Source organism: Engystomops pustulosus, chromosome 8, assembly GCF_040894005.1.
Source record: "Engystomops pustulosus chromosome 8, aEngPut4.maternal, whole genome shotgun sequence".
Classification (NCBI taxonomy): domain Eukaryota; kingdom Metazoa; phylum Chordata; class Amphibia; order Anura; family Leptodactylidae; genus Engystomops; species Engystomops pustulosus.
Genome location: NC_092418.1, coordinates 81,922,901 through 81,990,412, shown reverse-complemented (window position 1 = coordinate 81,990,412; position 67,512 = coordinate 81,922,901). Strand labels below are relative to the sequence as shown.

Below are 67,512 nucleotides of genomic sequence, written 5' to 3'. Positions count from 1 at the left end.
CGACCGCCCCCCTCCGAGCCTGCCCGCCCGAACACTGAACTTCGCTCCAGGCCACCAGCCCACTGAACTTCCCACAGGCCCGCCCACCGACTTCGTGCCTGCCCACCGAACTTTCCACCCACCTACCGAACTTCCCGAGCGCCCGCCGAACTTCCCACACGCCCAGCAAACTTCCCCTTCCCACATGCTCCCTGCAGCATCCTTCAGCATGACCAGTTTGGCAGTGGGTCAGTAATAGTGTGGGCTGCACAGCCCTCCATGTGCTTGCCGAGGTAGCCTGACTTCCACTAGGTACTGAGATGAGATCTTCAGACCCCTTGTGAGATGTTGATGCGGTTGGCCCTGGATTCCTCCTTATGCCCGACAATGCTATGCTACTGACTGGTCCGTTCTTTGCCCAGAATCCGTTTTAGCACACCTGGGACATCATGGGGCATTTTTATCAAGCTATCTTAAAGTCAAAATATTCTTAGTTGCCCATGGCAATCAATCACAGCTCCCCTTTAAAATATTCATGAGCACTGGTAAAATGAAAGGTGAGCTGTAATTGGCTGCGATGGGCAACTAAGAATATTCTGACTTCTAGACAGCTTGATAAATCTGCCCCCATGTCTCGCTCCATCCACCAACGTCATGCTGCACCACAGTCTGTCAGGGAGTTGGTCAGATGCTTTAGTCCAGGTCTGGTAGGAGATCCCTTAAGAGACCATCTGCAACATCGTCTAGAGCAGTGATTGCAAACCTTTTAGACACCGAGTGCCCAAACTACAACCAAAAAAACACATATTTTTCGCAAAGTGCCAATGCGACAATTTAAGCAGTAACTTATTACTCCCTGCTCTTTCACAGGATTAAATTGTATAGGCCCCTGAGGACACTTATACAGTAGAAAGAAGGAGAAGAAGTTTGGATTATCATTGTAGCTTCCTTCTAGGGTCCTGGGCTGCCTGGAACTGCAAGAGGCCTTGAGTCCTGTCTGGCGAAGTCTGCGATGGGGTGATGGCTCGGGTGCCCATAGAGAGGGCTCTGAGTGCCACCTCTGGCACCCGTGCCATAGATTCGCCATCACTGGTCTAGAGCATGGCGAGGCATTGTAGGGAGGCCATACACAATACTGAGCCTCATTTTGACTTGTTTTAAGGACATGAGATCAAAGTTGGATCAGCCTGTAGTGTGTTTTTCTGCTTTAATTTTATGGCTGACTCCAAATTCAGGCCTCCATTGGTTAATAAATTTGATTACCATTGATGATTCTTGTGTGATTTTGTTGTCAGCACATACAACTTTGTACAGAACAAAGAGGTGCATTTATTAATTTTGGCGCAGGATGGCGCTAGAACCGTTCTATATTTTTCAGTGGGATATAAGTTTGTGGCACAAGGGATTAATGAATTGGTTCACGGACTAAAAGATTTAGAACTCCCTAGACTGGTTTTGAGCTATTTTTGTGCCACAACTTGTACCAAAAACGTGTCGGAAGCGCCAGAAAACTGGTGGATTCACAAGCAGCGCCAAAATTTTGCACCCAAAAATAGAACAAATCGCGAGTGTCGAAAAACACCAATATTATGGTGCCGACTCTTCATAAATTCATATACAAGAGACGTAGAGAGGAAGAAAAATCTCCAGTTTTCTGTTTGAAAGGCCATAATAAATACCCCCCAAAGTATTCAATGAAAATATTTAGTTACTTCAGAACTAGGATGTATGATTTGGGGGTTCCCTTTATTTTTTGGAGCAGTATATATACCGCATATACTCGAGTATAAGCAGAGTTTTTCAGCTCAAAAAATGTGCTGAAGTCATGGTGTATGCAACGGGACTGCGTGGGAAGCCAGAGCTGAAGACAGAAGAGGACCTGCAGGGTTGTCAGAAAGGTGAGTTTTTTCTTTGATTACTTAAACTGGGCAGAGGCAGCAGCTTATATACGGGGGGAGAAGGGCAGGCACTGGCTATATACGGGGAGGGGGGGGCGGTGGCGGCACTGGCACTATATACTGGGGGGCAGGGGGCTACTGAATTTATACTAGGGGCAGGCGCTGGCTATATGCTGGGGGCTGTTGGCTATATACTGGGGAGGCTGTAACCAATGCATTTCCCACTATTGGCTTATACTTGAGTCAATAGCTTTTCCCATTTTTTGTGTTAAAATTGTGTACCTTGGGTTATACTTGGGTCACCTAATACTCGAGTATATATGGTATATATACACTCACCGGCCACTTTATTAGGTACACCTGTCCAACTGCTCGTTAACACTTAATTTCTAATCAGCCAATCACATGGCGGCAACTCAGTGCATTTAGGCATGTAGACCTGGTCAAGACAATCTCCTGCAGTTCAAGCCAAGCATCAGTATGGGGAAGAAAGGTCATTTGAGTGCCTTTGAACGTGGCATGGTTGTTGGTGCCAGAAGGGCTGGTCTGAGTATTTCAGAAACTGCTGATCTACTGGGATTTTCACGCACAACCATCTCTAGGGTTTACAGAAATGGTCCGAAAAAGAAAAAACATCCAGTGAGCGGCAGTTCTGTGGGCGGAAATGCCTTGTTGATGCCAGAGGTCAGAGGAGAATGGGCAAACTGGTTCGAGCTGATAGAAAGGCAACAGTGACTCAAATTGCCACCCGTTACAACCAAGGTAGGCAGAAGAGCATCTCTGAACACACAGTACGTCGAACTTTGAGGCAGATGGGCTACAGCAGCAGAAGACCACACCGGCTGCCACTCCTTTCAGCTAAGAACAGGAAACTGAGGCTACAATTTGCACAAGCTCATCGAAATTGGACAGTAGAAGATTGGAAAAACGTCGCCTGGTCTGATGAGTCCCGATTTCTGCTGCGACATTCGGATGGTAGGGTCAGAATTTGGCGTTAACCACATGAAAGCATGGATCCATCCTGCCTTGTATCAACGGTTCAGGCTGGTGGTGGTGGTGTCATGGTATTTTCTTGGCAGTCTTTGGGCCCCTTAGTACCAATTGAGCATCGTTGCAACGCCGCAGCCTACCTGAGTATTTTTGCTGACCATGTCCATCCCTTTATGACCACAATGTACCCAACATCTGATGGCTACTTTCAGCAGGATAATGCGCCATGTCATAAAGCTGGAATCATCTCAGACTGGTTTCTTGAACATGACAATGAGTTCACTGTACTCAAATGGCCTCCACAGTCACCAGATCTCAATCCAATAGAGCATCTTTGGGATGTGGTGGAACGGGAGATTCGCATCATGGATGTGCAGCCGACAAATCTGCGGCAACTGTGTGATGCCATCATGTCAATATGGACCAAAATCTTTGAGGAATGCTTCCAGCACCTTGTTGAATCTATGCCACGAAGAATTGAGGCAGTTCTGAAGGCAAAAGGGGGTCCAACCCATTACTAGCATGGTGTACCTAATAAAGTGGCCGGTGAGTGTATACAGGCAGTCCCCGGGTTACATACAAGATAGGGTCTGTAGGTTTGTTCTTAAGTTGAATTTGTATGTAAGTCGGAACTGTATATTTTATCATTGTAACCCCAGCCAGAACTCTTTTGATGTCTGTGACAATTGGATTTTAAAAATGTTGTGTTGTCATAAGAATCAGGATTAACACTAAAGCTTCATTACAGACACCTTTGATAACTGTTACAGCTGATCATTGTAGCCTAGGACTGAAGTAGAATAAATTACCAATATCCAGAGGTCCGTTTGTAACTAGGAGTCGTATGTAAGTCGAGTGTTCTTAAGTAGGGGACCACCTGTATATATATTATATGAAATACTTGCCAAACCCTTTAACTTGCCAAACTTGCTTTTAACTTGTAACTACATAGGCCATCTTATCCTCTGAAACATGCCTAAGCACATGCTTTATACTACAAATAATCAAATAAAATCACACTATGATCTTTACACCACAAACTATTATCTACAACAATCTGTGCTTGTGGCTTCCACTTTGCTACCACAGCTAGTATGAGAATGTACATCCCTGGCCTGTTAACAATGATTTAACACACCCCATTCATTGTGTACATTTCCATTGTAATGTTTGTATTTCTCTGAACTGAGCAGGATACCTTGTTACCCGGTATGAGAATATTACTAGGCTGAATGTTCCAGAGCTCCAGTGCTGACTCAGACTTAAGCATCTCACAGCAATAAGATGAAACCTTCCAACCTACCTGAGTGATCTGATGATTGTGGGGTTTGCCAGGGGGACATAGATGTGCAGTTATGGTAATGATTACAGGTGGATCTGATTAGATGCTGGATCTTGCATAAAAGAGCTTCACCAACTGCATTTTTAGAAGACCCTTATAGGCTATTTTTGGGCAGTGTACCTAGGGATGAGAGATTAGTTACTGCTAGATATAATTTTACAGCATGCACAAAGAATTTTGCCTAGATGACAAACTTAGGGGTGTATATTTTAACCAAGAGAAGCATGATGGTCATTTCACACACCATTAGGGCCATTGCGACCTATATATTAAGAAGTGTTTGGAGCAATGGTTACATAAGGGCCCAAACACATGGCAAAAAGGCTCTGGACATCCCAAACAGACCATTAGACCAAAGGAGTGCTTAATCTGCTGATATGCATGAGTAACTTCACGGATTCACTGGCCCAGACCTATTGTTCTGGCTGTTTTTCTGTTGTGCAATGCACTGAAAATAAAGCCTTCGTAGCTTGCACATTTATTAAATAAATGTCTACGCCGATTTTGTGACGCGGCTGCGCTGTGTTCCACAATACAGAATTATGTGCACCCAAAGGAGCATGGGAGTGCTTAGTCAGAGTACAGCGACACAATACAGCGACACAACAGAATTGTGTCACACGCTCTATGTTAATAATAATAATAATAAATAATAATAATTCCTTTATTTATGTAACACACACAGATTATGCAGCGCTGCACAGAGCTTGCCAAATCAGTATGTTAAAGGTGCACCAGATAATTGAAGACCGTGCACCAGTAGTCAATAATCTGCCGCACCCTGCACTTTCAAAAGGCAAAGTGCATTTAGTCCAGTAATCTGGTCCATTTTCCTCAATCCAGACACAGATACCTGGTCTCTCCAGGCACTTAGCTGAAGGATGTTTGGTGTCACAGTGTCTATGTGTCCTTATACTGACAGCCAACTGCTATTACTTTCATTTACAGTGGTGCTGTGAACAGGGCTGCCATCAGGAATTTCAGGGACTCATAGTAAATTTTTGTCCCCTTATTACCATGTTACTAGCTTCCATCCTACAACATATTGCATGCATAACTATAGACTTTTGGGCCATAAATCAGACCCCCTAAATTGTAATAGGTCCATTAGTTTTCCACACCCCACTGACACAGATGGTGCTCCTAAATAATATATACCCTTCACAACGTAACTGATAATGTTGCCTCCTCCTCAGAATACACTATATCCTTGAAGAGTCACCAATGCTCATCTACTCAGCAAGGGCTTCCCAAAATTGAAATATTGCTACACTTCCTGGGTCTTTCAAATCTCTGGATTTCTTCATCGGAAATAGTTTTGCTTGCTTCCAATATCTTTCATGTAAATGCAGAAACCTAATAATATAATGGAAGAGATCTTTTTATGGACCTTCCTCTATACTAGTTCTCCCTCTATAAAGAGTTATTTATATGGCACATCCATTCCGGTACACAGTCACCAATGAAGAACATATTTATTCATAGTGCCTAAGGCAATGTCAAAACTAAATATGTCTCTAGCACAGACATGTCGCATTGTGGAAACTGACCAAATGCCAAAGCAGCAACATAAGGATTACATTAAAGTGAATGTGGCAGAACTGATACTGCTGAGTTTTTTTTCAGGGCTTAGCAATAAATCTAAAATAAACATAGGTCACACAACACATTCATCCTCCATTTGTCTAAATTACAACAACCAGCCATTAGCCAAGCAAGTGAACAATCAGTTCTTAAAGGTGACCTTTAAAGGGAACATGTCACCGTGAACATAGACTGGGAACCACTGAAAGTAAACCATAAAGCTTCTTATGGAACGACAGCAAGCAGAGATCTAAAAATGATACAAAAAGTATAATGGAAAATTGTATACTGTATAATTGTATATTGGGTCATGTTGAATGCGTAATATTCTGTCTCTACATAGTATTTGATTTCTGCACATGAGGATCTTAACGCAAAGTCATACAATGACACAATGGACCTGACAGAAGGTGTAACTTCCCCATAGAACCATTCTGGAAATAGTGGTGATCTATGACACATTAGCAAATCTTTTCAATTCGGTTAAATTGTGCTGAAAAAAGCTCAATGACTTGCTCTAGGGAGTTTGGCCAAGTATCAGATAATCTTCTTCCTGCAATGGTATTATAGCAATACATATAAACACAAGTCAATATTCAGTGTGTGAATCTATAACCTATACTAAGTATTGCTTACCTATTTATTTGCATATTAGCCAAACCAGAGGCCCCTTCATAGACGGCACTTTTTCCAGGTGCTCATCCTCATCAGTGTGGGAAGTCCCATCAAAGACAACTAAAAAAATTAACAATTTTAAAAGCATTTTTAAAAATGCTTAGAGTATACATACTGTTATGTCACAGCACATAATAATAAAGACTGTGGAGTCACGGTACAGGAATAATGGACAGGCAGGGTCCTACTTGTGTTAATGTAATACATGTGAAGAATAATGTGGTAAGGCTCTTACAACACACAAAAATGTTGTTGCAACTCACTGGGGTATTGCTGTGTAACCTTGTGGGCCTCTGTTGTTACTTGGCTCGGAGTCCGCCAGCCCTATGTCTCGGAATCTCATTGGAGTTCTGCGCATGTGTAGCTTGAATCAGAGGTGCACCACAGATCTCAGGAGAGCGGTGTGTTGTTTTTCGAACCGATTCTAATTTTCCATATGAGAAATGTGGCGGTTGATATTTTTCAATGATCTCCCTTCTATTTTTGCATTTTAGATAAGGAAAGTTGCTTTTTGCATTAATATCACTGTGGATCGGCCAATCCTATATCCTCCAAAAGGAAATATTAGCAAAACTGGCAAAACACGTTTTGAAGTTTCCTACTTCTTCCTCATTGGCATAAGGTTGTGTTTTCCATCATAATGGTATAACTTATAACCACTATACATGGAAACACAAAACTGAAACAGTCAACACAAGTGTTTATAGAACGGAGCAACAATATGTTACATGCCATCATCAACAATGGAAAATACAAATACCGCGACAATCCATAGATTCTGACATTTCTAAAATATTTCAAGCGATAAACTGATTTAGGATTGATGCTCAAGGATAAATTCATAAGGAGGACATTTATTTGGGACGTGCCATATAAGGTTGAACAATAAAATTGATACATTTATGTGTTTTAACATTTTAAAAATGTATGAATTACTTTTGTGAATATTAAATAAGTGTACAACTGATATTTAGTAGTGTAAGGATAAGTATTATCGTTCTTGTTTTAAATAGTAAATTAAAAATGAGTTACTATGTTCACTAGTGCCAGACTTCCCCTTTCTCATCTATCCATGTTATTTTTGGTGGTGTAGTGCCACCACCAGACTACCTCTGTTTGGAGCAAAGTAGTTACAGAGGAGGTGTATATATGCATGTGTGCCATCTTACTTTCTGTATAATTTATAATAATGTATTGTGTTCCTTTTAACTTTCTTCTTATTTTACATAATGTTTGATATGCCGTATTTTTCGGACTATAAGGCGCACAAAATATCCTTTGATTTTATCAGAAATCAAAGGTGCGCCTTATAGTCCAGTGTGCCTTATACAGTATATGGACCGTACTTACAGACAACAGCTTTCTTGAACTGTGCAAAGATCTGCCACCTGCTGGCCATTCATCCTTATAATCAGGTGCGCCTTATAATCCGGTGCGCCTTATATATGAACTTAGACTCACTATAATTCCAGAAGTCCTCTCCTCAGCACTGTGGTTGGTCCTCCAGCACACTGGCCGCCAGTCTGTGATTCACTGATCGACTACAGTTGTTTCAGTAAATCCCTAGATTAGGAAGTCTTATTCTGCACTTGATTTATGAGTTTCGAATGATAAATAAGTCTAAGTATAAGACTGTCTGATCCCTCTACCCTCCCCACAGGAGAGAGCTTTCACTAAATTGCAGTGAGATATTCCTGAATTGACATGAGTATGGGGAGCTGCTACACTGTTGGAGATCTGTAGTGGTTAACTCAGGCGATTTCTTAATTCAGGACAAAAAAATGTTCATCTCATTTAATATGATTTTGGAGGAGGTTCTTTATAGGTGAGATTTCTCATAAACGAGGCAATGCTGCAAAAGATATGACATAGCCCACATGAAGGGACTAGTAGTTTAGTGGGGTAAAAGTAGGTGATTTGTCAGATTTGTGTCTTCCACTGATTGACACATCTGCCACATCATCTTCTGTGTAAGGGGCAGTTCAGGATTACATGAGAAAGGGACCATATTAATCACAACATGCAGCAAGTTCAGTCTTTACTGTGCTATCAGTATAGTCAATCTGTCAGATAATTTGGTCTAAAACGGACTGAAAAGATGAATGCATTATTCGTACAGTATTAAACGCTACGTAAGCTTATAATTATTTAGCCACAATTCTCACATTCTCAGCAGTTATCTACTGATTAGGCCTCTCCCACTATGAGAACTGTTTTATCTGAGAACTTTATCTGTATCCTGGTCCCTGAGCCTAAAATCATTGTACTTACTACTCAGCACTGTGCTCCACCCGCCAATACACCTGCATTCAAGGAAATTGGGGAGAGAAGTGGCTTTAAATGATGTATTATACAATAGGTCAATAATTCTACCTATACATAATCAGATATACTATTGTTTCAAATGCATTCTCAAAACTATGCAAAAAATTACTCTCAAAACACATTCAATAGTTTTCAGCAACAGCCATCAAGCGATATCCTTTGAGATACAAAAGTACGCCAGGTCCAACTTTTATTTTTGTGTAAAAAACAGCAAACAAAAGTTTGCTGGTTTTTCAAAAGAACACAGGGAGGACTTGGGCATGCCCCATAGCGCCTCCCAATCCACCGCCCGCCACCCCCTTCTATGCCCCATCCATACCCATTGGAGGTGGCGTATTCCCCATTGTAATTGCAAATCATTGCACTGCACAAGAATTTGTGATTATTTCACTGCGTGTACGTCACAAAAATGGCATAAAAGCAGCGGCAATTCTCCCCCAGAGCTCATATGTTTCAATCTATGAGCTACCAAGATAGGTAAATACGTCTAGTACGGTTAGGAGCCTGTCATACTGGTGTTGTTATTCATGGTTAAGTGGTTTGTAGTATGTATATATGCTCTACATATGTGGGTATGTGTGTGTGTCAGTGTGTGTGCAAATGGATAAAATGTGATTAAGAGTGTATAAATATATATGATTGTACTATGTATATTTTTAATCCGGAAGGGGGCCCCATTCAGAGGTTTACTATGTGGCCGTGCCTCTCCTAGTTACGCCCCTGGTTAGGATTGAGCGAGAATGACTGTTGTGGGGTGGCAGGGATGCACTTAATGCTCATGATTTAAGAATAAGGCTTTTTGACTAGGGTGTTATGACCATGGTACTCTAGGGTTTATAATATTATGCTATCGGCTTCCCGTTTGTGTGAGTCCTGGGCCTAGGGGAATCTCTATGGAAATTGGACCAATGCTTTATCATAGTGCTGTATGACTAAGACCCTCACTGTCAATTGTGAATTTTGTAACTTAAATAAATGACACTATTCAGCTGGGAATGAAGATTATTGATAATGTAAACCTAAAGGAAATTTGATGGAGTGTTGGAACCATGGATAGATAATCTCTTTACTGCCTTTCTGTAACTGCTGTCTGCATCCTGGATGCCTACTCTGTGTATTACTGCACCTTGTATTTCTATGACTTATGCTATAATGACATTATGTTGTCCTTGAGTTTGTAGGGGCTGGTCAGGGTTTAGGGTAAGTTTTTGTTTAAATGAAAATATTCAATAAAAATTACTTGTTTTAAAATAGGAGAAAGGAGAATGTATCACAAAAATCTCATAGTAAAGGCCCAATAGCAAAACATAAAAGAGGTCCTTTTGGTGTTACCCTCACAGAACAAGGTTCCCCAACTTTACTGTTCATCGGTTGGCATTTAATAACACCTTTTATGTATGATTTATTTTACGTGGGCAATTAATATTCATTAAGATACATTGCATGGCATTGGATTCACCTGCTAAGTAGTTGGTATATTGTACTTGTTTTCCGCTTCTGTATTATAGATTGTAGACCCTCCATATGACAGGGTGTTCTCCATTTCTCTAGAAGTGCATCATTTATAAGCTCATATTTATATTTTTATGTTTTATTGTCTCATTTGTATGTAGTTTGTAACTTTTTTAATTATATACAGCACCCAAAAATTAATTGAAAAAAAGGTGACGTTCGTATTATAAGGTCATGATGCTATATCAGATAGGATCTGATGAATCCTACTACCGCTGTACCCATCAGCCAATAAGTGTAGGACACATCCAGGACACAGAGCCAGGCCGGGTGTGTCCCCTGCATATCTCAACTAGGCAAACAATAGCAACCTAAAGAAAGGGAAAGGTGTGATGGGGGCAGTTCTTCGAGTTGATCTTTGGGTTGGGTCAGTCGACTGCAGGGATCAGGACATCCTGGTTCTTAAGCTGACGTTGATTTCTGGCAGCCGTCTTTCCTCTGAGTATAAATAGATCCTCACCTCGCAGCTACAGCACTGATCATCCAGGTGCACTCCTGACTTTGACAGAGAAAGTCCAGACCCACAGGTGAGTAACTGCAAGAACAATATACAGGTAAAAGTCCTTGCTCATTGCAGTAGTTTATCTTCTATTCTGCACTTATTACATTCGATGCAGTAGTTAAATGTAATATAGCTTTTATTTATGTAGTCAACAAGAACACCATGAAGAAGAATACCTGCAGGGCAGCAATTCATCAAGGAACATGTACATCTAATTGGTTACACAGTTTAGCCAACAATAGGGGAAGCAATTACTCTACCTAGTAAATATTGTAATATGAATGAAGGAATTTACTTTACTGCACATTATATAGTTTTGCTTTAGGGTATCTATTTTTGGTTATGTATTTTTGTTTTTACTAGGTGATTAGTTTACTGCTCTGTCACAGATTCATTATTAAAATGGAAAATTGATGGCGCATCAAAAAGACAGACCCCATTACATGTCAAAGACAGGTGCTTTCTATTGTGTTTCAATAATGTTTTTTGCTACAAATAGGTACCCACTATACAAGTGTGAAGCAGCTATTTTAATTTCACCCTCATTTCTATTGAAATGTTTTTTTAAGAGTCCAGAATAGTATAAAAGTCCTTAAGATTTGGGTTTAAAAAGTTTAAACAGGATTTTATAAAATGCCTACAAATGTATTTGCTTGAATAAAGAGTTGAATAAAGAATATAGTCTATGATGGGAGTCATAATCTAAATTCCCTCATGTACACACTCACGTGGAGTTATAAGTTATGAAATGTACTGTGATCAATACATTCAGATGTAATCTTAGCTGGGCTAGCCTATACTGATTAATAGACAATCAGGAAATAAGGAAATGAAGGATTAATAGAAGAGCGATGGGATATGTATTTACTTTTTATATTGACTGTCGTATTGTTTGCACATCTGTACATGTCACAAAATGTTATTTGCTCAGTTGTTACGTGGTCATTACTGACTAATATTCTTTCTGTCACAGACACCATGCAGTCCAACCTGTTTGTTTGTTGCCTCCTTCTCCTCTGCACGGCCCTGGGAGAGGCAGCGACAAGGAAACCAAAAAAGCAGCCAGCAGCTGAGGCCAGCAACACAGCCAAAGCTGATCCTGAACCTACAGATGCCTCTCAGCCCAAAACCCTTGCCAGAGGTAAGTTATGGGTAGCAGGTGATAATCAGGAGTTATATAAGCCTAATTATGAATGAGAAATAATGCATCATTACATGTCAAAGTTATATAAGAAAGACAATGCAGACTATAAAAAAAAGTAAATGTCAAGATCTCGTAGTCCGGCATATATGACAAATTGTATCTTGCTTCTGCAGGCTGGGGAGACAGCATCCAGTGGGTCCAGACCTATGAAGAGGCTTTGGCCAAGTGTAGGGAATTGTAAGTACATACCATTAGGATTATAAGAAAACAAGAAACTTGCTAGACTAGAATCTTTGCATACTAGCACTATAGTTAAGGAGGACTGCAGGTTTTCTGGCCATATCCATATTCGTCAATATTTTGTATTTACTATAAAATGACAATTAAGGAGTATCTTTTCTTCTAACTTTACATTGGGCCATTTCTATGTTATCTTGATATTGCTTGGTTGGTGCAGAATTTGGCCAATCTCCCTTCTATTCCTACTTTTCACGTAAGAGGAATGGACATCCCATGATCTGAGGAGACCAGCGATTGGCTAAGTGGGACTTCTGACCCCAAGCAATTCTGAACAAGCTGGGCAATGCTGAAAAATTAAAGTACTGGCACAAGTGGGAATTTGGGAGGGTCAAAAACACTTTTTCTGGAAAATACATTTTAAGAGGACCTGTCACCCCAAATTAGTGCCCCCATCCAAACATACCTAATGAATCTACTCCCCGGCCCCTTGCTAATGCTGCCCATTTCAAAGCCGTGGCATTAATCAGACTTCAGTAATCGGCGCTATAGCAGAAGACACATAACATACATGATGTCTGATCGACGGGCGGGCTTATTCATTAGGGAGCTGTCCAGGCACTCCTCTTCTCCACAGGCCGCCACTCCCCCGGGCACCAGTTCTTTTCCTATGCACTAGATGCCGGCGATTGTGGCATCCAGAGTGCAAGCACTGCTACTTCATGCTCTCAGCACTTACTGCGCATGCGCAGCGTGATGATTACAGCATGGGGGAGTGGCGGCCTGCGGAGAAGAGGAGTGCCTGGATGGCCCCCTAATGAATAAGCCGGACTGCTTGTCGTCGATCGGACATCAAGTATGTTATATGTCATATGCTATAGCGCCGATTACTAAAGTTTGATTAATGCCAGGACTTTGAAATGGGCAGCACTAGAAAGGGGCCGGGGAGAAGATTCATTAGGTATGTTTGGATGGGGATAGTCCTCTTTAAGGAAAAATTAGATGCTTAATATAGGACGTGCATCTTTTGTATCTACATTGGATTTAGTCCAGGAGCTTTTCCTCATTTGCTTTATATAGTGACTTATTACTGCAAAATTTGGAAAAATAAATGATATTCATATTTTAGAAATTAAATCAACAGCCTATGTACATCCCATGATATAAGCGTTTCCTCCTTATTCACTTGGTGTATTTCCTTGTTTGCAGAAGGAAACCTCTTATGGTGATTCATCATTTGGAAGACTGCCCCTTCAGCCAAGGTAAACCTGATTCCAGGGCTGGCCTAGAAAAAGTTATTGATCTAGAGAGAAATGATCAAATCAATAACAATGGTTCTTTAATTGAATTTTATCTTTCTAGAGACTGAACTTCCTCATTTAACTTACACTTTCTACATTATACTTTCTTGCTTTTAGTACGCTTTATCTCTTTGCTGTACATACTGCTGCTCAACCAGTGAAAATGCCTATGAGAATTATTTTTAGAATATTAAATATATGCAGGCACTATTCACAGCAGCAGAACACTACTCTTAGAAGTACTAAATTAAAAAAACCTATGAATAACACATCTAGCAAGAGCAGTTTATTGAAGGTGTCAAGGTAGCAAAAAAATGTACAGAAAATACATAAAAAGATGCTACTAAAAGATCCTAGTAAAAGCAGCATTCCAGGTCCAATGTTGGTAAAAAAAAAATTATTGCCAAACCACTATATATACACTTTTCTAGAAGGAACAGATTCCCGAATGTAGAAAGCACTGTTATGATGTGGTTGCATCTCTTCAGTACAGTGTAGGGAACTGGTTTGATTAAGAGAGGAGTTGCTTTTTCTTATCCTAGAATACTTATTAGCATATTTTTCCAGAATCCACTAGTAGAGTGTCAATGGTTATAAGTCTCCACACTCCAACCAGACGGCCTTAATTGGCAAAGCCTCTCACTCAACCAAACCAGTTTCCTATATTGTACTGAAGACATGCAACCACATCTTGCATATTTTCCAATAACCCCCTAGTGGAGCGTTAGAAGTCTCCATAGGCCTACAAGGCAGGGTTAATTTGCAAAGTCTCTGTAAGGCGGGCTCTTACTTCCCAAGAATTGGACCTGGAATTCTTCCTTTACTACGTATAACGGATATAGAGGACTTTACTATTGATGGCTTTATAGCTGTCTCAGTATATAGTGGCAGCACTCAAGCTGGCCATTGATTTTGTTTGGTCCAGCCATCCATCTAATGTGTATGGGGACTCCTGACTCCTACAAAGGCAGAATCAGGGGAAAAGATTAGTTGAAAATCCAAGATTCCAGACTCTTGTTATCAAGAGAGTTATACAAGTCCCTGAAGTGTCTTTACTGTCTGTGTTGCCTGCTATATAAAACCTTTTTCGTAATCCACATGACTATACAGGGTATCATTATATAACATAGAGCAGTGGTGGCGAACCTATGGCACGGGTGCCAGTGGTGGCACTCCAAGCCCTTTCTGTGGGTACTCAGGCCTTCACCCCAGGACAGAGCTCTCCAAACAGGACCAAATCTTCCTGTAGTCCTAGCAACTTGCCTAGATGTTGCTCTCAGTGCTATTTTACAGCGACACTTCATTAACTGTTCGGAACTGCTTGAAAAGTGAGAAAGTATTGAAAGAAGTGCAATATCTTTGGAGGTCATCCTGCTGGACCCACCATTCGTCCTGTACATAGAGAACCTGGAGAGAAGCGACAATGATAGTCTGCATTTTTCCTTCTTTCAACTGTATTGGTGGCCTCAGACGGTTGATACAATTGAAAGATGTGAAAGAACAGGTAGCAATAAGTTACTGCTTAAAATGCCAAGTTGGCACTTTACGGTAAATAAGTGGATTTTGGTTGTAGTTTGGGCACTCAGTCTCTAAAAGGTTCGCCATCACTGACAGAGGATTATAGAACACCAAAAATAATCCAAGTGGAGCAGCACACTGGTTTAAGGGTAGATCAACCCAAATTTTCAAGCATGGGGGCTGAAACGTCGCACTTTCACTCTAGGAGGATTATATAACAAATGCTTACAATTTATCTTTCCCACATACAGAACTGAAGAAAGCTTTTTCTGCTGACAACATGGCCCAGAAGTTGGCCCGGGACGATTTTGTAATGTTGAATGTTGTGGTGAGTTTCTGGTCATTCACTACATTGATACCTGATAAAGAGCCCAATGTAGACTTGCAGATGAAAAATGCAAAAGATATGTACCAGAACTGCCCCTCTGGTGAAAATTTCGAGGATACAGAGTTTACCCAAGTATCAGATACCACTTCATCATATTTAATCACATTCTGAAAATTTTATAATGGGTAGAGTAAGAACCGGATGCCATGTGGTTCATGTTTTTGAAGATCGGTGTACCAAAGAGCCTTTTGGAATCTAGGTTCATGTTACTTGTACAATAAAAAGAACCTTTATTACAAAAATTATTTAAAAAAATAAGTTGGACCAAAAAAGTAAATTTTTACAATAAAAAGTAACCTAAAGAATTTGATTAAGATGACTTTCTAAATTTGCTTATTTGTCCCAACCATCATCATATGGCAATCTCTGTCTTTACAGCACCCTGTGGCTGACGAGAACCAGTCTCCAGATGGACACTATGTACCCAGAGTCATGTTTGTGGGTAAGTTTTGTTTATTTAATCGATACAGATGGAAAAAAAAAAAATTGTGTTGTATGGTTGAATAAAAGAAAGTTCCAAGCTGTTCAGTGGCTTGATGTTTCTACTTTCTGTATTACAGATCCATCAATGACAGTCAGGACTGACCTTGCAGGAAGATACTCCAACAGACTGTATGCTTATGAGGCTGGTGATATTCCAGAGTGTGAGTATTAGATGACTATACATTCCTTATCTCCATAAATATTCAAACTTGAAATATCAATTATTCAAGAATGAAAAAAATTAATATTTTAGGCATAAACATACTATAAAAAAAAATTGATTTTTACAATCTTTCGCAGATCACCCCTTAAATGTGGGAGCGGGGGCTGGTACAACGCCAGCAAACCTAATTTATAGAACAAAGGCACTACCAACCTAATATTACTGGAGTAATTCAGCTGTCAAAATAGTAAATAGGTGACCATTCAGGTCCAAGAAGAAGCAGTTCTTTGTAGGAGTTCTCCAGATCTTCTACCCAGTGGATATAGCCATGAGCATGTGACTTCCTGTAATGTCAATGAATGTAAAATGATTTTTTAACACATTCCCATATGCTTCTCTAACCTGTAGTGATCACAAACATGAAGAAAGCCAAAATCCTCCTGAAAACTGAATTGTGAGCATCCAAGCATAAAGGAGATTCTACAGTGCAGCAAAGGTGACCATGATGCACTGACCACCACCAAGAACCGCGACCATAGTAGCCTCCCAAAAACGTCCCCACGTCAGCAAAGATTAGCCTTTTCCCTTTAGTACAATGTCCTCCCTACTGTTACTGTCTCCTACCTCTACTAGAGCTTGTACCTGTTACTAGTTCTCTGCACATTGGCTACTGTCACTGCCTTTTTAATCTATGAACTTTGGTTAAATTACATGTTTTATTGTACAATTGTGTTCGGCTAAAAATCTATAACATTCTGCTAAATGACTATATTTTACATTGCACTGTGCAAACATAGGACACAGCCTTTAGTCAATATTCATACACTTAGTCAACATTAGCACTGGGCTGGTAACAGGGTAGGCATCAGATGTATTGACTACTACTACAGTCACACTTATAACAATATGGTCTTTTCTTCTACTATTTAATATATTATATTGCCTTACGTGTTCCTCATCTTCCACGTAATCTACTGTAGGCGGTGAAAACAATATGAATGGTGGGCAAATAGGAATTTTCCTTTGCCCCTTTGCCCATATTCTATTTGGGTTAACATGTCACCTCTGTAACTTTATACATTTTATATAAAATATTTACTATGTATTTGTAACAAATAAATATGTTTATCCCAAAACAAATAGTGTTTACTTCTAACGTACAGATTTAAAATTGTCAAAAGGTGAGGTCATTCGATGCTTGGTTCCTATAGGTCAGTGATGGCGAACCTTTTAGAGCCTGAGTGCCCAAACTTCAAACAAAAGCCACTTATTTATTGCAAAGTGCCAGCGCAGCAATGTAAGCAGTAATGTATTTCTCTTTGTTCATTGACAACTTTCAATCCTTCAGCCTCCCAAGGACACCAACACCGTTAAAAGGAGGAGGGCAAATTCATCTATCAGTGTAGGAAGATTCTGCAGGCAGATTCTTGAGTTCTGTCTGGTGAACTTCATTCTGGGGTGAAGGCCTGGGTGCCCACAGAAAGGGCTCAGAGTGCCGCCTCTGGCACCCGTGCCATAGGTTCGCCACCACTGCTATAGGTCCAGACGTAGGTAAAGAAAAAAAAAAAAACACTTCACAGGAGCAAAATATAAAAAGATATTCACAAGTGGCAGATATTTTGTGCCAAGGTTTTCAACTATCTGAAAGGATGGGGGGGGGGGGGGGGGAGGAAATTAATGTGCTTGCTTCCAAAACCCAATCTAAAGAAATCTACAATCAAAATAAAGCATGATAAACCAGGGACATTACTCATAGATCCAGGCGCAGTCACTGTGGTAACCGTCTTATATTTGTTATCCATGGCCTCCTTACCTTCTAAAATCAGCTTTTAAAATTAGGCTAATGAGCCACACCCTGCGCCTGCTTTAATCTCATGGCAGCAGAGGAAGTTTCAGTACATTGTGGGGGAAATGGTGATCTGACTCATTGACAGAAGTATAAAATTAGAATATAGAAGGAAGCAGGCAATAGATAAGAAATAAGAAGATTACCATTGCTTGGATCTATGGCTGCATTCACACACATGTATGCAACCAGCCGTATATATATATACAGCATGGAAATATAGGACTGGAGAAATCACACGTTTAGCAAGGTGCTCTGGTTTTTCACAATTGTGATGGTAGATTCCCTTGAAGTGATCTCAACCAATTTGTAGCTGCAGCAACACAAGAAAAATTACCAAACTGGTTCCTGTTGTTTTAGTACATACCTTGTGCATTGCTAAAATACCAGATTTTTAATGCAATATATGAGCTATATATAGCCACAGGGGGTGTTAGGTTTTTTTTTTACATAGTACATAGAGGGTGGCGGCAATGTTAACAGCTCCATTCACTCTATGGTGGTAAATTGTGGTCTAGATGGCTTCACATGCAACATAAAACGTGGCAAACTGTGGAGCATGTTCTGACCTAAACTAAGCCAGCTTATAGGTGGTGTAAAGTTTGACTAGACAGTCTTAAAGAATAGCAGGCATTCAAAAATATTTTGTTAATGGCTGGTTTAGGTGAAGAAAATACATTTTGTAATAAATTTTGCCTGAAAAAAAAAAAAGCTTCCATGACCTCTTATTAATCTTGCCCTGTCGGCTCTTGGCATTGCTCAGACCTGTCTGCAGTGATAGAGGAAGCCTATACAAGTAGCATCCCAGTGGGTAAGAGATTGGCAAGTATATACCTCAGGTAGTGAGGCTAGTAGGTATACGGACAACCGGCATATGGCATGGCTGCATCCACTGGTTGAGTAAGAAGGCCGCAAATCTGAATCCTTGGTCTTTGGGGCAGCGCGTCCAATCCACTGGTGCTTTTCTTGCACCTAAAACCCCAAGAGTAAGAGACAGACATGCTGCATCAGAGGACAGAATGGGGCAGATCTATCAAGCTGTCTGAAAGTCAGAATATTTCTAGTTTCCCAATGTCGACCAATCACAGCTCCCCTTTAAAATATTCATGAGCACTGGTAAAATGAAATCTGAGCTGTGATTGGTTGCCATGGGCAACTAGAAAAATTCTGACTTTCAGACAGCTTGATAAATCTGCCTCAATGTCTTCAGTAGATTTCTAGAAGTTTTATAGCAATATTTTATCAGGACTGAGCCCTATAGATGTAATTAAAAGGATTATCCAGAGGAAGAAAATCATGGCTGCTTTCTTCCCAAAACAGCTCCACACCTGACCATGGTTTGTGTCGGTACTGCAGCTAAACATTATAGAAATGAATGAAGCTTAATTGCCATACCACACACCACCCATGGCCAGGAGAGGTGCAGTGTATAGAAGCTACGTTTTTCAACTTCTGTAAGACTCTGACAAGAGAGATGTTATCTACTGCAAAACCTCTATGTATGTATTCTGCGCATTAAAGACTGATCACAGCAACTATACATTTATGTAAAAAAATTTTAAATGACGGCAATTCTTTGAACTGTACAAGATTTATCTTCCATCAGTCCCTTTAATAATGACCATTCAGTATTAGAAAATGTCTGGCTTAAAATACAGGGTAACGATGAACGATTCCCATTGCATACAATGAACACAAATGTTTCACCACTCCCCATTTTGTAATTAAAACTAAATTAGTCTCCACTTTGTTTCATAATTTAGTTTTTGGGTCAACTACATTTGTGCAAATCATCTGGATTAACATGGATTTAAAAGATAATGGTGGAGATTTATCAGGGCTTGAACACCAGTTTTCTGCCATCTGAAGGGTGCGGTGCCACACGTGGGCTCACAGGGCTGGGCATACCGGGCAAGTGCCGCTGCGGCCCACATAAAACTGTACATAAGGAATCCATGGGGGTTAGGGTGGTTTACATAAAATATGCCGCCACGTGAGTTCACTGCAAAGGGGCCCACTGAGGCTCTGTTACCCAGGGGCCTACTGAAACCTGGAGCCGACCATGCATGCACATTACCTATAGCGCAATTATAAATCCTCTAAATTCCCCACCAACGTTGACTACTTGCAGCTGCTTCTAGTGGGAGTGTAATCCATACTATTTTATTATAGTCATTATAATATTGTATGCATAGCATGCAGGTTGATTCCTCTGGATCAAGGGTGGAATTTTACGGTGACACTTATGTAGAGATATATGTATATTGCACGATGATAAACCTTATATAAAACTGCTCTGCCCCTTTAGCGTAGGGCAACGAAAAATGACAAGCACATGACATCACAGAGAATATATTTATTCTTAAACCTGTGAAATGGTTGGTTTGTTGCCTCCTAGATACACAATGCATTGCTCCTGTTGAAATAATCCTTTTCGCCAGCAAATACGTATAGATGTTCTTTAAACAAAAAAAAACTAAAATTGCTATTGCTTTAACAGTCCTATGTTTTTTGTTTTTTTTTAAATAATCAATTAGGTTTTCGTTATGTCCCCACATTTAGAATAGGAATGAATCCAGAGCGGAACAACCTAATGATTAAATATAATCCATATCTTGTTACACCAATCTGTATTCTTCAGCATTCTTCACCTTTAAGAATTGGCATAATGGGGGGTGGCCATGGTGGTGTGAAGTGTGCCGTATCCAGTGGCTGGGGTGCTCCTGCCCAACTATTGCCAACTGGCGGAGGCTGCAGCGCAATTCAACACCAGGCAGAACCTGTCGTAGCACTGCCTGGCAGCACCTCCTGTGGATTTGCCATTATGCGCCAGTGTATAATAAGTCCCCCCCATATATATAAGAACCAAAGCTATACCTTTTTACTGTATGTGGATAAGCTACGAAGGCTTGTGGCAGAAGGCTTTATTTGTCAATCAACCAAAAACGCACTCTGTTCAATGAATTAGATTTGCCTAGCAAATCCATCAATTCTGAGTTTCCACGGATCAAGCAAACCGTTTTGTAGATTAGCAGACACACAGACACCATCTTTGATATAGGTGGCGATTTCAGTTAAAAGCCAATGTTGGCTTACATTCATCTTGGCCTACTGCTATCCTCATCTGCATTCACAGTTCTGCAGGTGCCAAGTTAAAGGGCTATTCCCATCTGGGAATTCACATGTAATTTAATTCATGGCCATGTACATACATTTCTTAAATTGGATGTTGTTAAAAAAAGAATTGTACCTTTGTCATGGTAATTTTCCATAAATGTTGCCATGAAACTAGATAGATGTCCTTGGTGGCCACACATGTAGTATTGAGGAACATGACCAGTTGGATTTAGCGTTAAATACCACAGGACGGCTGTGAGACATGCAGTAACTTCATATGCAAGATAATATGCAAGAACTATTTATTTCTTTGTACAATCCCTCCAGCAGCTGTAGTCGTATCCAAGGACAGCCATCTCGTTTCTATGGGACAAAATGGCTACATTTATGGGAAATTATCTTCACACAGGGAATTTAATGAAACATCAATGCCCCTTTAAAGCGATTCCAGCATCCCCTTCTGATACAGAGTCTGTATACTGATTTGCCTACTAGAAAGTACAGTCTTTGTAAAAAGCATGGTATGAAATAAAAATCAAAACAAAATAAAGAAGTACAGTATTCCTACTTTTGAGTGGCACCGTGACAATAACTTGATGGCGTTGAGCCCCCCAAACTGGTGTGTATATATACACATCGCTCTATGCAAAGGAAAAGTTATGGAATTGAATTTAGAAAATTTTGGAAAAGTCTCTACTTTTGCACCAATGCAAGTTGTAGTTATGAAATAATAAACCGAAAAGGGGTAGTGAAACTCCTCCACACAGATGGTTAATTTTTACATTTTGTGAATAACCTTGCAAAATTTTTGGCGGTCTGCACAGCCACCTTATAAGAAAACATGTAACGTAGGGAATGGAGAATAAAACATGTAGAAATGTCTGAAATTTGGCCATCTCTATTCCATGTATCCATGTGTCCATGTATAGATAGGACATTATGTCAGGGATAAATGGTGGATGGGACAACAGGTAAAGGCACATTAGGGGAATTCCCATTGGTGACTTATAAAACCCGAGGACTCATTTTACAAGACTCTGTTACCTAGAACTGCACCGAGTATTTGAAAATTGCATGTGTCTTAACAAGCCCTTAAAATTCTATCCATTATAAGATTGCATTTTACGAGAGCAGCAGTCCCTCATTTTGTAAAGCAGCAGATTCCCCCAGCAATGGACGGCGGGGAGGAGGGGGTGGAATGTAAACCTTTAACCCCCAAATGTAAGGAATTGTCCCGTGTAGCTATTATAGAGGAATACAGCAATGTGCTTTTCTTTTTACCCCAGAGCAGCAGCAACAGGACAAAAACCGGAACACGAGATTTGCAGGAAATAATGAGAAAAGAGAAGGCACATCCACAAAGAAGAAAAAATAAAAGACGTCCCTGACTGTTTGCAGAAGAGGTCAGTGACGAGCACTGTTATATAGCAATTACATATGGTCCAGCCCCTGATTATAACCTCCAGGGGAAGAGAGAGACCTAGATACTACAAATCACACTGCGCTCCAGTGACAGTATATGCTCATCCCTGAGAAAAGTGGAAACCATATCCCAAGACTGAATGCTCCAACCTCTGGAGCAAGTCTTTGTTATCTGAATACTCCCACTCGGATGGAGAGCGAGGCTTCCGTCTTCCGCATGATGGGGCGAACTTTCTCATTGCAAAGTGCTGAACTGTGAAAGAGAAAGGGAAGAGAAGAAGCGGAGGTGAAAGCAATTATTACTGACATTGTAGCATCGATATATAACAAGATGGTGACAATAAAGAAGACATTTCCGCCCAGGTGGTAGATACAGAGTAATGTTCAATAATCCCAACATTAAAAAACCATAGACTAAGGTTTTTGAAATAAACTATATTAAACATTATTTGGCTCCATGCTAGTTTTCATATTCATGGCCCAAGGGGGCGTGTAGGCAAACTAGCCCTGTCCCTCCTGTGGTAAACACACACTTTTTTTTGTCATACTTCAAATAAAGCCTCCATTCTCCCTCCTCTACCTCATCTCACTAATTGGAGTTAGCCGCTACAGAGCAGAGAAAGTGGAGAACAACCGCAAGATGAGGTAGAGGAGGGGTGGGGGAGGAGAAGCAGGGAGGACGGCCTGAAGAGACGAGGTAGACGAGGGGTGGGGGGAGGAGAAGCAGGGAGGACAGACCCACAAGACGAGGTAGAGGAGGGTGGGGAAGAAGAAGCAGGGAGGACGGACCCACAAGACGAGGTAGAGGAGGGTGGGGGAGAAGAAGCAGGGAGGACGGACCCACAAGACGAGGTAGAGGAGGGGGGGGGGAGAAGAAGCAGGGAGGACGGAGCCACAAGATGAGGTAGAGGAGGGGTGGGGGAGGAGAAGCAGGGAGGACGGCCCGACAAGACGAGGTAAACGAGGGGTGGGGGAGAAGAAGCAGGGAGGACGGACCCACAAGACGAGGTAAACGAGGGGTGGGGGAGAAGAAGCAGGGAGGACGGACCCACAAGACGAGGTAGAGGAGGGTGGGGGAGAAGAAGCAGGGAGGACGGACCCACAAGACGAGGTAGAGGAGGGTGGGGGAGAAGAAGCAGGGAGGACGGACCCACAAGACGAGGTAGAGGAGGGGGGGGGGGGGAGAAGAAGCAGGGAGGACGGACCCACAAGACGAGGTAGAGGAGGGGGGGGGGGAGAAGAAGCAGGGAGGACGGAGCCACAAGATGAGGTAGAGGAGGGGTGGGGGAGGAGAAGCAGGGAGGACGGCCCGACAAGACGAGGTAGACAATGGGTGGGGGAGGAGAAGCAGGGAGGACGGACCCACAAGACAAGGTAAACGAGGGGTGGGGGAGAAGAAGCAGGGAGGACGGACCCACAAGACGAGGTAGAGGAGGGGTGGGGGAGGAGAAGCAGGGAGGACGGACCCACAAGATGAGGTAGAGGAGGGTGGGGGAGAAGAAGCAGGGAGGACGGAGCCACAAGATGAGGTAGAGGATGAGTGGGGGATTGATTTGAATAATGACAAAAAAAAGATAGCGTTTTACTACAGGAGGGGAGGGGACTCAGCTTCTTTGCTTTCATGCCTCTGGGACAGGGGTAATTCAGTGTACGGAGCTGTAAGTGGTGTCAATTTTTGCAAGAGAAGATGACATTTTCCGTGCTACCAATTTTAGGACTGTATGGCCTTTTGACCACTTATTAAATTTTGCATTAAATGTTGCAAAAAGTGGAATTTGCGCTATTTTCTCAGAGTTAGAAGCCAGGAATAACAGTTATTACATTTTGATAGATCGGACATTTTGGGAAGCGGCGATACCAAACATGTTTAGGATTTCTACGATTTATTTTCTAGGGAAAGGGGGGGGGGTAATTTTAATTTTTATGTTTTTTTGTTTAACTTTTTTTTTTTCTGTTTACTACTTTTCAGCCCCAGTAAGGTACTTTAACCCTAAGTTGTCTGATTGATTCTACCATATCCTGCCATGCTACAGTATATGGTGATTTTTCTGCTCATTTATTACAATGTGCAAATCTCAGGTCTTTGTATGACCCAAGGCTGTCATGGTTGCATGGTTGTAACAGATTGCCGCTCCCCTGTGACGTCATTAGGAGCGACGATGCAAGCCAATATGCAGCAAACATCTGCCTTGTATAGAGAGGGCTCAGCCCGTGAGCACTCGCCTTACACCTGCAGCCGTTGTGTCACATTCTAATACGTCACACGCCAGTAAGGGGTTAAGCCACGTCCACATGGAATAGAAGAAATCTGTTTTGTTATTGCAGTAGCTTTTACACTTTGTATTTAAATCTCATAGTGACATAAAAAATTATATTACCTCTTCTTTTTGCCTTCTGCAATCTGTCTTTGTTTTTCTTTCGCTATAAAATCTGCTTCTGAGCTGAAGTCCACTCTGTCATCTACTAAGAGGTTCTTTTGGAAAAAAAATAAAAACTAGTGAACACACAGAGGCAGATATGATCCCTAAAATATTCCAGGGATCTGGTGCAAAGTGTGCTATATTTATCACCTATCTAGACAGTGTAACTAGTGTATAATATTTTTTTCTGCAGCATTTTACAGATCATGGAATACATATACAAACAAAACAAGACATTGCGGAGCAATAACACGGTCAGATGGAATAATAGAAACGAGGGTCTATACGACTTTCTACGGTTTAACTTCCGATGGTATTATTACATTTGGTAAAAGTGCAAAATCGGATCAAAAATCTGATGTACATACTTTTGTGTAAAAACTACAAAAGTGCTTAAGGAATGATACCTTTATTGGCGAACCAGAAAAATTATATTTGGTGCCAGTTTTCAGGGCACACAGGCCCCTTCTTCAGGCATGGATACAGATAAAAACACAACATTTGAGGGATGTTACACTAAGATAATTATAGTTATCTATAGTTATATATGGTGAGACTCAATTAAGATAAGGCGGGACATTAAAACAGGAGTTTAGGTTACACAGAGAAGGGCCATGGTGGGGGGTGGCCTAGGATGGCAGGGGTCTGGAGTTAGTCTCTTGTGGGGATTGAAGCAAGTCAATGTAATGAGCCATAAACCCAGGTGCAATATTGAGGCCTTGAGTCAGTGACTGGAAGGGCATCATCAGCTTGATCTCCAAAGTTTGCCTCTCTGTTATCCTTTCAGTATAAGGACCTTTAAATCCTCCACGCTGTGGCCTGGTCCAGAAAAGTGTTTCCCCACAGGTGTATCCATCCCCTCGCTTATGGCGTGTCTGTGAGAATTCATCATGCTCTGAAGTTTTTGTTGAGTCTCCCCAATGTATATACTGTTTTTGCGACAGTGTTCATGCACAGTATCATGTACACAAGATTGGAGGATCTAGAGGAGAATGTGCCCAGGATTTTATACTCCTGTTGTGTGTTAGGGATGTGGACTGTGCTTGATGATAGAACATGGGCACAAGTCTTGCATCTTTTGTTGTTGCAGGGAAAAGTGCCTGTCTGTGCCAGTCTTACCATGAGATTCCTCATGTTTGGTGGCTGTTTGTAGGCAAGGAGGGGTAATATGTCCTTTAGCCTGTTGTCCTTATGAAGAATGGCTTGAAGATCTGCTACAATTTTCTTCAAAAGCTTCATTTGGGGGTTGTACATGACCACTAGGGGCCCTCTGCACTTGTCCTCTTTCTGTTGGTATTCCAGCAGGCTGCTCCTTGGAATCCTTGTAGCCCTGTGGATCTATGTATCTATAATCAGCGGGTGATATCCCTGTTGCAAGATGTGTTGTTCTCTATCCTCACTCTCTGAGCAGATCCGGATGTATCTCAGAACTTGGCTATAGACAATGGATTTCTTGATATGTTTTGGATGAAAACTGTTCCACTTTAGGTATGCCGGATGACCTGTGGGTTTTTTTTATAAATTGTAGTTTGTATAATATTGTCCTTAATGTATATGGTTGTGTCCAGGAAATGTACCTTGGATTTAGAGTAGTCCAGGCAGAGTTTTGTGGCAGGATGAAATTTGTTAAAATTTCTGTGGAAAGATAACAGGTCATCCTCAGATCCTGACCAGATAATAAGCAGGTCATCAATATAGCGGAAGTATACTAGAGGTTTAGTGGCGCAGGTTGTTACAAACTCCTCCTCTAGTTAGGCCATGAACAGGTTGGCATACTGTGGTGACATTCTGCTTCCCATGGCACTTCCCATACATTGCAGGTAAATGTCCTCACCAAAGGAGAAATAATTGTGATGCAGTACAAACCTGATGAGCTGTAGGACAGGTTCTGTGGCCATGTTGTTTTTCTGCAGAAAGTATTTACAGGCAGCTATAGCATCTTCATGTGGGATGTTGGAATAGAGGGATGCAACATCCATTGTGCCATCTGGTAGTGGACCCAGGTTGGGAAGTTTGCGGAGGATGTCGGTGGTGTCTTGGACATAGCTAGGTGTCTCCTTCACTAAAGGTTTTAAATTGTTCTCCACCCAGCCAGAGATACCCTCAGTTAGAGTTCCAACAACAGAAATGATTGGTCTCCCTGGATTGACACCTTTATGTATTTTCAGTAGCATGTAGAGTGTACCTATTCTGGGAGTGTTTGGTATTAGGTCCAGTAGAGTCAGATATTGGGTCGAAGCCAGTAAGTTCTCTAGTACATTGCACAGTGGGATCGTCCCTCAACGGTGTGTAGTATCTTTCATCAGAAAGTTGTCTGTTTGCTTCCTGAATGTAATCTGTATTGATTATTACCACAGCTCCAGCTTTGTCTGCTGGTTTGATGACAAGATCTTTGTTGGACTTTGATTGTATGGCTTTCCTTTCTTCTATGCTTAGGTTGTCCGTGACGTTGTGATTTCTGTCCAACAACTCCGATTTCACTTTATTTCGGAAACAATCTATGTAGTAGTCCAATGTTTGATTAAATCCGCGTTGTGGGGTCCAATTAGACTTTTTCTTCTTTTTTGATTTTGTCATAAAAGAATTCTTTCAGTCATAATCTGCGAAAAAAATTCTTCTACATCGCTGCAAAATAGAACCTTGTCAAGTGGTTTTGTGGGACAAAATGTTATCATTTTGAAAAAAACATGCTGAGTCTGCAGATACAAACATCCATAAAGGTATCATTCCTTAAGCACTTTTGCACAAAAGTATTCACATCAGATTTTTGATTTTTCCTGGCTAGCACGGTACTTCTACAATTTTCTCAACACAGTAAAACCGCTTATACAAAAGATAAAACCTACCTTGACGCCAATCACATCACCATCTTTCAGGAGATACGGCGCCCCCTGAAGGTTTTCAGTTTTCTTTTTCTTCTTTTTCTTCGAAACATGCTGAGTCTGCAAATACAAACATCCATAAGTAGTCTACTTTATCATAATTAAAACAAAATGGGTCAACATTTTGGATCACTTCATTGTAAAGAAAATTTGTGTTGTCAAAACAGATCAATATTTGCAATTATGCGAGTGCAGACATTACCCAACATTCATACTCACCCAACTGGATATTGGAAGCCATTCATGTTTATCTGGAAAGTACTTTGCAATCTCAACTTTGTCCACAGGTAAAGAGCAATGGTTGGCAATCTTCTGACGCAGAGCAGAGGCTGTGCATCCGCGAGAGATATTCCAAGCAATGTCTACAGAAGGGAAGTACCGACACTCCCCAGGGACAGAAAGCTGGACACGCAGAAGCATATCCTGAGGTCTAAGTTTTAAGAAGGAAATCCAAAAATTAGCTACCTGCTCCTAAAATCATGTCAATTTACATGAATGATAAACATGGCCAATATTCACCCTAGAATCTCCTCCATCTGTAGCAGCTCCACACAAAGTGTTGTGTTAATACCCAGTTTGTAGTCACTGCAAGAAATACAGAATAAAGCATTACTATGATCAAGAAAGAATCAAAATTGTATGTGTATTGCCCTCTGCCCCCAGGCTGCAATGATCAGCTGTAAGGTGTCTAATGAAGCTTTATTGATAATCCTTGGTCCCATTATAGCAATAAGTTAAGAAAATCCAACTGGGACAAATTTTTTTTTTTTTCAATTCTGAGTTACATACAAATTCAACTTGAGAACAAACCCAAGGAACCCATCATATATGTAACCCAGGGACTGTCTGTACTTGTATTGATGATAATAATGATACATTACAACGAGGATAAGGTTTGAAGCTTTCTTGCTTTCATTGGTTTCATTTGAAAGCTTCCTGAATAAATTGATTGTTAAAGATCCAGCAGAAGCCACTACCAGCTATAGGTCTTTATGAAAAGACAGGTGCCAGTGCATTCCCTTAGAAAGCAGTGGTATTATGTCCCCCCCTGATCTCAACAGATACCATATAATTACTGTGAGTGTAACCCCCTATCTTCATGAAGTGCCTTAATAAATTCACCTTATTTGTAAGTGATTTAACCGTAGCAATTTCCCCAAACGTTTGTTGTCCAGGGTCCAGATACGAAGGAAGTCAGGAGAGGGAATACCATGAGCATCAAAAACAGTTAATGTCATAATCTGAAAAGAAGAAAAAAGAAAAGAAAAGAAAAACAAAAATCGTATGTAACTTGTAACTGATTCTGTAAAATGTGGAAGATGCTAACTTAATAGTAACTGAAACAACTCAGCACATAAGCGATAATACACATTAGATTCTGAAGCTTAGCCAAAAGAGATTCCTCCAAAATACAGACGGTTCCCTACACCTGACTTACAGATGACCCCTAGTCACCTCTGGATGTTGGTAATTTACTGTACTTTAGCCTTAGGCAACAATAAACAGCTATAACAGTTATTAAATGTGTCTGTAATGAAGCTTTATTGTTAATCCTGGTTCTTATGACAATCCAACATTTTTAAAATCCAATTGTCACCAAAAACATTTTGTCTGGAGTAACAATTATAAAATACATAGGGGCTTATTTACTAAGGGTCCACGGATCGCATTTCCGTCGGACTTCCCGAAGTTTTCGAGATTTGCGCCGCTTTGACAGGTATTTAAGGAGGGGATTGTGGCACACACGATATGATTTTTTGGGCACAGCGGCCGCAGGATTTAAGAATCAAATTGTGTCGCAACCAATGCACTTACATACACCGGGATGAAGATGGTGAACTCCAGCGGACCAGAGCAGGATATCGAGTGCACAAAGTTAGTGAACCACGGCACAGTCCATTGTCGTCGGGCAATGCACTTTCAGGAACTTCTCCGGTAGGGTAAGTAAATGTGCCCCAAAGTTCTGACTTGCATACAAATTCAACTTGAAAACAAACCTAAAGAACCTATCTCGTACGTAACCTGTGGACTGCCTGTACACAACTCCAAATATGATACCTCAGGTAGAAACGTTACATCCTCCAGACATCTGCCATCAGGCGTGAGTAACCCTAACACAGATGGATAACCAGTCCAGACGCTATTGGTGGGTTTCTCCTATGTAATAGGTATAAACAGTCTAAGTTCTAAATAAATAGATACCTGGAATTTAAGGTCTTGTAGTGAAGCATCTTTGGAAATCTCTATGTGGCACACGAAGCAGAGGTCAGTCTCCACGTCCTCTTGTAAGGAATTATCTTTAAAAAGCAAAATAAAGAACTAAAGAACTTGCTGAATGTCCAATGAGAACAGAAAGGCAGATGATGTCCCAAACCAGAGTAAGTATATATGAGTTGCCATAAATTTTGTAATCCCAAATCAGCATCTTTGCATTAATTTTACCATCAGTGTTGAGAATAGGATGGTGACTGATATATGTGAACACATTTTTTTTTGTTTTACTAAATCTTTATTTCCAATACTTAAACCATTAGAGTATGCAACAACATACATACACACAGGGTGAGAGCTCGAGAGCCAGATGATGTCCCTGGCTCTCGGGCAGAGGGTAGGAGTGGCTGGCAATGTTAAGTGTGCATAATTAGCAGCTAAAAGAGCGCAGGGCCACATGTATGATGTAAACAGGAGCGCCCGGCTCCTTAGCATATCTTATAACTCTATTTTTCTCCGGAATAAAGCCATTGCCACACTATTCAAGATATGTCCCAGGGTCCAGCACAGCAGGCCAGCAAATAGGTGTATTCGGTTGAAAACTTGACTACCCAATGGCAGATTTCCTTTAAGACTGATATTTTTTTTATGTTGAGCTGCAGTAATAGAGCATGGACCCTACATGAGGCATAGACAACTGGTCACATAAGAGTTTCTATCCATACTATCTTTACATTTGTGTTTTTTTCTTTCCTGTGGTGTGCTATCAATCATATGATGCCTCAGCAGTGCACCACATGACAAGGCAGAGAAATCCCCATCTCTGCAAGCTACCGCCACACAGAAAAAAATCTTCTCAATCTGTATTCTCCATGTTGTAAGCATACTCATGAATTAAGCTTTGATCCTCTTATTTATAACTATGTGACAGTAACCTGTCTATTTAGTATGGGTAACTGTGATGGATAAGGATTTCTGTCCCCCTGTGGAGAACATGTGTACAGTCCACGCAACTTTACACTGGACACAAAACTATTAAGGAAAAATTATAAGCCTTTTATCCCCATAAACAGACTACAGTAAAAAGGATATTGTCAGTGGTGGAGTAATGCAACCAAAGAACAAAATCTCCTTAATGAGGCTAAATAAAGAAAAGTTTTGAATCTTATAGGAACCTACCTTCAAGTGCAATTGCATGAGAGGCGACATGGTTTACAGAGTTCTGCTGTGTCTTGGGACAGTATAGCCATATTGGTAATTTTAGGAAGCCCTGTGAAGAAATTAATACATATAATAAATTGTATTATTGGCAACAATATAGGTCAGAGGTAACAAAGTTATCTGAAATAGAAGTTTACCGATAGCACTGACCTTGGGTGGAAGTCTTCCTTCGGTAATAACAAATATGTCCCCAGATCGAATTTTTAAATCCTTCAATGAAGAATCCTAAAATTCAGGAGGAGGAGGATAAATATATTATAAGGGATGTCCTGCCCCCTCTGACTGCCTTTTCACACATTGGAGTCAGGACTGTCAAGGCCAAAATTAAAAAGTTGGATATAGTTTTTTTTAGCCACATATTTTGCCTATCCACTATAAAATTTCTAAATTGATGAAAATTATTAAAAAAAATACATTAAATAGGTGCTGGTGTGAAAGAGCTATGTTTTGCCTGGCCCCAGTTTTAACCACTTTTAAGAGGTTTCATTTAAGAGAACCTTTTTCGTAAGGATTTAGGTCCTCAAACTGTCACCAAGCAGTTATCGCGGACAATGTCCTTCTATATTCTGGAACATCAAGTGATTACACAGTATCTCAACACTGTAACCAAATCACCTATGAGGTGTCACGTGGGTGGAAACAAATCAAGCAGGCCTGACCCCTTCTGGCTTGACCGATGTCCCATAGGACCAGTAGATCATCATTTTAGATCTTCAGTTGCTCCCACTAACACAGGTGATGATATTTCTGGACTATGGGACATCAATCAACCCAGGTGAGAGCATCCAAACAAGAATTTTTTGGAAAATATAACTTTTCGGTTTTTACAACATGACAGTATTAAAGTTTTGGAAACCCATGACATAATATTAACATTTTTCCCACTAAAGTATATGATATATTTCATTATTATATATTATTTTTCACTAGGCACTTTCGAATATAAAGTCTCTACATAGCAACGTTCTATTAAAATGTTGCTGAGGAGAGCCTGTTCCAAGTACAGCGTGTACTCTGGAAGCATGGAAGACACACGAGTAGTGAGGGATCACACCTAACTCGAAGCGTGTGCTTGGAAAAATGAAACAAATGCTATTATAACAAAAGAAAAAAGTTTAATAAATAAGACAGAAAAAACACTGGCAAAAGTGAAGTTAACTCCCCACAAAAAAAAAAATAATTCATACGATTGAAGAAAATAAAGTGAGATGACAGCAGCGTATTAAACGGAAGCATCATCCAATGCCCCTACCTCTTCAGTCAGCGGATCTCCAGCTTCATAACACCAGTCCATCTTTCTCAGGTGCCACCCAGCATCACCTAATAATACATTGTCTATATTTGAGGGTGCAGTCACTCGTCGCTTATAACGCATGCGTTTAAAAATGCATTGAAACAGCTAAAGAGGGATTTGCCTAATTAAACAGCTCTTAACACTTGCGTTTACAAAACGCAGCCATTAACGTATGCATTAACATCGCGTTAACATAAGTCTTTGTTAACATGTGTGTTAACGCATGCCTTAACATTTGCGTTTTGTAAATGCAAGTGTTAACAGCTGTTTAAATAGGCAAATCTCTCTTCAGCTGTTGCAATGCATTTTTAAACGCATGCGTTAAACGTGGTGTGTGACTGCACCCTAAAATGGTTGCTTCAATTAAATCAATTACATATTAGCAGGATAAAGGCAAATACAGGTTGGTTTCACATTAGCGTTTTCTCTTCCTGGCTTCAGTGATTTTTTTTTTTTTTACTGATGCCTAAGGTCATAACGCGATGCTAGCGCACAGGGGGGCGGTCCTCGGCCCGAACGCACATGCAGTTCCAGGGAAATGCATGCGATTGATAAGCCGATCGCATGCGTTTCTCTGCGTTATAAACGGACGCCTAGAGGCACGTGTGACCGCGGCCTAAGGGTGGTGAAACACATGGCATTTTAAGCAGTTTTTTACAATCGGAAAACACACTAACTAAAAACGGCCTAAAAAAAGCCATGCGTGCCACCACCCTTACTGAATCATTCTTTACAAGGGGCTTTTTCAGTTTATTTTTCAATGATCCAATGTTGTCAGTGAACACAAAAAGAACAGGTTCTAAACCGATCACAGATCAGTGAAAAAAACTGAAGTGTGAAAAAGCCCATTAAAAAAAAGCCAGGAAGAGAAAACCAAATCTGTATGTGTCCATATGCCAGAATGGGTTCAGTGAAAAATCCTTGAATGCATACATGCATTTCCATGTGTATATGGTAACAGTGTAAGTGGAAATGGACCCTTGTGCTAGTTATCTCAAGGATGGGAGTTCACTCCCTCCACATGCCCAAACTGGGTGTGGGTTGGAAAACCCAGTGGGGAAGGGGATATTTGTGGTGAACTGGTAGGGAAGGGGATATTTATGTAACTTCTGCACCAGAAAACTAGTGGATGGCAAAATAATTTTCCCCCAATCTCTCTACAGTATTTCTACGCTGACTGACAAGAATGACCCGTGCAACCCAGGTATTGATCCAAAATCTCTTTGACTGTCACTTTGGTAACAAATACCGCACATGGTGCAGATTTTGACTGGGCAGGGTTATCTAAACAGGAGTCCTCTTTAAATATACCATATATATTTTTTGTTAATTCATATAGTTTTTAATCTACACTTCTTTAGTCTTACCTGGTAATCCAGCTTTTTGCAGCATTTGATCCAAGCACTGAAATAAAACATAAGCAATGGAGATCCCCAAGACTGAACAAGTCATCTCCCCCATTTGAAAAGCACACCCCCATTTGAGAGAATCTCAAATATTAATATTCTTGACATTATATTCTTTTAACATAATAAAAACGCACATTACCAGTTTGAAAAAACAAACTTAGAACTTGACTTAGTTTTATATACTAAATACTGCAATCTAATGTCTAGCCATTAAAAAAAAAACTTTTTTTCTCTGTCCCTTCGTATCCACACAATATGAGATAACTCAACTTGGGACAAATCATTCAACTAAGGCAGTGGTGGCGAACCTATGGCATGGGTGCCAGAGGTGGCACTCCGAGTGCTCTCTGTGGGCACTTAAGCTCAGCACAGAGTTCACCAGATAGGACTCAAAGAATCTAACAGCAGTTCCACATTTAATTTAAATCGCCAAGGAAGTATCTCAGTCTGGATTTGCCCTCCTGCTTTCAATTGTATCAGTGTCCTTAGGAGGCTGTTATGTTAGGAGAACAGTTCAACAAATAAATAAATCTTTAGTTTTGTTCTTATTTGAATTTGTTAGCAAGTCAGAACTACTATATTTTGTCATTGTAACTCAAATTATTACTCAAATTGGGTTTTGATCATTTTGGGTTTCCAAAGAAACAAAGAATAACAATAAAGCTTCATTGCAGGCACCTTACATTGATCATTGCACCTTACTGGCACCCAGAGAGCTTTACCAGAGGTCACAGTGAGCAGAGAGGTCCGTCTGTAACTAGGGGTCGTCTAAGTCAGGTGTACGTAAGTTAGGGACCACCTGTACCCCGTAAGTCAAGCATTAGTAAGATGGGTTATTGGTTCATAGTACTATATGGATGTGCCTAATTACATGATTGATAAATCTCCTCCAGCACACAGCTAATAATACAAGGAACCTAAGAATATTATCCAATTAAAAGATAAGAATTTACCTCCTTCACAGTCACAGTTTCATCCAGGATAATGTCCTGCTCCTGTCCTTCCTGGAGATCAGAGCCAAGGATAAAAGACAGAAAGACCTGAGGATAAAGACAAATAATCCAGTTAAAATTGGAGACCATACATGGTATTAAAGGATATTCACACCTGGGATATTTATGGCATATCCACTGTGTTCCATTAAGGTCTCATACATGGGAAACACTAGTCAACCTCTGCTGCATTGAGGCCACACAAGAGAATATAAATCACCATTCACTTTTATGAAGCTACAAAAAAAACTGTCAAGTTTTTTTTTCACATGCCTTTTTTATTATCTACAAGCTCTACACTAGTGCAAAAAATTGGGCTACAAATATGGAATAGGGTATAAGTTAGTAATATCCATAGTACCAAGATAGTGGCATTCTATTTGTCAACCCTTTCTAAATCTCGGTCAAAAATCATCTGGCTGGCTTTTTGAAAACCTACACCTACAAAACCACAAAACTAAGCCATTTTTAGCCAAAAATATACAAAAATCTTTATTGCATTTCATTAAAAAATTACATATTCCACAAAGGGAAAAAGAGGGGGGTGGGGGATACAAGCGGATGGTGAGGATGTCACACAGGGAACACAAAAACATGGGCATCTGGGAGAGTAATGAATATTAGAACATCATGTCACATGGGTTTAAAAATGATCGTATAGTTCATACACAAATATATGACAACAGCCATGCACGAGATACTGATAAATATTCGAACTGATGATACAGCTTTTTAAATACATAAAGTGCTCAGTGCATGTGCAAATAGTACATTGTAAACGTACCCATGTTTTCATTATGTCTCCCGTCTGCTGTGGATGGATTCCCCGACGCGCGTTTCGGCGCAAGCCTTGTGTTGTTCCTATGACTGCAGCTGGATTTTATTTAGGGATCGGCCAATGGAAAAATCGTGCACTCACCTGATTTAAATTATTAATTCAAACCGGCGGAGCTACTGGGCGCACACACGCCGGAAGGTGCCCGCCCCCAGCCCACGCTCGTCCCCGTGCACGTGACCAGTCATGTGACGGTGACGTCACACCTGGACACGTGACCGGAGGGAGAGTCATGGGAACAAGGGGCGGATCCCACCGTGTGTGCGCGCACCCCCCCGGTGTATTAACAGGTGAGAAATGTGCCAATATAGGAGTCAATGGAAGGAGAAGGAGAAAAAGCTAGTGGGATGATTCTAAGGTTACTAAAGTTTCTATTAGACATCAATTATTCCAGAACAGGGTAAATTATACATATTCTATATCGACAGTCCATAAAACCAAAGAAAGGGGAGAACAGCAAAAAAGTATATATATATAATAAACTAGTTATAAATAAGTTCTTGGGCAGATTATGCATTTATCTATTAAAGATATATGGATCAAATTGTATATTTGTTTAAAAATATATATATTATGGATCACCTCTATTTTGGGCATGGGTAGTGAAGGGAAGTGCAAAAGGTGATTGGTGAGTGTGATAGGTGATGGGGTGAGTAGATGAATAAGGTGAAAGGTGGGGGGGGGGGTGAAAATAGAGGAGGTCCATAAAAATTTCAGTATATGGCTCATTATCTTATATGACAACTTTTCAATGAAACAATATTGAAGTAAACCAGATAAAGCCTTATCTATATGTGGGTGCGATTAATAGACCATGTGAATGTATGAATGGAATATTCCCATAAAAGGACGGCACAGTGATTAATACAAAATGTGACGTAATTGTTGTTCTCATGTGAATACTTCATAATATATGTGTACATAAAAAATAATAAAAAAAAAAAATAAATAAATAAAAATTAAAAAATAAAAAATGAAAAATAAAAACGAATAAGAAAAGAATGAAAAAAGAATAAAAAGTGAAAATAATGGTGTTACAGTTAAGTCCAAGGAAGGTGTCCAAATGTACTGCCCTTAGCGTTGATTCCGAAATATCGAGGATATTCATATTCGAATCAGGATGCTGCCTTTAAAAAAAGATGTATCCATTTCCCAATTTTATAGGGGACTATCAGTTCTCCAAGGCACCTACATTTTCGCATGCTTAATCAAATGCAGATCCTGCTAAATAACTAAAATAAAATTAGTTATACAAGAAAATGAACAAACTTATGATAAAAAAGTCAAAAATTAAAAAATTAAAAACTCAGCACAACCCAGGTCGGAAGTCAGAGGAATGGTGCGTAAGTCAGAGTCACTGGTCACGTGCACGGGGACGAGCGTGGGCTGGGGGCGGACACCTTCCGGCGTGTGTGCGACCAGTAGCTCCGCCGGTTTGAATTAATAATTTAAATCAGATGAGTGCACGATTTTTCCATTGGCCGATCCCTAAATAAAATCCAGCTGCAGTCATAGGAACAACACAAGGCTTGCGCCGAAACGCGCGTCGGGGAATCCATCCACAGCAGACGGGAGACATAATGAAAACATGGGTACGTTTACAATGTACTATTTGCACATGCACTGAGCACTTTATGTATTTAAAAAGCTGTATCATCAGTTCGAATATTTATCAGTATCTCGTGCATGGCTGTTGTCATATATTTGTGTATGAACTATACGATCATTTTTAAACCCATGTGACATGATGTTCTAATATTCATTACTCTCCCAGATGCCCATGTTTTTAAGTGTTCCCTGTGTGACATCCTCACCATCCGCTTGTATCCCCCACCCCCTTCTTTTTCCCTTTGTGGAATATGTAATTTTTTAAAGAAATGCAATAAAGATTTTTGTATATTTTTGGCTAAAAATGGCTTAGTTTTGTGGTTTTGTAGGTGTAAGCTCTACACTAGTCAGATATATAACTTTGATGTTTGAAAACTGAAGTCTAATGATATTAATTGTCTATTTCCATACCTGTTAACCACAAAGGAAAATTAATATATAACTGTGGCAACTACTCCACCATGGACAAAGAACTCAGAATTTTGGGATATGTGGAGGTTATAACAGTCAGACCCCTATACTGCTGTTAAACATCTTACTGAAGATGATTTGAATTAACTTGGCTGCTGTGGATTTGGCCTTGAGCTAAACCCTGAAGTGCAGTGTTTCATTTCCCTGTACAGCAGGAAGCAGTTGATGGAGTCATGGCGCACAGAATGCTTAGATAAAGGTGAAATGGCCTAAGCTGAAGTTAGCGGACTTCAGCCATAACCAATAAAATTGCCATGGGCAAAAGATTTGTTGGTTAGGTCTACGAGTTGTAATTGATCAAATACGAAAAGAGCTTGTCTATGAATGTTAGAACACCATCGAAATGGAGGGGTTGGCCCACATGGGTAAGCTTTTTTTTTCCTCTATAAAGAACACCGGTCACCAGGAATGTAAGGTTCCTTAAGCCTGTGCTATGCTCATATTTTATAAATTCCTTTGTCAGTATTCTGAATCATTTCCTTGCCAGCTGCATGTGGCGAGTCCTGGGGGAGGGGCAGCTGCAGCCTGTGTGTGCCCGTCACATCAAGCATTCTTCCTCTCCTCCCCACACTACTTAATGCACATGACAGGTAATGGGGGGGGGGGGGTAGGAGGTGTGTGGAAGAGAGGACACAGACACACACAGGCTGCAGCTGCCCCTTCCCAGGGACTAACTGCATTCTGCTGGCAGGGAGCCAGGTGATGTGAATTAAAGTTATATAAACTACTGAAACGAGTCAGAAAGCTTGCAAAGGCATTTTAAAATCAGCATAGCAGAGGCTATTGGAACCGGTCACCAGATAAAAATGACATTTCTGGTGACAGGTTCACGTAAGCTGGTTTACAATCCGCTGGTGGTCAGGTGTAGGAATGTATGACATGTGAATATGGGATGCTAATGGACACCTACCACCAGGATGAAGGATTGTAAACCAAGCGGACTTACTTGCTGCTGTGTGTCCCCCTCTATGAGGATCTGCTCTTCTTTTAGCTTCTTGAGACATTGTTTTTATGAAAAAAAGGATTCAAAAATATGCAAAATGAGCCGGAGGAGCTCCAGGTCCCGTTGACAGCTATTAAGCTGGGAGCCCCTCAGGCTAATATGCATATTTTTTTACAACAAAAAAAATGTTTAAGTGCAGATCCTGCCAGATGGGGAACACACCAGTATGTCAGTGTGCTTGGTTTACAATCCTTCATCCTGGTGGTAGATGTCTTTCAACTGGTTAGTATAGGACTAAAAGTATCTTTTTCTTACACCTACCTCTGAACCAGTAGGCGCTCTGCCTCTGCACAGACCCAAAACACTCCCAGGTTTAATATCAGCCTCCTGAATTGTGACATGCTCAAGAACTGGGGAAAAAAAATAAAGTATGACAGAGGTTATAGATAAACTTGAGTATAGAAGATCAATAAGAATAGCAGGTCAGATCTCACCTGGGGAGAGCAGCTTTCCACTTTTGTGCACAGTTCTCAGGCAGGTGTCACCTAAAAAAAAAAATTAAATCAAATAATATCAAACAGTTTCTTTTTGAACAACAAAGCAAATGCTCATGCGCAAGAACTGCAAATATATCAACCAGAAGCCAGAAATACTCACCACATTCCTTCGGCAGCTCCAACATTTCGACAGCTTTGCTGCGGATGCTTAACATTGTCTGAATATGGGGTAAGGGGTAAAGATTATTTCCTTTATATATGATTTCTGAAGTCTGAATTGTAAAACTCAGATCAAACAAACTGTCAGGAAAATGGTAACACCCAGTTTTCAATCTATTTCTACATTTCTTATATGAGAAAGAACAGCATCACACTAGTGCCAAGAGATGGTACAGGCAGTCCCCGGGTTACGTACTAAGTTCTGTAGGTTTGTTCTTAAGTTGAGTTTGTAAGTTAAGTTTGAGTTCGTATGTAAGTCAGAACTGTATTTTTTATAATTGTAACTCCAGTCAATTTTTTTGATCTCTGTGACAATTGGATTTTAAAAATGTTGGGTTGTCATAAGAAGCAGGATTAACAATAAAGCTTAATTGCAGACACATTTAATAACCGTTATAGCTGTTTACTGTAGCCTAGGGCTAAAGTATAGTAAATTACTAACATCCAGGGGGGCGTTTGTAAGTCGGGTGTTCTTAAGTAGGGGACCGCCTGTACATGATAAAAGAGAAGCCCTGAAATCCTTTCTAAAATCCCTTTACCATGTCTGCACTTTCCCCTAGATCAGTGGTGGCGAACCTATGGCATGGGTACCAGAGGCGGCACTCAGAGCTCTTTCTGTGGGCACCCGGGGCATCACCACAGCACACCAGACAGGACTCAAAGAATCTTTCTGCAGTTCCAAGCAACTTAAAAGATGCTGCTTTCGGTCATATTTTCATACATACTTACAGAAAGAGGGAGAATGTATAGACAGGACCAAATTATCTTTGGAGGACTTTTTGCAGACCCCACAATTCTCTGTGCACAGAGGGACACTGGAAAGCAGCTAAATTGATGCAAATTTTTCATTTTCAGGAGGCCAGTATGATTGAAAGTTGTTGAAGAACAGGGAGCAATAAGTTACTGCTTTAATTTTGGTTGGCACCTCGTGATAAATAAGGGGGGTTTTGGGTTGCTTTTTGGGCACTCGGCTGCTAAAAGGTTCGCCATCACTGCCCTAGATCATCACGCTGACTTTATACTGAAGCCAACTGATGCAATAATGAAAACTAATTTATGAGGAGTATAAGATCTTATTACTTACAGACTCAGGGTCTGCAGTGATCTGAATAATTTTCTTTTCAGACTCGGAGCTGTACCAGTCCTGGACTTGAAGGCTGTACAGGTTGGGATCAAAAGCCATCTCCTTACCTGCAGCAAGAACCGTTTCTCTAGAATGAAATCAATTGTGCAAATAAGAATTACGGTAAATCTTATATTGTTCACTTTCTATAGTGACCGTTTAAGTAAAGAAACAAGAATAGAACATTACAATTGATGAGCTTTTACCCTTCTTCATGTGAATCTAGCAGAAGTAGGGAGCTTCCATCTCTAAGGCCCAACATTTTAAGGGTTTTGTTCATATCTTCCATGGCAAAAACATTCCAGCCCTCGCTGTTTTCAGAGGAAGGGGAGCACAATAGAGACTCTTTTGAGGGGCTACCAGCTAACGTCTGCTGTAAATCTTTCAACTTGAAGTTGGCTGGGAAGGCTTTCTGGCTTTCTGAGTATTTCTGTGAGCAACCATTGCTTTCTGTTTTAGATGGACACATGATTGTCAGAAGAAGAGGAGCGCAGTCGGGTCCACTCTGTACACACTGACCGCCAACCTACAATACAATACAGGAGTCTGATAAAAGGCTATTTTATTACATTTATTTTGCACGTTCACAGCTTAATGAATATTAACTAGGTGTATATAGCCTGTCCATAGAGAGACAGGTTCATTGATGACTCTTTATTAGTGGGCTATACCTGATTATGGTGTATTCTAGTGGTTAAAGTTCAGATAGTTAAAAATACAACAATGAAATACAAAAAAAAAAAAAAAAGATCCAACAATCATGGAAAGTCCAAATGAGTCTTAGAATAAGTTATCAGAGCATAGACATCATCATCATCTAGTTGACCAGAGTCCACGGTGGCCCTCAAGAATTTAAAAAAAAAAAAAAAAAAAAAAAAAAAGTGTCACTTCAGGCCAGCCACGGCGGAGGCCCTCCCTTCAGGCCAGCCACGGCGGAGGCCCTCCCTTCAAAAAGTGCTAGGTAAACAACAAAAGGGAAGTAAAACTTATTGGTATACTGCAGCCCCCATAAAAATTGTCTGGCATAGAGACCATTCTTTAAAAAAAAAAAAAAATTAAAAAAACAAATTTAAGTGAATTCTGCCAACAAAAGGGAAGTTTTCATAAAATATCAAATGTAATTGTTGTGTTGATCGACTGATGTAAAATTTCAGGTTGTGCCTTACCTGCTTTCCATCCCAAACAAATATGTCACACCCTTCATGTACTTCGACACTCAAAAGACTTTGTTCATCATCTAGAAAGAGGATATTGCATAAAAGGCATAAAACTTTCTCAGAAGAGCAAATCTACATCCATTACTGTTGGATGAACATCCTCAGAAATCACTAAAATAGCAGAGGACCGCTATGCACTAAATGTATTCAATGAGAACCTTAAAGGACACCTGTCATCAGGTCTCTGTCACTATTTCTGTCACTACTACCTGTTGGAGCAGCTCACTAGGATCCCATCACAGCCTTTATATAGTCAATTCAAACGTTATTTATTGTAAAATCATCTTTCTTTATTATGTAAATGAGGCTGGTCACATGGTCAGAGGCAGTGATGTCACCCGTTTCCCCACCTGCTCATGTCTGTGTGTAATGTATCGTAAAGCATTGCTGGTGTCTGTGCTTTATCTGCTGACATGCTCTCCCTCCTAATACACATGTATGAGACACAGACATCAGCTACACATGTACCTGACATGTTCTGCTATAACATGGCTGCTTGGAACGGTTGTAACTCTCCTATAAACACACAAGCTACAGCACCAGGAAGCACATGGAGGAGCCATTACACCATTATACAGCCGAATATGATAATGACTCATTGGACATCTCACAGGTCATTTGCATACAGCTTTAGGACCTCATTGCTTAGGTTTACAGACATGTAGAGGGACAATGAAGGGTTAGAGACAATGCTCTCTAATGGCAGTCTATGAAAATATAAATCAGTTTAGGGGGTTAATTTTCCTGACGGGTTCTCTTTAAATCTCTCTAACCTCATTTTCACATAAGAGGAGTTCGGTTTAGTGGTTGCGGGGACTAGGGTCCCTTCAGAAGCCCCAATTTTTTTCATAGATAAACATGTGAAACTTCACATAAAAGAGGGAATTTAGAAAAGACATTTCATACTCTACCTGTGGGGGCTTAGTAATTTAGTGTGGTAAAACCTGGTGATTGGTTCACTTTAAGCAGCATGTATAGATACTACTAGATTAAAGATTCATAAATCACATGTCACTTTAGGTTAATAAAATTAGATATTAGCATTTTTTATGCCTATAATCAAGTATAAAAAAGGAACAATGACTTAGGCCTCATGCACACAAATGTAGTTTAGGGACATGTGTTAACCATTATTTCAGTAAAAAGCAGATGTCAGCATGTATTTCTATGGACTCGTACCCACTGCTATGGGTCCCATGGCTTGTGTATGAACTATCTGAGGCACAAATTATAGAGCAGGTCCTATTTCTTTCCAAGTTTGCAGCTCTGGCAGTCTTTTCTCCTGTCATTGCCGAGTGAGAGAACCCTATTTGCTTGCGGTTCATATGCATGAGGCCGCCCAAATATGTAGTACAAATGGCACAGCAGACATAGAAAACAATTCTCTTTTGTACCCAAAAATCAATGGGATTTGTGAAATATCAGTTGAAATTTCTAAGACTCACCTGATAGCTCCCGGAAGACATGTAACCCTGCAGGCAGATGCTTTGCAATGCTCAGAACATTTCCTTCTATTGATTGGTCTAAAAACTGCAACACATGGCAATATAAAAGTAAAATTACTGACACACACGAAAATAGCCCTAAGGTGTTTAAAGGAAACCTACCATTTGATGCATTATGAAGCAAACAGACCATGAGAATGCTGTAGCTACACTGATGCAGATTCATATCTTGGTTAAACCCTGAGCTGAATAGTTTTGCTAAAAAAAACAATTATAACATTCAGGACCTTGGGAAAGCTGAATCAGGCTGGCTACCTAGATAAACACATTACCTGGAGCTTGTAATTACAAATTGAGGTTAGTCAAGACATGACTAATCAACCTGAGCTGAATCACTCATACACAGCAGCTGGGGGATGGTGCAGCAATTGATTATTCTGCCTTTAGGCAAAACCCAGGGATTACATCACCCTCTCCTGCAGAGAATAACTCACATGCTAGGAGAAGTACTGAACCAGCCATAGAAGTGACAAACCTTCATTATCATAATGTTATATCTGTTTTATATGGCAACACAACTCAGCACAGGGATTAACCAAGATATGATCCTGCATCAGTGTAGCTACAGCATTCTCAAGGTATGTTTGCTTCATAATGCATAAAATCAAATGGTAGGTTTTGTACAGGTTGTCATCAACTAATGTGAGCAATTACAAGCTGCATATAACACTTCAGTACATGCATAAATATACAAATACATATATATCTGCCGAACTTGAACTCCAACTACACAATTGCTTCACCAAATCCAATATGAAGAGGAGAAAAATGACTTCATGCATCACAAATTTGCTCATGTAATAAGTGACATAGTGATTGCTTAATATGGCATTGAAGGGTGATTAATAATAAAGATAAAAAGGAAATAAAAAAGAAAAAAAAAAAGGCAATTCAGCATAAAGAGGAATGACAAGTAAAATTAAAATATCACCTGGAAAATAGTTGTCCTCATGTCCCCCACAGTCCCACGTCGGTCCACACTGATCTCAAGAGTAGCGTCACCTAGAGAGGTCACTGGATGAAGAGCCCCATTATCTAAATGGTAGCACGATGACAGGTGGAGCCGCAGGTTTATGCCATTGGCTTTTCTGTCTGACTCCAATCTAGATGGATAGAAAATTTCAATGAATACATTTATCTATTATGTGTAGAATGACTATTTATGGATAAAAGAAAACTAATTCTCATCTTAATACTTTTAACTAACTGATAAATCTGGATACATCAATAAATCAATGGAGGAAAACATATGGTGTATTTTGTAGTATAGTATTTACCTAAAAATAATCAAAATGTAACAAAATTGCCATGACACATGGCTCTCTTTGGGCCAAAACAGAGACATGTTTATAAAGTTACTGCATTTCTCTGTCTTTTTTTTTTGCCAGAAAAAGGTCTTTCTAAAAAGTGCCTGTGTCCTAAAGTCCAAACTCAGGAGTATATAGCATGCCAGACTATCCTGATTGAGGACTGGAGATTGCCAGAAGCGCTGACAAAGCGATTCAGCTCACCTTTGAAGGAGCTGCAGATGTGCACCACTCTCCCTGCCCATCCTGACATGAGACTAAATGGATGTAGCAGAGCTGTATGTGTGTGTGAGTGAATGGATGGATGGATGTGTAGAGCTGTGCTTGTATGTGACCAATAGGGAATTATTAAATATCAGATTAGGGGCTTAGACCTCATAAAAAATAAATGAATAAAACATGCCTTTTTTGTTGAAGCTCCACATTAGCTTGATCCATCTGCTGTAGAAGGTATTGTGGTACTCCATACGCAGCATTGCCTTTAGCTATAAGGAAATACATTTGTATTATAAACAGTATATGTCCGTCTGATACTAAATAGAACAGAACACTAGTATTACCTTCCTGCGGTCTCTTTAGAAGACTTCTGCGGTAGAAGAGCATATACGCACTCTCTTTTCCCTGGAAATGTTTCTCTATATCTTTTTCCTGGATGCACTGCACTGAAGAATCATTGAAGTCAAACCAGTGACTACAACTTTTTTGTGGCGGTGCCATTTTTCCTGTATTATTTGGCTTACAACACTGCGGATCTGTGCCGTTTACTGAATGTGCCAAACCAACAAGAGAACCGTCTGAACTCAACTGAAAAATGGAGGCATGGTTCTGTAAGAACTGGAAATAAAAGAAAGTTTTTAAGAAAACAATAGACACAGACATTGCTAAAATAAAACATAACACTGTACTGCTTATAGGAACAGATCTAGCTGAGCTACTGTTGTGAAATATTTTTATGAAGATTTTACTCATTATACATTAGATTGAAGCAGAGCCCTCACTCCAATTGTTTCACCATGTTATTACTTCATTATGTAACATACACTCAGCGGCCACTTTATTAGGTACACCTGTCCAACTGCTCGTTAACACTTAATTTCTAATCAGCCAATCACATGGCGGCAACTCAGTGCATTTAGGCATGTAGACATGGTCAAGACAATCTCCTGCAGTTCAAACCGAGCATCAATATGGGGAAGAAAGGTGATTTGAGTTCCTTTGAACGTGGCATGGTTGTTGGTGCCAGAAGGGCTGGGCTGGCTGATCTACTGGGATTTTCACGCACAACCATCTCTGGAGTTTACAGAGAATGGTCCGAAAAAGAAAAAACATCCAGTGAGCGGCAGTTCTGTGGGCGGAAATGCCTTGTTGATGCCAGAGGTCAGAGGAGAATGGGCAGACTGGTTCGAGCTGATAGAAAGGCAACATTGACTCAAATCGCCACCTGTTACAACCAAGGTAGGCAGAAGAGCATCTCTGAACGCACAGTAAGTCGAACTTTGAGGCAGATGGGCTACAGCAGCAGAAGACTACACCGGGTGCCACTCTTTCAGCTAAGAACAGGAAACTGAGGCTACAATTTGCACAAGCTCATCGAAATTGGACAGTAGAAGATTGGAAAAACGTTGCCTGGTCTGATGAGTCTCGATTTCTGCTGCGACATTCGGATGGTAGGGTCAGAATTTGGCGTCAACAACATGAAAGCATGGATCCATCCTGCCTTGTATCAACGGTTCAGGCTGGTGGTGGTGGTGTCATGGTGTGGGGAATATTTTCTTGGCACTCTTTGGGCCCCTTGGTACCAATTGAGCATCGTTGCAACGCCACAGCCTACCTGAGTATTGTTGCTGACCATGTCCATCCCTTTATGACCACAATGTACCCAACAACTGATGGCTACTTTCAGCAGGATAATGCACCATGTCATAAAGCTGGAATCCTCTCAGACTGGTTTCTTGAACATGACAATGAGTTCACTGTACTCAAATGGCCTCCACAGTCACCAGATCTCAATCCAATAGAGCATCTTTGGGATGTGGTGGAACGGGAGATTCGCATCATGGATGTGCAGCCGACAAATCTGCGGCAACTGTGCGATGCCATCATGTCAATATGGACCAAAATCTGAGGAATGCTTCCAGCACCTTGTTGAATCTATGCCACAAAGAATTGAGGCAGTTCTGAAGGCAAAAGGGGGTCCAACCCATTACTAGCATGGTGTACCTAATAAAGTGGCCGGTGAGTGTATGTTCCCCATGATCTGTAGCGTTGCTGTAAATAAAGCGCTATGAAAAGATTTACGATTATTAGATCTAGGTTCATCTCTTAAAGGGGTTGTACAGATTCACCTTCATATATATTACCGAATAAGCTAGCAAGTGCTCTGCTCCAGTTAAACAGAATGGAGTCAGGGGCAAGGGGGCATTTATCAGGCATACAAGCCATGAAATAGGTTATAGTGCAACTGCCAGGCAGGACCTGGAGAAGAATAATTCAGGTGCAGCAGAAGACTGTGTAGTCCAATTATGCATTGGTTAAACGTGTGACAATGATACATCTCTTCTAATGTATATCTCGCCAATAAACACTCCACTATGCCCACACCCTGACCATTACATTCCAGTACCTTTCGGAGGGCTCCATGCTGCTTCCTGTACGTCTTATTCCAGGAAGATCCAGTGTGCTCCAGCAGCTTCTGACTCAGTTGATCCATAGGGATCATTTTATCAACACCAGCCTGATATAAAGAACAAAGAATACTTTACGTCTTAACTGTGTTTAAATACAATAATCAATTCAGGTTTAAAAAAGCTATTACTTTACATTACTAGAAAAGGTTTTTTTATTTTTGTGTAAGTACCTCTGCAATAATAGCTGCAAGAGCAGCAGCAGGACAATCCTGTTCATCTCCTGTGTCGCTGACTCCTCTGCTTCTATTCTCTTCCTGGAAAGACATAAAGCAAATTAGGAGATCATCATTTAATGACTTGCACCAAGAATAAACTATTAACGGTGTGTACCTACATTAGTATATGTTATTGTTTGTATAATGAAAAGTTATAAATCTTTCCAATATACTTTCTGTATCAATTTCTAGACCTTTACTTGCTGGATAGAAATCAGCACCTAGTTATGTGATGTCACACAAGTGCACAGCTCCTTAGTATCACAGAGAGTTTGACATCCGTGCACCTGTGTGACATCACATGACCAGGGGCAGATTTCTATACACAGGAAATAACAATGAAGCTTCCTATAGAATAAAAGCAAGAAGAGATACAGAATGAGCAATTGATACAGATAATATAATGGAAAATTGTATAACTTCTCAGTTCACAAACAATATCAATTATTTGCTGAAATGGAAACACACTTTAATTACAAGTCTTAAGAGGATATTTTAGCTTCTGCTTTTTTTCTCTCTCTATGGGATCTGCAGAAAATAATTCCTAGGGCTAGAATATTAAAAAGGGAAAAGAACCGCCTGTAACTTATTTACAATTATTTAAAAAAATTCACCTGACAATTCCAGTGTCCCAGTTCATCTACATCTCGGATATGTACATGATAATGGCCCCCATAACATCCGCCCTTGTGTATGATAACTGAGAATAGCTCATAGATTTGCTCTGAATCCTCCAAGTGGTTCTAAAAGAGAAGAGAGACAGTGGATGACAATGAAAACAAAGACACCTTATGAGAAAATTCCCAACAATGGCTTTTTCCATATACAAAGCGCATTAACGAATTACACACAGGTGTCTGATCACTGGTGGTCTGCACGGTCACATGCACTGGCACTGTATAGGTGCCACTCCAATTGCAGCAGTTAATGGCAGGTCTCTGCTGTATAATGCAGCAGACACCTGCCCTGTATGAAGAAGGATCAGCCTATGAGCTCTGTCCATGCATCCTTATAGGGAACGTTTCACCACATTTTTCACAAATACAGCTAATGAAAATAATTAAGGCTCTATGGGAACCTCACTGACACCCTTTCTTTTATCCAAAATGGTTTCCCTCCCAATAAAATCAACTTTATAAACTTGCCTTGCATATAGCCAGGTCCAGAGTGATTCAGGGGAAGGAACTGTAGCAGCTCCTCCCCATGCCTTCAGCAAGTAATGTCATGTGACCAGGGTGACAGCCTCTAAGGTCCTTTAGACTTCGACCGGTTCCCCATGCATATATCTGATCACATGAAATCACAGCATGCCTGCATGAACTTCTACTAACCCCCCCCCCATCGTCCATAGGGATATATCTATTATGATTAGTGGCAATACTTCAGACAAATATCCAATGCAAACAAACATTCCTCATGCAGAGCTGGAAAATAATGCAGAAATGCTTACATAAAAATATTCATACAAAATACAAAAAAGGGAACCCCTCTCAAACCTGCTCACAAAATGGGCGGATGTTGAGGCGTGTCGGAAAGGTGTACCGCGAGGTCTCTTTATAGCGCTCACACTTTGTGAAGTCGAAGTTGAACCTCAGGAGAGAGACTGTGAGGAAGGGGGGTAATGTTGCAAGTTTGGCAGACTGTGGAAAGAAAAGCAGTACAAAAACAAATTTATAAAAAAAAAAATATATATAATATATATATATATATATATATATATATATATATACACACATACACACACACACACATACATACACACGCCAAACTACTGATGAGAAAGATGCAGAAAATAAAAGAACTTAAAAAAGTGCTCAGCTACCGAAGTCACCACTGAAGTCACACAGTGACTGCAACACTGACCTACTACATGCAGTGACTGGTTGTAGTGATGGCAAGTCAGATGCAGAATAGCTGCAGAATGGGCTGCATTGGAAACAGAGGTGATGTGTGTGGCGAGTTTGGAATTTTAACAAAGAGAGTCTACCACCTCCCCAAGCATAATGATCTAAAAATATCTTTATTATTTCTGTCCATGATGTCATTTCTATGAAATTCCGGGTTACTATTATTCGTTCCTGAACCACTACTTTCTCCATCAGACAAGTAGGAGATGTGTCTTGTTATATGCATGGGAAGAAGAGCAAGGTGATTTAGGCAGAAATAGCAGTGTTCAGAACTATACTGTAAAAGTAAACATTTATGATTACTATCATTTTTATTTCATACAAGTAGCTAAACACTTTTAAACTTATTTTACAGGAGGACAAACATAATTAGAACCAGGCACCTTGGCAGCAGGGACAAGTTTGTCACAGGCTCCACAGCGATAGAGGTTGTCGCCATCAAAGATTTCTTCTTCCACATACATTGTGCATAAAGACTCCTCCAAACTGCTCATGTCCTTTACAGCTGCTGTAAGGTCAAGGAAATCTTCCTGTTCATAGGTGGAAAGAAATAACAAGAATCTGTTACACATTATTTCCACCTTCCCTGTTACATTATTTGACAATACCAAGGTTAAACCACATTATTGTGGATTACAACTCAAATGATAAGGTCTCAAAATCTCATACAAAATCTTTAGCAATTATAACCACATTTTATTCAAATCATACATAAAATTCCCTTTGGTTGCTTTTTTACTAGTTCTGACAGGTCCCCCTGGTTTCCATGCAGCGGATCTCACCTGCCTCTCACTGACATGCCCACACTCGTGGCACTGGATGCGGTTAACAATCGTTCCATGATACAAGTTCTTGATGAGATCATGGCCAGAAGTTCCCTCCAAAGAGCTTTCCAAGGCACTAAACAAAATGCGGTTTAACTCCTGGACATCGTGCTGACCAGTTTCCTAGGAGAATGAAAAGAAGAGGTAACTGGATCATCATAATCATATACAGCAGAATTTTACTGTATTGCACATAGAAGGGAAACTATTAAGGTTTGGATTTGTTAAGAAAACAAAACTAAACACAAATAATGTATGAAGTAAAGCTGACCTCATTGTTATCCCAGCCAAAACTGCTTGTAAGGTCCGCTGTTGATGCTGCTTGCTGATCCACTAGAAGCAGTTGTGCAAACAGTCGCTGTAACTGCAATGGAATGATCCGAACCTAAAGAACAATACATCAGGAAACATGAGTTTCACGTGACAAAAGTAAAACATGTTATGCATTAAGTTTTTATTCATTACCAAAATGTTATGGCATTACCGAATCCTGTTATCTCCCAAACTTAAAAGAAAACCAAACCAAAACATACTCACTTTTATGTCCTCTGCATCTTCATCCCGGAGCTTGTCTAATATTGACATGCCAGGATCACCTGGAAAAAAAGACTTATAAACGGCAGGCTGGAGCGTGGGGGCGTGATGTCCAGCCCTTATTTTAATTATTATTCAGGCCCTTTGCCACCTTCCTCTCCAGCATGGGAGGGGGAGGTGACATAACACAGGAGGCATTAATAATTAGAAGCCCGGGGCACCGGATATAACGTTCCAGCGGTCCTGGCTGCTTTATACAAGTCTTTTTCAGGCAATCCCGGCGTGTCAAGATTAGAGAAGACAAGCGTCAGGATCAAGATGAAGAGACGGTAGGCATGTGTATTTTTTTTTATTTTTATTTTTTTTAAACAAATCTTTATTAGGTACATACAATTCAAAAAAGTTTACATAAATCTGATCAGCACACATATTTTGCGACAAACATCATAAGCATAAATTTTTTAAGTGAAGTATGTGTAGTTTAATTTTGGTTATACTGCATAGTAGATTTCCTTTAACCGGTCACCCTGTGCTTTTCTAAAGGAGCTTTATGTGTACACATACCCCAAGTCTCAGCAATCTCACATTTGTGAATTCTTGCAAGTATATTGCATCAGTATTTATTATACCAAATCAGGAAAGTCCCCCCTCCCCACCCAAACAGAAAAACCTATTTCCTATTTTGGACCCGCTCTTGGTTATTACTTACTGATACCAATGTAAAATGTACAAATGTGGAAGTTGCCTCAATCTTGATCTTGTAGGCATGTTGAACTTAGAAATGATTAATAGCTACAAGTCAATAAGTTTGGAGAATGACAGTACCTTGGAATCAGGGACATCTTTGTCATCTAAAGATCCAAGCTCTTCAGGGCTCAAGGCAAAAAGGGCTTCTGTCAGAACACAAATATAACCTTTACACAATGCTCCTCACTGGAATCAGGTACATTAAAGGAAATCTAAAATCCAGAATCAAAATCCAGTATGATAAACCAGGGACACTCATTCACTCATCCAGGCAGTGTCTGTGGTAATCTTCTTATATTTCTTATCCATGGCCTCCTTCCTTCTAAATGCAACTTTTAATATTATGTTTATGAGCAACGGGGACTGTGGGGGCGTAACCAATGTCTGTAGCATCACAGACTGTTATACTGTGCAAGAGAACTTCCTCCTCCCAATGTGTGAGAGGTCATCAGGCAGAGGGAGAAGGGGAGTGCTGGGGAGAGGGTGAAAGGCGGCTTTAAATCTGCAGCAAAGAGGGTCTCTGGTAAAACCCACAAGAGCCTGTCTCATTAGCATAATTTTAAAAGTTTATTTTAAAAGGCAGAAAACCATTAATGACAAAAAAAAGAAGATTACCATGGTCACAGTAACTGGATCTATGAGTAAGTGTCCCTGGCTTATCATGATAGATTTTGATAGTAGATTTTCCTTTAATATCAACTTCATCCGACATCTCTCAGTTATACTCAAGTATAACACTTGTATTCAGCAAATGGTCACTAGTTTTGTAAGAGCCACATGAGGGCTTGAGGGCAGCATTTAATATTCCGTGCCATGTACTGAAATGGAGAAAAATTTCAAATCCAGTAAAACTGACACAAATGCATTGCGCCATTTGCTTAAGGGCTTTGTTTTCTGAAGTTTCCCTATGCTGTCCAAAGAACACATCCCATTTATTCTTTGGATCGGTTCAATTATAGAGATTCAAACTGTTGTTTTTGTTAGGTTTCAATACAAATGTCTCTTGCTATATGCAGACACCAGTAACTCTTTTACACTATAATGTATGAAACTGCATGAGATGCTATTTTTGTGATACCATTTTGGGAAATGTATTTATTTGTGTTAAAATTTGTCTGTGTGGCCAAATAGCAAATGTACTTATCTGGGTGTCCTTTTACATTACATTCACACTAAGATTATTACATTTATATATGCATTCTAGGGGGTGATTAAAATTTTTAAATATTTTTAAGGATGTTATAAAAATCCCCGAATGAAAGCCACCCGCAGCCTCTCCATTGGGGCACTCCTGTGTGATATCTTAGAGAACCACCCCTCCGCTTTTATATGAGTCACTGCTGTAGCAGGCTTCGGCTTGAATGGGACAGCAGTTACTCAGATGGGAGGGTCTGTGCAATTCAATGAAGAGATCTTACACACAAGTGCACCAAAAATCAAGTCCAGCTACAATGCTGGAATGAAAATGTATTTCTCACAGTCAAATACACAAAGAGTTATGGTTAAATCGAGCTGCTACCTACCAACATCTGGATTCTTTTTATGGTTTTTGTTCTCTAAAATTACATATTCTATCATTTGCCCTATGCATTTACCATTGGAAATCTCTAATTTGCTGCAATTTTCGAGTGAATATGGGATGTAACTTATTACAGTTTATGCTCATATAGAGCAGCATAAATAGATCATATTTTAGCACAGGAACCTAAGGGAATATTTGCATGAAGTCTGTATGTTATTCCTTGGCTTGTGTGTTTTTCCTCCTACACTCCTCCTGAGGACAATGAGTGATGACAACATATGTAGTTGCTGTATAAGCAACAGACATGAATCACATACCTCGGAATTCTGGAGTGAAAAGTAAGGTCTGCAAGAGCGAATTGAGGTAACAGGTGCTGCCTTGGTTCCTGAGGCCACTTAATCTGGTTTCTCCCCTTGGCTCCAGTATTTCAGAGTCTTTGGGTTTTGTCTTCCTGCCATTAGTAGTTGTAGTGGTTGAAAGGAAAGAGAAATCTTCATATTCTTCAAAGAGATTCCCAAACATTTCTGATGAAGCTTTGTAAGTCTGTAAAAAGCAAAAGGACAAAACATATAAAACATCAAGAGTTAAATGAGTCACTATACATGTAAAAACCTGAGTCTGTAAGAAGTTACATGCAGCAATGCCATCTATCACAGCCCATGCCTGATCAGGACTATATGGTCAACAAATGCCAGAGAAAGTGACTATGGCTGGCATCTTAGGCCACTTTCACACATTTATCAAGTCTGGAAATGTGTGTCTAGTTTTTGGGATTTCTTGTAAAATTTTGGATTTGCCTGATTTTGGATTTATGTGAGTCTCTTGGTTTTTTTTTGAGATTTTTGACCACTTGCGCTAATATTTGTGACGTCCACAACTGGATTTTTATAAGAAAGACGAGCCATTGGTAACGTGTTGCCCGGTGTTTACATGCTGCTTTCTATTAAAACACATATGCGATCAGGCCAAGTCCCTCCCTCTTTCCAAAACAAGTGAATGCAGCCTTAGCACTCTTGTAATATCCTCACTATTTTGGATCAATGTTTAATATAGATCCAGGCACCCTTCCAGAGCATCCCATTTTTATCAGGAGTGCGGAACAAGGACTACATTATTTATTTTGCATCAACATTAGTAAATCAATATCAGGACAATAGTCCAACAGCAAGAAACAATAGGGGCACTGTCCATTTGAGCCACTGGTCAGACCTTCACAGCTTGGTTAAAAAGCAGCCACATCAACATAATATTGTGGCTCTCAGCATTATAGCAATAGGAATAAAAGTCATTTTATGACCATAGGCATATGAAGCATGAAGAAAACTGCATCACTCACTGATTTAAAAGTCCATAATCTTTATTCAAAAGTCCTCCTTTTTTTTTTATATGGACTTTTGAATTAAGATTATGAACTTTTAAATCAGTGAGTGATGCAGTTTTGTTCATGTTTCATAGAGAAAGTTTAACTTTCTCTGCAGAGTGGCGTTTCCCATGGGAGTGGCCAGTGAGAAGCGGAAACCGCTCAGTCACGTGTCTATTTACAATAGGAGGGACAGATGCATGACTGAGTAGTTTCCCAAGGGTTTGGGGAAACTGCTTTTCACTGGCCACTCCCATGGGACACTGCTCTGTAGAGAGAGGTAAACTTTCATCTAAATTTTCTTTTTATCAGAAAAAGAGTTTTAATATAAAAACACTTTGGCAATGTGCACACTATTCTCTATGGGGACATGGGGAGCACGAAAAAGGGCTTATGTTCTTGTGAATCAGGATAATGCAGAGAGGATCTGTCCTTACAGTTTCAAGCAGAGCCATACAATTTGTTGTATGGTTATGGGTTTGGGTTAAGGATTTGGATAATACAGCAGAAAGGATTTTACTATCAAAGGAAGTTGTGGATTTTTTATTTATATTCCTAATAGCCTGTTCACAACAGAGACTCTGATCTTCACAGATGGATGGGGTTCGAAACCCAAGACCCCTAATGTATGTGATGCCTCTATATATATATACCCAGTCACCCAGATACAGGCAGCAGATCTGGCTGAATAGAGAGGATGTTGTAGGATCCAGCTACCAGTGCTCAGCCATCAGATGTTACCATGTGTGGCTCGATTTACTGCAGCAGACAAATCACAGCTACAGATCACTGCTGACATAAAGGAACTGCATCGCATACAGGTCCCTCTATAGATATCCTTTACATGTACGAGCCTAAAACCCCGTACTCATTATACAAAACAGACCCACGTCTTAACGGCCCTGAAAGGACGATGATTTACCTGCTGGCAAGCGAGCCAATCGGGCAGAAATGAAAAGAAGAACTAGGTCTGCTACCTGGGAGCCGCCATCTTTGTTGTATATGCTGTCAATCTAAGGGAGTTCCTGGGAAATGTAGTCTTAGCCCAAAGGAATTACGGGATGGACAAGGGATAATGAACTACATATACCGGCATGCTGTGCGCCGCCCCGTTGCAGGAAGTGAAAGGCGAGACGTTAAAAACTTTATTAGCTACAAGAAAGACTTGGACATTGATGTCCCGTATATTTATTTTGCACATTGCACGTGGTAGTGTTATTGATAGTAGGAAGTATAATTTTCTCATAAAAGTTTTGAGATAAAACTGATAAATATGTTGGGCGGTAGCGCTGTACTGTACCATGAGGGCACCTGTTGTAGAATTGCGCCCCCATTCATATCCCTCCTATTTGGCGTTCTGTTGGAAATGGGCATGATTCCTGGCCGTGCGCAGGCCTCAAATAACTCTGCATAAATATTACTGAAGATGAGGAGACACCTGTACCATCCAATTTTTAGTTTTTCCCTTGAGCTCTGCAGGGCTGGGGCATCTTAAAGGAAACCTACCATGAACTATAACCAAAATTAAACTGAACATACTCACCCATAGTCCTCTTCATCTTGATTCCGACTCTTTTATTCTTCAACTTCAACACGCCTGGATCGCCTTAACAAAAGACTGGGCTGCTTATTATTCGCGTTCTAGTGAATTCACGCTTCATGCGCGTTAGATTCCTCCCTCTCCCATGGTGGAGGGAGAGATGACATCACGCAGGTGGCGTGAATAATAAGCAGCCCAGAGCGCCTAACATCGCGTCCCAGATATCGCTTCTTTTTTTCAGGCGATCCCGGCATGTCAAGTTTAAAGGGGTTATCTGAGATTTATAAATAATTTAGGGCCGACTAGGGTGGGCTTTTTGAAAAAAATAAACGTGTACTCCTCCGTCACTGCTGATGTCCAGCGCCGCAGTCCGTCTGATCCGTGCCCCGTCTGGGATCCACTGCCCGAGGTGGCCGGCCACTCCCACCAGCCAGGCGGATGCTCCCTTAGCCAGGCGTGGGGCATCAGCAGCTACAAAGGAGGTGAGTACACGTTTTGTTTTGTGTTTTTAAAAGCCTGCGCCAACCCGGCCTTAAGTTATGTAATAATCTTGGATAACCCCCTTAAAAAGACATTTTTTCTAGCCAAAGTTCTTAAATCCATCATTTCAAAAGATCAATGTAGGTTTATGTCAAGGAGCCAAACAAGAGACGCCACACCTTGAATTAACTTCAAATAATCTGAAAAAATAATCTTAACTGCCTCAAAGTTAATGTTTCTTAAAAGTCTTGTTGATATGGCATTTATCGCCCAGACGCCTGCCAGTGCCTGCCCCCTTAGTATATAGCCAGTGCCTGCCCCCCATAGTGTATACAGCCAGCAGCCACAGAGTTTATACAGCCAGCCCCTGCCCCCTAGTATATAGCCAGCAGCCCCCTAGTATATAGCCAGCCCACTAGTACATAGCCAGCATACCCCTAGTATATAGCCAGGAGCCACCTTTTATATAGCCAGCAGCCCACTTGTATATAGCCAGTGCCTGCTGCCTTGTATATAGTCATCCCCTGCCCCCAGTACATAGCCAGTAGCCCCCTGCCCCCCTAGTATATAGCCAGTAGCCCCCTGCCCCCGGTATATAGCCAGCAGCCAAAGTCCCTAGTATATAGCCAGCAGCCCCCTTCTATATAGCCAGCTGCCCCCTTGTATATATCCAGTGCCTGCACCCCAGTATATAGCCAGTGCCTGCCCCCAGTATAGAGCCAGCCGCTGCCTCTTAATATAGAGCCAGCACCTGCCCCCAGTATATAGCCAGCCCCCTGCCCCCTAGTATATAGCCAGCAGTCCCCTTGTATGTAGCTAGTGCCTTCCCTTCTTCTATATAGCCAGTAGCCCCTTGTTTATAGCCAGCAGCCCCCTTGTATATAGCCAGTGCCTGCCCCCTTGTATATAGCCAGTGCCTACCCTCATTATATAGCCAGTGCCTGCCCCTCAGTATATTGCCAGTGCCTGACCCCTTGTATATAGCCAGTGCCTGCCCCCCAGTGTATAGCCAGTGCATGCCCTTTCATATATAGCCAATGCCTGTCCCACAGTATATAGCCAGTGCCTGCCCCCTTGTATATATCCAGCAGCACCCAGCCTAAAAAAAAAATCTGTACTCACCCTTTCATTGCCCCCGCGCAGGTCCACTTCTGTCATCAGCTCCATCTTTGGGTCCCCTCGAGATGCCATGATGTCAAGCGCTTGCTGACATCATGGTGTGTGCGACGCAGTGCACGGTGACCCGAAGACGGAGCCGGTCCTACCCCAGTAATAGCAGTGTTGAATCTCTAGCTTTGTGCTACAGCTGCAGTGTGGTAGATTTTTGGGTCAGGTAGACCCACTCCACCTCAGACTCCACAAGAAAGGGTATCAAACTAATTCAACATTGTTTGCAACCCAGATAAAATTCCCGAGGGCTGAGCGAAGACTGGTTAAGAAGGAGAAGGGGAAGGATATTAGAAGGGGTATGTATAGGTAGAAAAACTGGGGCATTAGATCCATCTTAAGGACAGGGATGCGACCAAACCAAGACAAATGACTGCTACAATAACGGGCCAGGTTTGTGAGGTTAACTTTGAAGTTACTGAGATGACTAAATCTGGAGAACTCAGCTAGGAGACTCAGGGTTCCGAAACATATAGGCACACAAGTTGTTTGCACATAAGGCAGGTTTATATTGTTTGGAGACAATCTGGAGACCAAGCACACTGGGATTGTTGTAGAGGGTGGTGGCCAAATGTTTCATAACCAGAACATTATTCAAATGCTTATAGAAAAATATTTTATTATTGTCCACAAAACACAAATATTTCTAGTATAAAAGCTCTCTAAGTTCCTCTGTAGTGTTAAGTAATTAATTCAGGCAAGCCTGTGAGCCCCCTGTTTTGTGGGTATTAGACCTTAGACTAGGCAGTGTTCTCTTTCTTTATACCTGCACCGTGGATCATAAAAACATCCCTGTTCATGCATTTCATGCCTTCCCAGAGTACTGGGAGAGCAATCTGAACATTGGCATGTTCCGATAAGAAGTCAACAATCTGTTGGTGAATATCAGTCACACAAACCAAGTCTTTAAGTGGATTTGCTATCACAGAGTCTGGTGACTCGCCCAGAACATGTCAATGCGGTTACAGGAGTGATGAGGGGAAGTTTAGGTGTAGCCTCTACCTTGAGGGTTCAGGATGTGGCATATGTCGACTAGTTGTGAGTCATGTAAGGACACTTCAGGGTGCGTTGCTGGGGGATCATGGGGAAGTTAGAGTCAGTTCCTAAAAAATACTACACCCTCAGCAGAGCTGCATAGGCTTTAAATTACTTGCAATCATCTGAATTTGGCCCCAATTGGGGAGGTACAGCCTAGTGTAATCATGTTTTCACACACCCTCAGTATGAGAATTACATACTGGCTCTCAGGTTCAATTTTAGAGTCCAGCAACTCATATGCCAGCCTTTTGAGAATGGCGATGGAAATGCCTCTCAATTTGGCTGTAGAATTAGTGCTATGGAAACAAGTGATGTCTGTCCTGGAAGTCAGAGATGTGGTGTGTGCGAAATTGCATTTCCTGCAGGAAGAGAATATCAGCTTTAAGCTTATGCTTACACTACAATATCTGAGATCTCTTCTGGGGGATATTCAAGCTCCTGCCATTAGTAACATATCAGCGGTTATAAGGGCTCTGTTAGAATAAGTAAAAGGATAATAAAGTTCTGGTTTCAATACCAGTCCTTGTGAATTGTAAATGTGTACGAAAATTAGCTGCATGTTGCTGATGCAAACTTCTAATGCCAGGAGTCTCCATCACCCATAGTATGTGCATTATTTTTCCATTACAAAACTATGGGGGATATTTATCATACGCTGGCGCTCGTGCAAATTCGCAGCCCGATATATATCAAGAGGCTTCCGCCTCTTGATGTATCGGGGCGGGAGGCTGCGAAGCATTTATCCTACGCCAGGCAGGCCGCTCGGCCGGCCATGCCCCCCCTTCACACCCTTCACGCCCCACTGGCGTAAAGGTGGCGGGGAAAATAATCGCAAAAGCTAGAAATAAGCTAGCATTTGCGATTATTTCAGGGCCTCTGCGCCACTGGCGTTGCACAGAGGTCCTGATAAATATCCCCCATTGTCTTAAAATGACTTAATGGTGGGAAGTCATAGCTTGTTTAAGTTGAATAATGAATTATATATCATTGTAGGAGGACCTCAATAGGCAGTTGCTTTATAAGAACCCTTTGAAACTTGCCCACCATGGCTCAACAGTATAGGGCAATGATAGGTTCAAATCGCAGTCTCTTTATTGTCCAACAGCCAACAGCAGTAACAGCATGTTGAATATCCATCTCTGGTGGCAGGCAAGGCTGGTAGCAAAGATGGCTAGAAGACTCAGATTATTCCATTTAATGCTGAAGCTGGAAAACTCTCCTTCCTGTTCTTGGTCGTCTTTGGAGTTTCTGTCTCACAGCTCCTCACTAATCAGCTCCACTTCTAGAAGAAAAACCCCAGAACCAGTGTGTATATACAGTTGTTTACATACACTATATGAAAAACATATATGCATGTTTTTCTCACTATCTGACATGAAATCAGAATAAAACGTTCCCGTTTTAGGTTAATTAGGATCAGGGCAGTTTCTAAGTTTGTCGGTCTTCCACCCCAAGAAATATTTGACTGACATCTACAGGGTAATAATATCATGTAATAATAAGAGCATGATGTTAGAATTGTTCTCCTTTACCTGGGAGGCAACAGGTAGTTCATTGGATAGCAGACTGATCATAGTAGCATCAATCTGATACAGGGATAAATCCATTTCTCAATTGCTCTTATTAATAAGGGCAGAATAGTATGAGAGTAGCATAAGCTGGACAAGCATCTGGGCACAATACAGGATTTGTGAAAAAGATTATCAAACTTGGTAAACCAGGTCTCCACAGAAGCGGAACCAAGCATAGGTCTAAGGAATAAAAACATGTTTTCATGTTGGGAAAAATTATGTATTCATTTTATCAACAGTTCCGAATCAGAATATTCTTTATTTTAACTTTGCCCAAACCCCATTAAGACTAAAAAAAATTGGTGTCTTATTAAAAACTGAAATGTCATGCTCCATCAGCATTTATTGCACATTATCATTTTGGAATCAATGGTCAGAGATAAAGGACTATTGTACTTTTTTGCTGTGTTCTTTTTGCTGTCTCATGGTGACATCTAATGTCAGTAATATCAATATAATTCTGCCGTAATATGTTATCCTTTTTGCATAAGAATATAGCTATACTTGCTATGTGAGGGAGTTTTATTAATAACATTGCTACAAATGCTGTATTTCGTTTGATATATGTTGTTTCTTTTGGACTAGGTAAGTTCTATTCTAAGGGGTGATCTCAATATCAGATCATTGGGAGTTCAGCACTCAGCACCGCCACAGATCACCTGTTTTAGCAGCCCATAAACAGAGAAAAGAACAGAATGCAAACAGCCCTGTTCTCTGTGTAGTGGCTGAACCTTGTCGCTGGAGCTTAGTGCCTATTCAAATGAATGGGAGATGATTTGCAGGAACCAGGTCTGTCTGATTCCTGTTACATTTTATGTATATCAGTTAATGAGAAGAGCTGATCTGTAGGTTGGGGGCTGTTTGTTGTACCTCCATCAATCTAATATTGAGCTCAGAAAACCCCTAGAACAAATGTACATGCAGGGGGGAAGCCCAAACGACTGGTACTGTGGTGTCGAGACGACACAGAAAATACACAAATATGTGCTGATGATGGGAAACAAAGAGAAATATTGCGTATATAGTGATAAGTATTAGAAATAATTGCTCACACTCCTGGGTAGATAATCAACTGCTCAGTCTCCATTATTTTTCGATGCCTAGTCCGCCGGCCAAGGACACAATTCATAAAAAGTCACTTGAAGAAATGGCCCAGCACCAAAATGTCATCAATATTAAAAGGTTTAGTGCAAAAGGAGTTACAGCTGTTATCCTAAACAACCTGAGAACCATAGCAAACCCGTGTGAAAGAAATGCTTAAAGGGAACCTACCACCCCGATTCTACCTATAAAGGTAGAAGGAGTGGTAGGTGGATGGATGGGACGTGAGGATAGCCCTTTTTTGGGCTAATCCTCACGTCCCGGGTGTCTTTTAGAAAACTTTATTGCATGTATATGCTAATTTTTTTATGCGGCTACTGGGGCGTGGAGTAGCCGGACATGAGGCTACTAGTCGCGGCTACTCCACGCCCCAGTAGCCACGTTACTCCGCCTACCAGGTCATCTTCGGCGCGCAGCTCCTGGTAGCTGCGCGCCCTCGTCCGAGTCCCCCGGCTACTGCGCCTGCGCTATCCTCATGTCCCATCCATCTACCACCCCTTCTACCTTTATAGGGAAGCGAACTTTGAAGACCAGGCCACTGATCTGCGACAAAGGTTTCGTGAGCGGGGCTACTCTAATCGATCTATTGAAAGCGGGTATCGACGGGCAAAGAGGACAAAGCGAGAGGATCTTTTGGCACCAAGAATGGAGCCAAGATACTAAGGTGAGATTCATCACGACTTTCAACTCACAATGGGAAAAAGTGAGAGGGGTGCTACTGAAGCACTGGCAGATCTTAAGGATTGATCAGACCCTTCAGCAATATATACAAAAAAATCCATCCATTACCTACCGCCGATCAAAAAATCTAAAGGACCTCCTGGTCCGAAGTACTCACAATACTCCATCCTGTCGTAATGCGTTTGGTTCTCGTGGACCTAAATGGGGGTGTCGCCCTTGTGGCAACTGTGTGGCGTATGTGAACGTTGAAACTACCACTGTCTTTTTCGATTCCACCAGACAAAAACAGTATAGGATTACACACATGATAACCTGCACGACGATTGGGGTAATCTACTTTGCCACATGCCCCTGTGACCTCATCTATATAGGTCTAACATCTCGGGAGCTTCGACGCTGAATTCGAGAACACGTTTTGGGTATTGAGGCAGCCAGAAGTGAAACAGATCTGACGAAATTGAATACTATTCCCCGTCACTGTAAGGAATGTCACCAGTGCGATGGATCCAAACTTAAGGTGAGGGGGACTGATCGGGTTCTAATAGATGCTAGGGGGGGCAATTGGAGGAAGGTGCTGGCCCAGAGAGAGACCAAATGGATTTATCTCTTAAATACGGTTACCCCGCATGGTCTCAATGAGAATCTAAGCTTCGCACCGTTCTTATAATTTTTCCTCAAAAAATATTCTTCCTTGCTTTTCATTAGGTTTTCCTCTCCAGTGTAGGTTTTACTAATGTTTTTTATCTTTCTTATTTTTTCCAAAAAAATGTTTCCCTTTCTCCTTTCTTTTGTTATGTAATTTGATTGTGAACAAGTGCCTTTCACCTTGTCTTCTTCTCTTCACAGTTACAATTTGGACCATCTTCATATCATCTTTGGGACATTTTTCAATTTTTGCGCTTTAATGGAAGCTTCATCTAGCATTGATTGCCCTCCCCTTTCACCTTCACGAGTGTCTCACTGGGTTTTGCACTGCACTGTGTGTTCACATTTTTATCCTATTCCTTTTATCCCATCATTTGTGCATGTATTTTTGGTCTATACTGCTGGTAATACTTTATGCACTGTATATTGCTTAGGTGCAATTTAAGCTTGTATACCCATTTTCATGTATTTCTGACTTGCAAAGTGACAATTTTTAGCACTTTATATTTGATTATATGTCCACTTTTTGCATCTTTGATAATTTTTGGAGGTATTTTCTTGCACTAGAACATAATAACATGTTTGTGTACTAATAGGGTATTTGTCTACAGGTACTATTTTGCACTTTATTTAATTAGTACTGTACACGTCGACTAACATGGTTAGTATCTCCGATTATGATGTTCACTTGGCTGTCATACTTGCACAGCCTGTTTAAGCACTTTTTAGGCCAATAGACTCTCATAGGCACGATGCACTTTTATTACATTCTTGAGGTCAGCTTTTATTATCCTATGTGTTTTTACTTGCACTTTGCACTTTTTTGTACCTAGGGGCTAGATGTCTTGCTCTATTGTCGCTTTGATGACTTCTCAGCGACACTTCTTATTAATGTGCAGCACACAGTTTATTCATTAGCGCCAGTTTTTACCCCTATTATCTATGGTGCGACATACTGCACCGTGCGACACATTTTTTGGCGCAGGCGCACGCACCCTTCTGTGTGTGCGGGGTCCCGCGAGAATTTGTCTTCCCGAGCCTGCGCCTTACCCAGGCGCTTTACTTCCGGTTTCCACGCTGTGCCTTTACAGCGTTTGGGTATGTGGATGCATTCACATCATTCTTTTCACCTGTGCCCATTACTTTTAGTCCCCTTTCATTGGTCCTGTGTTAGTTAAATAGGCACTAGTTCCTTTTACCTGCACTCCCCTTGATAAAGCACTTCGTGCGAAACACGTGTCGGGGCAATCCTCTGCTGGTCATCATTTGGTATGGTATTTGTTACTGTTTTGGTCATCCCATTTAAATGTGTCATTGTTTACTGCCTTGTTACCATGCACTATAGTGCATAGGCTTGTTATAAACAACTCTCATGACTGTTTCACCTACCTCGAGGCTATTTGTTTAGCGATTTATTGTACCATGCAGAGTTTTTAATTTTTGTTGCTTGTCCAGTAATTGTATCTACTGTTAATGTATTTTTGCACATAATAAAGTATTCTTTGTGGCAATTAAATTTCTCTTTTTGGGTGGTACGTCACTCATGTTCAAACTTTTTGGTGTATGTTTATTACCTGATTGCGGCTGCTTTGCCTGCCCACAATCAATCAGGTGTATTTTTGTTGTGTACTTTATAGGTAGAATCGGGGTGGTAGGTGCCCTTTAAAAAAAAAAATCAGGATCTCGATATCCTGTTTATGGTGGTCAGGTACCCTGATTTTGTTGTGATAGAACCGAGGTCTTTGTAAGACCAGAGGCTGTATGTTTTCTGGCCATTACAATGTGTCAGTGCCAAATCATTCCCTTTCCCTAGAACTGATATAAAAATAAATAAACAGTAAAACTCATCAACATGTTAGGTATTGCGGTGTCGGAAAATGTCAGAACTTTAAAAATATAATAACAGCTATTCTCATAAAATAGTACCCAAATGTTCAGGATGCCACTTTTTCGCCAGTTTGCAACCTATAGAGTGGTCGAAATGAAATGATGTCATGTCATCTGCTCTGTACACTGAAATACGAAAAAGTTATTAGCGCCAGAAGATGGCAATATTAAGATTTTTTTTCATACAGAAGGTTTAATTTTTTAAAATGCTTTAAAACACATTAAAACCTATATAAATGTAGTACCCTGTAATCGTATTGACCCACAGAATAAAAATCACATGTCATTTGGGACGCACAATGAAAGCTGTAAAAACCAGCCCACAAGCCAATGGTGCAAATGCGGTTTTCACTTATTTCACTGCATTTGGAATTTTTTCCTTGCATGTCATGGTAAATTAAATACTGTCACTGTGAAGTGCAATTTGTTACGCAGAAAACAAGCCCTCACATTGCTGTTTACATGGAAAAATAAAAAAAGTTATAGATTTTTGAATGTGGGGTGTGAAAAATGAAAACACGAAATCGAAAAAAGTTCTGGTCGCTAATAGGTTAAGTGCTCAAATTTAGTAAAGTTGGAAAGGTTGTAGAAAAATATTGCATACCTCTATTTTCAGATTTTGGATCTGATGTGTTTTTATCAAGATATTCCCTTTTTCAATGGGTTTTTAACACATTTTAATTTTTTACAGTGCCATCTGTCACCAAAATTGAAAAAGACCTAAGTCATGTCAATGTCATTTTTCCTGGGGAATATTATTTCCTGCCAAATAAAACATTGGGATTCCAATTAAAAGGTAAAGATTAGTGTTATAAAAAGTGAAAAGTCATGCTCCATCACCATTTATTGCATGCCAACATTTTGGATCAATGGCCAGAGCTCAAGGACTTTAACACATTTTTGTAATGTTCTATGCACAAAAATATTCATTGGCTATGTCACTGTGACAAACTAATACACGTAATATCAGTATAATTCTGTTGTAATATGTTAACCTTTTTGCATAAGAACACTTGCAAAGTGAAGAAGATTTATTAATACTATTGGTACAAATACTGCATTGGATTAATATAAGCACCATTACAGTTATTTTTTTTTGTCTATGTATTACCTACTCTAAGGCTACATTCACACTACCGTATGGAGGACATATATACGGCTGACGTATATACGGCCGATATACGTCCTTCATAGACGGCAATGTGCGCACGGTGCCCTACCGTACCGCTCCGTACCCCGGAAAAAGATAGGACCTGTCCTATCTTTACCCATAGTACGGCGCCATGCGCCATAACTTCCTATGAAGAGGGGCGGGGGTGACCTGCGCTCACCTCCTCCTCCTCTCCCCGTGCACTGCCGTTGCCCGCTACTGTACGGTACGGGCGGGCAACGGCAGTGTGAATATAGCCTAAGGCTTCCAGCACTCAGCACCCCCACATATCAGCTGTTTTTAGCAACCCATAAATAAATAAAATAACAGTATGCAGGCGCCCCTGCTCTCTGTGTATTGGCTGAACTGTGTCACTTATTCCATCCTGAATACAAAGCCATTGTGCCCCACAAAAAAAACAACTTGTACTAAACTTTGGGCTCCAGTCCTGACTCTCCCTCGCAGCTCCCTTCTGTTCTCCTGCCGGCAGCCCCGATGTCTACGAAAGGACACAGGCCGGTGTGCGTGATGACGTCGTGCGTGATGAGTCCTGCAGAGAGGGGTGCCGATGTAATAAAATGCACCAATGTAATTTATTTTTCAGGTAGCAAGGACTTGGCATCCATTGGCAAGTCCGTGCTACCGGTGGCGAAATGCCGCTCCTAAAAGGGGTCCTCATGGCAGATGGTCAACCTATTGGCCCACATTTACTAAGAACAGTGCAGTCTGTACTATGTGCAGTTTGCCTGTGTAGTGTGCAGAATGCGCCAGATTCAGGATTTCTGGCCATGTTCTTCATGAATCTGTCACCCCCTGCACTTCCCCGACAGACTTCACCACTTTTTTGGGGGGCACCTTTAACACAGGGCGTGTGACACATTTCTGTTGGAATTTGCATGATAATTTGCAGAAATTTGTGTCGCATTAAGAATAGTGTAGCCACACTACAAAACGGCACAAATGTGTTTTGGACACTTCGTAAATGTGCAAAGTTTGCCAGAAAACTGACGCATGCACCTTAGTTAATGCACCCCATTGTGTGTGTAAAGTTGGACCAATCTCTCTAGTTGAAGTGGTATTTCCATCGCGACATTCCCATTTCATTTAATTCATCTGCAATATATAATACGCTTGGATTCAGTAGATATTACCACAGGACCTGCAGTGACTCTGAGCCATTCCTTTTTCTAAAAACAAATATGTTTTTTTGTCCGAGCACTCCATCAGAGTCATTTTTAAGGACCATATGAGTACATTTATGAGAAATTGTCTTCACACAAGTACAATTATTTTAATAACATCCAACTGAAGACATGTATGGAATATGAATTAAATTAAATGTGAATGTCCCATTGGTAATATCCCTTCAATAAGTTTTAGGTTTTATTTTACCTAGTGGCTAGTTTACTCTGAATTCTTTTTGACCTGTAATGCAAGATTGTAAATTGTTTTCGTTCTTTCTTTCTTTGTATTCTAGGTAATCATGGTTTTGGCAGTGTTACAAACAAAAAAGAAATCTCTAATTCATGCTAATGATTAATGTGTCCTCAGATGACTTTGGGAAATACCCTTTAAAGAACAAAACTCATTTTTATGTTGGGATACACAATCCACAGTGCACTAGGAGCTGCTTACCTCTAAAAACTGCACTAGGAGCTGCTTACTTACTTACAACAGACGCCGCAGTGTTACACTGCTAGCGTTATCAGAAACCTTCGATAGCACTAGCAAACACTACAACATAGAAAATGCGCTGCTTCACCCCCGGACCGCCCTCCTACTCCATAGGCCGGCAGTGACTGCTGAGCTTCACGCGCCAGTCACGGCCCCCTCATGAATACGCCCGATCACTTACAGCGTGTTTTCTATTGTACAG

At 40.8% G+C, this 67,512-nt stretch overlaps 2 protein-coding genes across 3 annotated transcripts; one reads left to right on the top strand and one right to left on the bottom strand.

Annotated features, from left to right (window-relative positions):
* The first annotated feature begins 10,672 nt into the window (after positions 1–10,672).
* LOC140075481 (anterior gradient protein 2-like) lies at positions 10,673–17,181 on the top strand. Its single transcript, XM_072121495.1, has 8 exons — positions 10,673–10,832; positions 11,781–11,948; positions 12,125–12,188; positions 13,398–13,450; positions 15,259–15,335; positions 15,774–15,837; positions 15,956–16,039; positions 16,450–17,181. Exons 2-8 carry the CDS (start codon positions 11,786–11,788, stop codon positions 16,497–16,499), a joined length of 555 nt encoding a protein of 184 aa, XP_071977596.1. The 5' UTR covers positions 10,673–10,832; positions 11,781–11,785; the 3' UTR covers positions 16,500–17,181.
* Positions 17,182–20,223: 3,042 nt separating this feature from the next.
* Positions 20,224–55,433, bottom strand: USP40 (ubiquitin specific peptidase 40). Of its 2 annotated transcripts, XM_072121482.1 has the most exons (32): positions 55,299–55,433; positions 53,334–53,559; positions 51,573–51,640; positions 50,485–50,598; positions 50,172–50,336; positions 49,773–49,919; positions 48,979–49,122; positions 48,097–48,225; positions 47,438–47,521; positions 47,204–47,314; positions 45,141–45,414; positions 44,984–45,065; positions 44,205–44,376; positions 43,214–43,298; positions 41,718–41,788; positions 40,758–41,077; positions 40,513–40,639; positions 39,370–39,427; positions 39,207–39,257; positions 39,034–39,122; positions 34,817–34,903; positions 33,822–33,858; positions 32,413–32,480; positions 31,311–31,385; positions 31,119–31,209; positions 29,931–30,025; positions 28,851–28,969; positions 28,248–28,313; positions 27,948–28,158; positions 27,693–27,788; positions 24,805–24,899; positions 20,224–22,679 (listed from the first exon to the last, which is right to left on the bottom strand). In XM_072121482.1, the coding sequence occupies exons 2-32, from the start codon at positions 53,536–53,538 to the stop codon at positions 22,595–22,597; spliced, it is 3,621 nt and encodes a 1,206-aa protein (XP_071977583.1). In that variant the 5' UTR covers positions 53,539–53,559; positions 55,299–55,433; the 3' UTR covers positions 20,224–22,594. The 2 variants fall into 2 exon arrangements, with proteins under 2 accessions (XP_071977583.1, XP_071977584.1); XM_072121483.1 differs by lacking the exons at positions 51,573–51,640; positions 53,334–53,559; positions 55,299–55,433 and adding an exon at positions 50,751–50,868.
* Positions 55,434–67,512: the final 12,079 nt, after the last annotated feature.

Bases quoted from the DNA above. Each gene is read 5' to 3' on its own strand.
- LOC140075481 (XM_072121495.1), top strand. From the start codon at position 11,786: ATGCAGTCCAACCTGTTTGTTTGTTGCCTCCTTCTCCTCTGCACGGCC. The intron at 11,949-12,124 runs GTAAGTTATGGG...TTGCTTCTGCAG, and splicing joins GCCCAAAACCCTTGCCAGAG to GCTGGGGAGACAGCATCCAG. The intron at 12,189-13,397 runs GTAAGTACATAC...CCTTGTTTGCAG, and splicing joins TTGGCCAAGTGTAGGGAATT to AAGGAAACCTCTTATGGTGA.
- USP40 (XM_072121482.1), bottom strand. From the start codon at position 53,538: ATGTTTGGGAATCTCTTTGAAGAATATGAAGATTTCTCTTTCCTTTCA. The intron at 45,066-45,140 runs GTAATACTAGTG...ATTTCCTTATAG, and splicing joins TCTAAAGAGACCGCAGGAAG to CTAAAGGCAATGCTGCGTAT. The intron at 28,314-28,850 runs GTGAATTTATTA...TATTTCTTGCAG, and splicing joins TTAAATCACTTACAAATAAG to TGACTACAAACTGGGTATTA.